This window comes from Sphaerodactylus townsendi, linkage group LG01 (assembly GCF_021028975.2).
Source record: "Sphaerodactylus townsendi isolate TG3544 linkage group LG01, MPM_Stown_v2.3, whole genome shotgun sequence".
Lineage (NCBI taxonomy): Eukaryota > Metazoa > Chordata > Lepidosauria > Squamata > Sphaerodactylidae > Sphaerodactylus > Sphaerodactylus townsendi.
The window spans coordinates 135,129,339-135,201,427 of NC_059425.1; positions in this window are offsets into that span (position 1 = coordinate 135,129,339).

The window sequence follows — 72,089 nt, forward strand, 5'->3', positions numbered from 1 at the left end:
AGGTGCTCACTAAGAAAGGATTTTTCAAAATATTCAGTTTTACTCGAGTTATGACACATTTACTGTTGAACTCTGGCCATCTGCGTTACTGTTGAACTCTGGCCATCTGCACGAAAATTCTAAAGATGACAGTCCAAAACCTGCTAAAGGATGCAGTACAGGGAGTAAAAATGATTCATTTCACAGGAGATTTTAATGAAGGGCACTTTGACGCTCTACTTCCATGTGTCGAATCGACACGTTCTGATAATGCCCACCAAACAAAAAGCACAATTGAGTCAATGGTGGCCCAACTGGATTCTACCACCAACCTCCTCAACGAATATGAACCTGTTCCTTCTTTTGAAACAGCTAAAGGGAGGAGAGGGATTAAACACAGAAAGCGATTTACAGATTCGATTAAAAAAAAAGACAAGGGAAGCTGCTGCAAAATATGCGAAAAACAACCCAGAAGTTCACAGACAGGCTGTGATGAGGTATGCTGAATGTCACCCCGAAATTCATAGAGAGCCTGTGATGAAGTATGCGTAGCTAAGCACGGGTGCTCTGCTAGTCAGTAATATTTGTCTAGAAATAGACTGCATTTGCTCACCCAATATATATATCCGTGAGACATAATCAGTTTAATCAGCTTTCCCAGTCCTCAAGTTACCATGAAAAAGTTTGATGATAAGGATTTAGGATCACTGTGAGAATTCTCAGCAGCTTCATCAGTATACAATTCCCAGTATTCTTTTGGGGAAAACCATAACAGTTACATTAGTATAAAACATGTGTGAATATGTGTAGAATATGTATATACCTTAGGATCACTACCCAAGCCTGAAAACAGTGTCTGCCCTATGTTATCCACAACAGTTTTGCATCAGAATCCTCCTGGGGGTTTTGTTTTGATCTGCATAAATGGGAAACCTCCAAACCCATGTATAATAAACCTCCTAAGACTGCCAAAACAGGAGGGTTGTCAAATACCTGCCAGGTCACAAGTCATCACTGACAGGTTGCACTGGGCTGAGCATGTCACAATTGGTAGCAAGGGCAACTGGTAGCAATTACTGCAGAATGGTGAGTTGTTGGGAACTGCATTTCATTTGTGTTCCTCCCAGGTTAATTCCCTCTGGTGTGCAGAACACTTGGCCTTTGGGCTGTTGTTGTGTTACTTCACTGAGCTTATTTTGCTGGTGGTTGAGCAATCACTGCAATATGTCACAGGATAATAACAAATGTGGCTATTTCCCACGATTGTATCCTGTCTAATATTATCAATGCATCCAACATTCAAAATAAATGCTTATTTAAACACACTTAAAAATGCCATTTATCTTGATCATCCCTCCACGTTATGATATGATGTATGCAAAGTTCTCAGCAATCAATCTGTTAACGTGCACTGTGATTTAATATGGTTTAAAAAAGAAAAGACATGCTTTACTTCAGGCAGTGCTGCTGATTCAGAAACTATGTTCCTTCCCATACCTTGATGACACCCAGGGATCAATGCTGCTATGGAGTGTTGAATCATGCTGAGCACTCCCTGTTCCCACTACCCCTATGAGAACTACAGATATTTCTGTGTGTTTATTTAATTCAGCAGCAGCCAGTGGTGAAGCTACAAGAAGGCGGGGGGGGGGGGTGCACCATGCACCAGGCACACTCCTGGGGGTGCAGAAAATTGCCCCCAGGCCCCTCCCCTTTTCCCCGCACCTCTCCACAACGCCCCCCGCCCCCCACGGCTTCCCCTCTTACCTTAGTTCCTTTCATTTTTGAGAACTTTTTCAGGCTGCAAAAGGCCTGTTCGCAGTAAAAACAGCCTGAGGAACTACAGTTCCCAGGAGACCTTGGGGCTCACAAGGTCTCCTGGGAAGTATAGTTCCCATCAGGCCATTTTTACTGAGACCAGGCCTTTTGCAGCCTGAAAAAGTTCTGAAAAAGGAAAGGAACTAAGGTAAGTGTGGGAAGGGGGGAAGCCATGGGGGGCACCGTGGGGGGCAGAAAATATAGTATGTGCACCGGGCGCAGTTTGGCCCAGCTACGCCTCTGGCAGCAGCTGATACCTCCGCACCGTAAAATATATACAGAATTTTAGGCATTTACAAGTCCAAACAAACGTATTCCCCAAATTGAAGGGTGCACACAGACATCTTTGTCCTCCCTCACACCTGCCCTGATGCATTGGATACTTTAACTTTTTAGCAGTTCCACCAATGTTTTTTTCATCTGTATTGCCCCTTTTCCTGCACTGCAGTGAAGAATGCCCTTTTTTTCCTTTTCTAAAAGGTTGTTTCAACAATTAAAGTGCCCAAAGATCATTTCATTACTGATCTTTTACAAAATGGAATTGATGTATATAATGTTGTTGAATATGCTCCAAGAAAGGTGGAGAGCTTTGTTGGGATAATCCACTGTTTAACTGGGAGGAGCCATCCTGATCAAAGGATCACGCTATAGCTGGTATAAGTCTACTGCCTCCTGCCCTCTCCCTCATGCCTATGTTTGTTCTCAGCTGAACATTGGCTATATGGAATCTTATTGACTGGTTTTTTACAGCCTCTGAACTTTAGCTTGATCACTTATGAAGAGAGGCTTGGGATATTGGAGCTGCCTTAGCAGTTTCATCTGCTATTGCCCCAATACAACCAGATCACATAAATCACCCATGTTTTATCAATCTGCTTGGCAGAGTTTGCTCCTCTATGTATCCTAGTATTAATGCGCCCCCTAGTGGGTTTTATCTGTTTTACATTAGTCTTTAATGACAGTCGATCACAAGTGGTCATAATGGCTTTACACTATTCAGTTTTCCCTATGCATTAAGGTTTCCTCTTGCAAACCTTGATATGCTGATCAGGTTGGAAAAGGTGGCACATAAACTAAATTTGTCACTGGATTGTCTGTAAGCTTGCTGTAGCTTGCTCAGGCATCTCACCATTATGCCACTCAACCTCAGTGCAAACAAGCTTCTTTTCAATGAACAATGTAAAGCTGGTTCTCAAACTGATTTAAGACCCCCCCCAGCCCCACCCTGAGCTGCAAGATACCTGCAGAGTGATTATGAATGCAGGGACCCTGAGAGAGATCTGCTTCTGATGGAAGACCAGCAGTAGCTATTAATTTTGTCCTTTGTCTGAGGCTGCTTCCACACATCACTCAATACCATGTTCTCAGTGCACTGTAGCAATCAATCACAGCAGGAGTTTCCTGTGTGGACAAGCCAGTCAAGGAGGTGAATGATTGCTACACAACAGTCATGAAACAGTTAACAGTGTGGGTGTGTTGCCTGAGGAGCAGGTAAGCAAGCAGACACGGGAAGAAAGATGAAAAGAGAGGTGAAGCTTTACTGCCAAAATATTCCTTTATAATTTCAGTTCACTCTGTATAAGAACATCCATGACTGAACCATATGAAGCAGATGGTGGCATTTTGTCTGGGGGTGAAGGGCCGAAGGTCCATTCACTTGCCTTCTGAGGGTGGGAACCACCTGGGTGGATCCTTTCACAATAACCACACCGGACTCTTGGCTGGGATAAACATTTTTGCCATAGCCATTTTATTAACCAAACAAAACAGAAGCGTGAGGCGTAGCATGGGTCTTGATCTGGCCTATCTGCTTCCTAGCAAAGCTCCCATGGGGGGATGCCCTGGGTTGGGCTTCGCTCAGCTGCAGGCTCTGCTGGGCGGATGCTCCTGGCCAGAGGTGTTCCCTGTTTGCCGGTTTGGCAGGGCGGTTGCCTCTTGCCACCGTCGGCACTTCCAGATCAATACCCATGCGCCACCGCCAAGGGCTATGACAAGAGACATGCATTACCATAACAAAACCCGGGAGAGGTGGGTGGGCAACTTGTCCGCTGGCCAGAGCACATGGCCAGCACAAAGGAGGGCTGTCCCCTTTAAAGGTTCCTTCAGCCCTCCCCTATGTGTGACATCAGCCCTGGCCCAACATGGCCTGGGCTTCGCCTCCACCCTCAGTTTGGATCCACCACCACCCCATCCCCAGAGGCAACAGCAGCCTGTGGGTGATTCACAGCTGTCTTTAACAAGAAAGTGGCCATTCACTTAACAAGAAAGTGGCAAATTCAATAAAGTTTAAGAAAACCTATCCTTCTGATACCAGATATGCATATCAACTATCCATGGTTTAGTGTTACTGAAAATACTGAAGTGGGTCCCCTATTTGTACAATCCTCCACTCTACCCCACACTCTGCTCAAGTAAAGGGTAATAGATGTGCAAGGCCTTCATTCCACCAGTGAATATCAGTGCTAGAATAAGTAACATTCAGATGGCAGTCAGGTTAATCTTGGAGGGAAGGTCTATTTGGTGATTGAGAAGAAGCAAATAGCTGAATATTAGTATGTCTTCCACCTAAAAAATGCCTCTGTCAGAGACTGCTTCATGGGATCAAACTTGACTTGAGCATACTCATCTGGCATTGTCACCCGAACCAATTAGAAACTCTTCCATTGATTCTTTCTAAAAATGCATTCAAGGTCAGTTCCAGTTTCACCTTAGAATGGACTATATGGGCTTAAATCACCGTGGTATTAGGTTTGCTCTTCCCAGATTCTGTGCCAGATTTAACTTTGACTAGTTTGGTTCCACTGAACCCCATGACCTGATAGCTTCCAAGAAGCTCTGCCACTGATTTATCAGATTGCTCCACCTAGAAACCAGTGTTTTTATAGTCTTAAATTGCAACACTTTTTCCTCAGTACGTTCACAGTGAGTGTGACATCTTCTGCCTGATCTCCTGGAGACAAACTGGGGATGTCTCAGAGGACCATAGGGAGGCAATGCATCATCTGAGTGAAATGCAACATCTGTATTACAGAGCAGACCATCTCAATGTACATTCAAAAGCTGACTTCCCAGACTGAGACTTGACCTTGCGAAGGTGATATTTGTGCTGTCAGGATTAACTAACATACTTTGAACAATGATTATTTTTCAAAATTACTATCAGAACTACCAGATTATTGTTTAGGGATTGTGGAGTGGAACCAGGGAGTTTTATAGACTGTTGTATTTTTTTGGTAATCTGAGGGGTAAAATTAAGTCAATTTTTTTGTATACTGTGGTTGGTGTAGCAGACTGTTAGAAAGAAACTGAGTTTGGTTTTGCTTGTACATGGGAGGTAAGCATCCAGTCAGTGATCCCAGTGATTGTGGGGCATAGGAGGTTCAGCAGTGGGCACTGAGATTTTCCTGATTGATCGTTCTGGGGGATTTCAATGTCCAAACAGATTTATGCTCGCCCTCAGAGACTTATGGATGCAACTGACTTTCAGAATTCTCTGTGGGATCCAATAGTTGCCTTTCTGAAACCATCAATGAGATTACTCCCTGATGTCCTCTTCATCCCCACATCAACTTATGGAGCTATGGATGAAGAGGTGGGAGCTTAGACAACTAGAGCGAGTTTGGCTGCACATTCTTGTAGGACATTTATGAGATCCTATGACATGGCAGTGAAGGTTGCTAAGAAGTTTTATGTGGCCTCTATTGCACCTGCTAGCTCATGACCAGCTCATTTATTTAGTTAGATCTCTTCCTTCCTTCTTAGATGGATCCCAAAATGTTAGTGATCTGGCAATCAATTGTGAGGCTTTTGTAAGCTATTTTTCACATAATATCTTGTTGCTCTGCCAAGACCTCTCTGCACATGTTGATATGATGAATGAACTGGAGGCTCTTTGGCCATCTTCAGGTTGTATATTGGACCTCTTCAATCAACTCTCCCAGGTAGACATAGACAGAATCCTGGCTGCTGTAAAGCCAACTCCTGGCCGCTTGGACCCATGCCCATCGTGGCTGGTTATAGTCAGCGGTGATGAGATATGGACTCACCTGGTGGGCATTATCTAAAGTGTCCTGTAGTTCAGGGGATTTTCTAGGGAGATTGAAAGAGACAATTGTGAAACCACTTTTAAAGATATCCTCTTTGGATCCTTTGATCCATTCAACTACCATTCAGAACTGAATCTTCCATTCCTAGGTAAGGTAGTTGAAAGAGTGACAGTGGACCGGGTCCAGGTTCTTCTGGAGGCTGTTTCAGTCAGGGATTAGGCCTCGCTATGGGATGGAAACTGCCCTGGTTGCTCTCACAGATTATCACTGTAGATAACTGTATCGAGACTAGTCAGCACTGCTGTTATTACTTGATCCTACAGCAGCACTTGACACTCAACTGCAACCTTTTGACTCACCACCTCACAGATTATGGTATGCATGGGACAGTCTTTCAGTGGCTGGCCTTATTTCTCCAGGATTGGGGGCAGAGGTTAGCACAAGGGGAAAGGGGTTCACCCAGTGGTGGGATTTAGCAGGTTCGCACCACTTCGGCAGAACCGGTTGTTAAAACGATGCTTGTAAACAACCAGTTTATTAAATTATTTGAATCCCACCACTGGAACCGGTTGTTAAATTATTTGAATCCCACCACTGGGTTCACCACTATATTCTTTGGTATGTGGAGTCCCTTAGTCTTTTCCCAATGTTAACATTTATATGTATCCCCTTGCCCAACTAGAGTTTTGGGTTAGGTTGTCATCAATATGCAGATGACACTCAGCTGTATCTGTTGATGGATGGCCAGTTGGATACCATTTCTAATACACTGGCCCAGTGTCTGGAGGCTATGATGAAATGGTTGAAACAGAATCTGAGATGAAATCCATTTAAGACAGAGGTTCTGTTGCTGGGCTGTGGAGATCCAAGATTGGGTCGCCAGCTTCTGATTCTGGGTGGGATGAAATTAACACCAGCACCAGCCACCAGGAACTAAGGTATGATTCTGGATACCTCCTTTCTTCGAAGGCCCAGGTCACAAATATAGCCAGAGTGGCAATTTTCCATCTTTGCCAGGTTATGCAGTTGTTGCCCTACGTGTTTTGCCCCATCTGGCCACAGTGATCCACGCAATGGTCACCTCCAGGCTGGACTAATGTAAGTCACTCTACACAGGTCTACCCTTGAGGCTGCTCTAGAAATTCCAGCGGAACTAGAATGTGGCAGTGAGAGTCCTTACCACTGGTAGAGCATATATACAACAAGTATGTGCCAGCTTCACTAGCTGCGAGTTGAGTACCAAATGAGAAACACAGTTTTGGTATTAACCTTTATAGCTCTAAGTGGTCTGGGACCATTGTACCTGTGGGACCACCTGTTCTGATAGATCCCACAAACATTATGCTTATCTGGCAATAACATACTGGTGGTTCATAGCTGAAAAAGCAGCCAACCATCTTAGCTGGCATCCCTATTCCTACCTCTGTTTGCATTTCTCAGTTGTTTTGCTATTTTTTTTGTTTGATTTGCCTCTTCCACTCCCTTCCCAGTTGTCCCTGTCCCTGTATCTAATTTATTAAGGTCATTGATCTGGATTTTAAAATTCATGAGGTTTTAAATTATTTTTTGTGTTTGTAAACTGATTATACAAACCATGAAGTAAGTTGCCATGAGCCTGACTATAGTCAGGAAAGGATGGATATAAATCTAATAAAATAAAATAAATGACAATTCCAACAGTATCTCTCCCTGTGTGCTTCTGTATTACTTAGGAGCAACATGAGTTAAAACTATACATCTAGGGGCCAAGCCAGGAAGTGTATTTGTCCAACACTCCCAGAAATTATTTATTTTAATTAACTCAATAATGAGGCATTTAGGGTTGGGGGCAGGGAAGGCAGACTCAGGTTGTGACTGCAATGTGAGGTAAGGGGTAAACCTCCTCCTCCACATGGTTTGGACCTGAGGTTAAGAATTGGGGCTTCTGGTCAAATGTAACTTCTTACCCATTAAGCCCTGTAGTAGAAGGGTCACAGAAGGGTGATGTGACTGAGGCAGAAAAACCTCTAACATCTCTTGTTCTTCCTTAATTAGTTGCTTTTCCCTGCAATGCATTATAATTTCATCATGAAGAAGGCTGACATCAGGCAAGACCCCTTTATGGATTCCATCCATCCTTGACTATAATGAAAATATAAGATATATTGAGGAAGGCTGACATTTCCACTTAAAGTGCAGACATGTATGTCATCCTTTTTGCCCACTCTGGAAGATTTTGATTTGCATCACAGCTTCATAATGAGCTAATAGTCAAAATATCCCTCTATAATTATGTTAGAATAATCCAGCATTTAGATTATTCAAACATAATTACAGGGGAAAGGCTTAAACTATACATCATCTGCAGTTCTCACTTGTTCTAGCACACAGATGTCTGAGGAAATGAATTAATAATAATGTCAGTCTGTAAAATATATAGTCAGTGCTCTGTACAGCTCTGAGAAAATGACGACTGTTTATTTTTTTTCTATCTCTGCCAGCTAGCTACAGCCTTGCATTGATTATTTCTTGACAACTAAGATATAATATTCAGAACAATAGAAACAAAAATAGAATGCTTTCATTGTTTTAAGATTTTTCCATTGGTCTGATCTTCTGCAGAACTTAGAGCCATTGACCTGATGCATTCAGCTTGTCTTATGTTTGCAGTTCCTCTGTGTCACAAGACAGTGAGTTATTGAGTCAATTATTAGGACAATTTATTGACCTATTTTTGTAGGCAAAACTAATCAAGGTAAGATGAGAAGATACAAATGTTGTTGTTGAATCTGACCAACATTATTTAGTAACAGCAGTCCAAATATCCCCCGACCAAGGCGTGGGTAACCTTGGATTTCAACTAGGATCGTCAAGTTCAGAAACTCTTCTACAACCTTCAGAATGCATTGTTTCAAAGTACATTGAAATAACAATCCTTACCCTCTTCTATCCTCCCACTAGACTGTAACAATGTTCAATGCCTGCAACCAGAGACATCTCTCTGACTAAACAGTTTTAGTATTCAGTACTTTGATCACATCTAAGGCATTTTTATGAATACTTATTAGTCTGGAATGTGTATTTAATTACTGACATGGAAAATGCAAACGTTGATGTAAGATCTGAGCTTCCATAACACTTTTGGGGGCACAGTCAAACCAAAGGTAAGGACTTCTAATTCAATGGGAGAACATTAAGCATTCATAAAATGCTCTATACTATAAACAATTGGTTTGGAACCCCAGTCTGCTAAACAGGCTGCTGAAGCTGTAATCTCCTCAGAGATGATAAATAGCTGTTTACATTTCACTTGATGTCACAAAAGTCTGCATTATAATATTCAAACTGCCGAAATTTGTAACTTCTAATATTATATTAGGTATTTTGTTTGTAGATTATTTATTCATTCGTCCACTAAATTTTTGAAGCAATTCTGTTGTTTGTCACAACAATTCTGTGGATTATTATGACAGACAATGACTTGCCCACCTAATATGGTTCATTGGCAGAATAGAGTTTTGAAGACAGGTCTATCTGGCCAAAGTCCAGCAATGTATTCATCACACCACACTGCCCAAAGAAGGGAATACAGTTCAAATCTGTTTCAGTTTTTAATGGAAACAATGCCTCAGGGGATAAACTGGAATTTAAATCCACATGACATCCAGATTATCAATATCAATTTTTAAAAATTGTGTGATAACATAAGAACCACAAGAAAGGCAATATACCAAGGGTGGCAATATCCCAGCTAAAAAATAGTTGTTATATCAGCTGACGATCATGCCCTACTAAGATGACACAGTAGTCCCTTTTCATCCCTATTTTTCTAGATCAAGAAGGTGCACCTTCCAGCATCCTAAAGCCTCTCTCATATTGTGAAATTAAATACAGCCCTTGTATGAGTAAAACTAATATCTCACCGCAAACATAAACCTTCCAATTGCAGCTTGTTATCTGAGCATTTGAGAGTTATGCCTACATGTGTATTTACATAAAGGTGATGTTCTTTGCTTTTATAATGTAATTAACCTCCTTTCATCTTACATACAAATAGTACTGATATTCAAAAAAGCTTTCATAACTATGAACTGGAAGTGACTGTCTCTCACATTAAAAGTGTTCATCTTAAGAAGGATATACTTAAGCTATCTAGGTTATATCACCATACTGAAATAACTAAAATTCAGTTGTTCCTGTTTTTCTGATTTAACCTTCCCATTTTCTTTAAACTTTGCCCTTTTCAAATTTATGATAGAACACGTTGTGCTTCCATCTTCATGTAAGGTGTTGTGAGCCTCCTTAGCTTCCTCAAATATGTGAAGAAGAAAATATGCTCTGTCAAAACTGCAGATGAACTGTGAGCTATGGACTGGTCAAACCTTCACCCACACAGCGAATCAATGGTTTTTGATGCCAGGTTTGAAAATGATGATTGAGGTTGGGAAAGAAACTGCAAAAGAGGCAGTGTCACCAAATTCAGATGCAGAAAGAAGACTGCAAGAATTGTCTGTTTCTGCGTATGTGTATGTATAACAGAGAATTAATCATTCAAAAGTTATCCTTTGGCAAAGTGAAAATATATTCATTTTTCTGTTTATAGCCCCTCTTCAAAGGAATACCTTAAGGGGAAGCACAATCCCATATAATTAGGGATAGTTATACCTGAAAATTTGGTCATAGCTAATAACACGCACACACATCCTAAAAGTGGTCGCAGAATAATTTTTTTACTAACTCATAGCGCTTGTTAGCATATGCAATTAGAAAAACACACATACCCATGTGAATGAGACCAGCCCTTTCTGATTTGATTTAAATTCCATTTAAGAAGCCTGCATGTTAAGAAGAAATGTTCCTTCCACAGTCTCTCACTCAACTGCTAACCCCCCCCCCCCCCACTAAGTGGGGTTTACACTCCACGTGAGTAGAAATACAGTGAAAATCAGAGATAACATTACTGAGTGGAATACATAATACATTCAAGGTGTAACAATATCCTAGAATGCCCAAGATAAGAGGCAAGCATTCCAAATAACCACACAACATCCTGTGTCATTCAAGCAGAGGAAAATAAGATGACAAGGAAAAGAAGCAGGTCAATAAAAGCAAAGAACTATCGCAATCTATTTGACTAGGTTTTGAGGTAAAAGATCCAGATCCAAACCAAGAAGCGCACAACATGATTGTTTATATCCATGGTGCAATAGAAAACTTTTTGCTGAAGATGGCCCAATTACCACCACCACCCCCACCACCCCCGCAAAAAAAAGAAATTTATAATTCCTTGGTAGTGGTGTTCATGCTTTTCCACCGGCCATTACCACTGGCCATTTCTGCACAGCACAATCATACCTGGTTACAACCAGTTTCTTACAATCCAGGTCTGTTTTATCCCAGTTTCTCCCTTTGCATGGTTGCACATTTCTGTGAAGGAATCGAGTGAAGATGGGGAGGGAATACTCCAGTTTGTTTTTCACAAGGCCAGGTCTTTTGTATTTACACCACAAGCGTATCTGCCTATGCCCGGTGTCCTGCGTTCTGATTGGCTGTTGTTTTGAGTGGCAGCTTGAATGAACGTCAGGCGGGAACATCAGGGAGGCAAGCTGGAGAGCGGGGAGATCAAGAGGCTGGTGGGAAAAATAAACCGGTTCTGCTCCAGCGGAGTTTGCGCAGTAGCAGGCTCACCCCAGGATTCTGGAAAAGAATCACCAATTTGGCGATTTTTGAATACCCCAGGACAAGGGAAATATTGCAGGGCAAACCCGCTTGAGGACCGGGAACCATGTAAAATTCTTGTACGGAACAGGGTGTTTCTCCTGCTCAACCTAGGATATTTGGACCATGCAGAAACAGACACCAATTAGGGTTGGTTTCACAGTGTGGAAACCAGTATAAAGGCAGAAATATTTGATGTTACCTGGTTTCTAGTTTGATATGGAAAAATCCCATAATCTCTGTCTGACCCTCCTACTGGGTGGGGCTAGCCCTGTTCCAGCAAAAAAAGAGGAGAGAAAGTGAAGGGAACATGGCAGGACTCAGAAAAGACAACACATGTTGTTAGGGTTCAATGACCTAGGCAGAAATAAAGATCCCGAGAAGCAAGGAGGAGGAAGGACATGCATCAGGAATGGGATGTTTTGTAGCAGCACTTGAGTGATCCCTGCAGAAATGAACAGTAGCATTGATTTCAATTACAAGACCAGAGGTTCGAATAGACAACAATAAAAATCCCCTTTTTCCCAGGTAAAATGTGAGAAGGAGGGTATTCCTAGGTCCTGTGAATATTTCTTAATAAGGGAAAGTTTACATGGTTTTTTTTAAGTGCTTGAAAAACCTCTTGGTCATAGCAGGACAGAAAAACAAATATCTGTCTGTCTGCTGGCAGCAATTGTATCACATTATCTCCCAAGTCTGGACCAAGTCGCAGTATAAGGTCAATAAAATCCATTAGGAAACCAACAAATGATGATATTCATGTATATATAAATAGATCCAATTACCACACAATAGCTTCCACTAAAAGCTTGGGTGACATTTTCACATCTGGGGCCATATTGTCATGTGTCTGAATTGTATAAAATAATTTGGATTTAGCAATTTGCTCATTAATTTTATTCACTGCCATTTTGATTTGCCATAAATAACCATGATGTCAAGCTGTCTTTCAGACGTTCTATATAGCATTAAGTATATCAATCCATTATTGTGAATAAGGCTATTAATCCCCATTTCTAACATGTTGACTTTATAAAACTGCAAGATCCAAATCCCATTATGGAGTTTACAGGCTTTGTATTGTTTACAGAACACGGGGCTTGCTTTTTAATGTGAAAATCAGTCTTCGCCTATGTGGGTGACCTTTGTAGTCAGGCTGACATGTCCTTGCTGAGGAAAGAACATTACAACTTTGAAATGGAAATGAAGGAAGACTTCTTATTAGTTTTGCTTTGCCGAGACAGAGTGATAAGAAATTTGCTAAAATGTGTGTCTAGTTTTAAAGCACGCACAAAGCCAGATGTTTCTCTGAGTGGTTATACTTCAGCACAGGTTTGCCCATCTAAATTATAACGCCAAACTGACTGAAGTACCAGTACTGAGAAATCTGGTACGTTAAGCAAATGCCAACTGTTGTATCCAGACGGCCAGACATGAAAACCAGAAGGCAGCCCAAGTTTAAACAAAGAGGCTCCTTTCTTCATATAATGACAGTAACAACTAACTTGCTTCCAGAACTTCCTTTTTTCCCTTGTAAAAATGTAAAAGTGGTCCCCTGTGCAAGCACTGGAGCATTAATGATCCATGGGGTGATGTCACATCACAACATTTACTAGGCAGATTATGTTTACCAGGCAGTTTGCCATTGCTTTTACATTCGTCTATACCAGGGGTAGGGAACCTGCGGCTCTCCAGATGTTCAGGAACTACAATTCCCATCAACCTCTGTCAGCATGGCCAATTGGCCATGCTGGTAGGGGCTGATGGGAATTGTAGTTCCTGAACATCTGGAGAGCCTCAGGTTCCCTACCCCTGGTCTATACTTTAGCCCAGCAAACAAGGCACAGATTTTACCAACCCCAGCAAACTGGGCAGTCATTTTACTGACCTCGGAAGGATGGAAGCATGTGTCAGTTATGAGTCAGCTATCTGAAACTGCCTTCCAGAGGGATTGAACTCAGGTCATGAGCAGAACTTCGACTACAGTAACACTCTGTGCCACGGGGCTCCTTTTTTCCTTTGTAGCCTCCTTCAAATTCTAGAATGGATTTGCAGGTTGGGTGTGGGATCCCTACCCTGTATCAGTCATGATTTATTACAGCCAGATATGATTTTTGAGTACTCATGTCAGGTGCCCAATTTAGATAGTTGCTATGGGTGGGCATTCAGTAACTTTGCCTCTGAAAAAAACTGAAAAATACCATGTTGGTGTTTGGGGGGGAGGAGGTACCCCAAAAAGGCAGCAATTCAAGGGAACTGAAAAATTTTCAGAAAAAAATAGGTTTTTGAAAATGTTTGTGTCTATTAAATCCAAGCCAAAAAAACCCAGATGCCCACCCCTAATTGTGGCCACAGTATATGTGAAAGTCAGTTTTAAGCCTTCCCTGCTGTTCTGTCTTCTCAGTCTGAAACAGTTCCAGTGTTACATAAAAACACTAGAATCAAGACAATGGTTAGTGAACACCACCCAGACACAGGATGTCTCTCTGCAAGAAGCAATTAAATGGAATAAAATACCAGGCAACTGCTATGCAGATGCCCTCACTAATTGGATAATGAAACTTCATTGTTACATACATATGCTAAAATGGGTGGATTCCACTTAACACATGCAAATTATACTTGCAAATTGAATCCTTTTAACCAATGTAAATGGTTCTTTATTCCACCCTGGACATTCCACAGGTATATATACTCCACTTGCTTTACTACCATCAATCCTCTGAAGATGCCAGCCACAGATGCAGATGAAACGTCAGGAGAAAATGCTACTGGAACATGGTCATACAACCCGGAAAACCCACAACACCCTAGTTCCAGTGCTATTTGGCCCACCGGAAAACCAATGTGTTTTCTGGGACACATGTGGATTTTCCCAAAAAGATATCTACAGTACTGTTGCAGGTGAGCAAGATGGTCCAGGGAAAGCTGAGTTCACTTCTCTACACTTATTAAGATCTTGATCCCAATCAGGCATCAATAAATGGAAATTCAGAAAATTGTGGATCTGATTTCTGACATGGGTGTGTGCATATCTGGGTTAAGGAATGAAGTAATCACAATCATCACTTCTGCATAGATGCAACTGTCCCAGGGCATAGGGGGAGAAAATGGCACCTGGGTTTCGTCGGCGTCCCCGCCTCCCTGCAGGCCGCCCCCCTTACCTTTTTCTGCTGGCTGAAAGCAGTTTTCAACTGGTTGAAAACGGGCCAGGCTGGTTGGGCAGGGCCAGGCGAGGTGGGGTGAGGGGGATGGGGGCAGACAATTTTCCACCCCCACTAGTGCACGGTGCACCCCCAACCCCTATGCTTCCTTATATTGGTTGTGGTGGGTTTTCCAGGCTGTGTGGCCATGGTCTGGTGGATCTTGTTCCTAATATTTCGCCTGCATCTGTTGCTGGTATCTTCAGAGGGGTATCACAGAGGGAAGTCTGTTACACAGTACAGATCTCCCTCTGTGATACACCTCTGAAGATGCCAGCTGCAGATGCAGGCGAAATATTAGGAACAAGATCCACCAGACCACAGCCACACAGCCTGGAAAACCCACCAGAACCAGTTGAATCCGGTCATGAAAGCTTTTGACAATACATTACCCTTACATTCTTTTATTTAGAATTATTTAAATTTAGTATAAATATCAATTCAGTTCACCTAAATTGGGCCCAAGACTATGTCTTAGGTCCCATTCTTTTATTATTTATTTCTTCACCTAAGGAAACAGCTCATACTTTCACAGTTTTTCTGGTGTTTCTCCAAAATATTTAAGGACAGCTCAGTGGTATCAGGCCAATAAATAATATATTACTGAGAATGTTCAAAATACAGAGACTGTCAACACTATTTGGGGATTATGATTGTCTCAAGGAAAAGGATTTTTGGCAAAGAAATCATTCTCATTGTAGGTAATCAGAGGCATGAAAATCTCGCATAGACAGAGAATATTTTTATCCATAAACCTTAACTTACCTTTGAATCTTTTCATGTTTTTCGTGTAAATGTCCTACTGTCTTTTATGTGTGGATGGGACCACTTTTCTAGGCACCAAGGTAAAAAGGTACAAACACTCTTTTTGGGGGTGTATCTGGAGCTAACAGGAATAATAATCATAGACCCTTATGTGGTTGACCTTCATGTAGTTCTGCTATATCTCCTATGATTCATCCTTATCAATTATCAGCTCTAAGCATGATCCTTCTTGGGAAGTATCCATCACAGCTACAACTTGCTCAGAGTCGCAGCCTCCTTAAGCATGATTTTATATATATGCTTTGCAATGCAAAAACATTTCAGAAAAATGTTCTTTAACATCTGTATTTCACATATTCAACTGAAATTGTTATGTGCAACTCAACTTCTTCAACCTAGAATCCTGAGATCAAATGCCTTGATCTGAATTAAGGTTATGTAAACTATTAGTTATATGGAGAGAAAGAGTTCAGCCTTTTCACTCCCCACATCATTTTACTTATCAAAAGCCCCCTCCTGAGGTTCCTCTCAGCATCTTGACTCATTTGGCATGGATTTGAAAGTTAGTACTGTGAGGTGGAAACTGGCAGGGTATTACAGGATGATTTCAGGTATACTTTCTGTCTTCTTTGCTAGCAGCTTTCAAGGAAATAAGAGGCCTTGGGTAAATTAGAAATGCTGGTTCAGTTTCCATGGTGGAGAAATCAAGTCTTGTTCCTCTGAGTGGCTTGTGGAACTTTCTTCTTCCAGGTGGATCTTTGCATGACTTTTGATAGCGTCTCACCGACCTGCCCACTTAGAGGTCTCTTTCAGATGAAAATTACCATGCACGTCATGTGGAATCTCAAGCATAATAAAGAACAAGAGAGTTAGGAGAACATTAATGCGTTCCAGAAAGCCCTACATTCAGGATAAAAAAGTCTGATTGCAAATTAATAATAATAATAATAATAATAATAATAATAATAATAATAATAATAACAACAACAACAACAACAACAACAACAACAACAACTAGTGCACTGTATAGAAGACATGAAAGAGCGCAAAGAACCACTTTAAGCGTTCACATGGCAGCATCATGTTGGCTTTGCTACTACAAACGAAAAAGACCTGTAGGGGTGAGCCCGCGAACCCAGCAGAACCGTAGAAAGAGCGCCTGGAATGCCGGTGCCAGCTACGGCCTTCTGGGCGCACACACTCCCCCCAGCCCCCGCTCCCCCGTGAGTCATGGGTCATGAACTGCCTGACTCGCCAGGTGTCCCATACAAAGGGACAAAAGGGCCCTTGCCCTCAGGTGAGGATTAGACCCAGACACGGATGCTTCCTCCTGCACGTAGCAGCCCAATGAGATCATGCATCACATGATGATCTCCCGTTCTCCCGCTCTCCCACCTGTCCGACCCCTTTACATGCCCCTAGTGAAACCCTAATAAAAGGTGCAAGGGACGAGCACACGGCAGAGTTGCCAGGATCACGGGATCCTGCGCTTCCTGTTGCTGGCTCTCTCCACCTCAGAGAGGATGGCGATATCTTCCGGCGTCTCGGTCTCTTCCTTGGCGACTCCTGCGCGGGCACGACTTCAAGCTGGCGTGCGAAACCCGGGAATCTCCAACCTCCAGCCCGCTTACCGTGCAGCCTGGGGAAAGGGCCCCTCGGTACCGACCGTCCAAGCTGGATCGGCGCATCCCTCGGACTCCAAGCCTCTCGAAATTACCGACCCGTCCAGCTGGATCGGCGCATCCCTCGGACCGACCGCGTTCCTAGGACAATCTCTCGTCTGTTGACAGCCAGACCACCCGGTAAGTATAGGAGCTTGCAAAGCCACGGCTTATGACAAAAGCATCACCGCGTTAAGCCGAGGCTGAAAGCTCCTAACAGCCTTGCAGAGTCCCAGTAAAGAGAAGCGGAGTTCTCGCAGCGAATTGGTTAGGGGAGGATTTGATAAGAGGCAAATGTCCATGGTACCCAGAGAAGGGGACATTTCAATCTGGGACTGGGAAAACATCAGGGCGCCCACTTCTGCACCTGCAAGAGGAGCCTCGCGCGCCTTGATGTCGCTGCTACTGGCGATGGAGGGGCAAATGGGCATATGCTCGCATACATCCAGCCTTGGCAGGTCCATGGTTTCTCTGCCATGGATCTCCCTCCTTTCGATCTTTCACCTACAATTTCAACCCCGGAGATTTTCTCTATCCACTAAACAGGACGCCTGTCCTCCTCCCCGTTCACTCTGCTTTCCGTTGGCCCTCATTTCAGAACTCTTTCCCGCTCGCAGACTCCTGCAGCGGCCCTGTCCGCCTCCTCCTTTGCTCGTTGCCTTCTGCTCCAGCTTCCCCTCCCGTTTCCGAAAGTCACCACATCTCCGTCAACGCCACGTAATGGCGCTGAAGTTCTCCAAAACTCTAGCAGAGCGTATTAACCCGTTTCGATCTGCGAGGGAGGAAGAGAAACCCTGATGGAGAGATGATGCCGACCTCCCATCGCTATGTGCCGCCTGGTCCACGTTCACCGACCATGTAGGGGAAGATGGTGGTGTCATCTACAGCCGAGGATTGTCGAGTACTCAACCCCATAGGATTTACAACGCTCCTCACCGAAGACTCCGCAAGGGCAATATCGGGGCGTGGGAATTACTTCAGCCCCTATGCCCAGAGGCAGGCATGTTGGAGGCAGTCATGCGCGAATCGCGTGAATGGTTCCTGGAGGACTGGAAAACCACTTTCCACATGCTCTTGAACCCTCGCCGCATATATTTGTCTGGGAAAAGCGAAGTACCGCCAGCAATTGCGCGCATAAGCAGAGGAGCAGCCTCTGCGGCGGTGCCTATACTGCAGCTGCAGCTTTGCCATGGCTGTCAGGAAGCTTTCGCCCTTCCCAATGCGCCAGATCAGCTTCCGGGAGGCCAATTCCCTTCACGGGTGCAGCCTCTGCTGATTAGTTCATCTACAAAGAGGCGCTTCTGAAAGTGCCTGCTGCCAGGCAGCCAACTCAGATCTTCTCCAACGTCCGGCAGGAGCCTCAGAGACCCTATGCTGAATTCCTATGAACAGGCTCCAGGAGGCCCCTGCAGAGACGAGAGTCGACAACAGCAGCGGTCCCAGCATGGCTGCTCATGCGCCTTGCCAAGCGAGGCGCCCCTCCGCCCCGGAAGGTGCCACAGAGCGATCACAGGCTTAGGGAAGAACCCCAAACTGGCCGATATGCTTAAGGCTTGCCAGGATATCGGATCTTCCGCCCATCAGGCCAGTCTCCTAGCCGCAGCACTCTCCACCGCCAGGGGGCAGCCCCAAGGCGAGTGCTTCAACTGCGGCAAGCCGGGACACTTCCGGAGGGATTGTAGGTCGCCCGGTGGGGGGGCTTACAACCCTGATGGAGGAGGGTCCTCCCCCAGGAGGCGAAGGCCCCCCGGGAAGCCCAGGACCAAATGCCCCCAGTGTCGGGAGGGCTTTCACTGGAGAAGCGAGTGCCCGTCGGGAAACTCGCACCCGGGCCTCTCCCCAGCCCAGGACCAAGGAGGAGAATACTGAACTGACCCCAAGAACCGAGGCCCAAGCCCAAACCACCTCCTCCCAGTGGTATCTCTCTCACCTGCACCCAACCTCTTTCCCTCAAGTTCCCCCATGAGATCCTCGTTGCTCCAACCCAGTACAGCGACCCCATTCCCTCGGAGGCCATCGGATTAGTCTTGCCCAAAGCCTCCGCCGCTGAGCAGGGGTTGTTTGTCGTTCCAGGGGTCATTGACTCCACACACCAGGGAGCCATTCACATTCAGGTGTGGACAAACATCCCGCAGGAATTGCCCAGCGGGATCAGCTACGCACAGCTGATCCTCCTGCCCCACGCGCTGCCTGCCGCCGATTCAATAAAGGCCACGAGCCCAAGTAGCCATCGAGGCGCAGCCGACATCACCGTGGCGGCAGTGGAGACGCCCATCGGTAGCTCCCGCCCGTACCTGGAGCTCGCCATAGAAGGGTGTCCGTTCAAGGGGCTTGTGGACACCGGCGCCGACGTAACCGTCATCAGAGCAGCCGAGTGGCCTGATCAGTGGCCAACAGAGGCTTGCCCGCGCATTTGGGGGTGGGGGGAAAGCAAACCGCGAGACAGAGCATCCGCCCGCTCACGGTCTGCAGCCCGGGGCTCGAGCGACAACTCACAGTCCGCCCCATCGTCTTGGACATCCACGTTAACTTGTGGGGAAGGGATCTCATGAGTCAGGTCAAGACGACCTTAGTCTGGGATGGATAAACCCACTCCCACTACCTTCCCCCCCACACACGGATCACCAAGACCGCCGTTTGAATGAGGTGATGGCCGCTGCCCAGAAGAAGAACAGCCAGCAGCCGGTCACATTGAGATCTCCACCTCCCAACCCCGACTGTGTTCCTAGTCTCAGCCCTAGACCTCCTGCTCAGAAGCTCTTTTCTTTTTTCTCTCCCTTTTTTCTAATTTTTCAACCAGCAAAGGTGGGAGGGCCAATTGGCTGACTGGCCCTCCCTGGGTTAAAATCTGGGCCCGTCCTGGTACCGCAGCACTGCCAGGACAGGCCCCAGGTTAAAAAGGGGCTGCCGCCATCAAATTCACTCACAAACCTGCTTGGGTTATGGCTGCCTAGCGCCTGGCAACTTTATCAATACCACGTTCGGCGCCAGGCGCTTAGCCGAAACCGCCCCTTAAGGACTGGTTTCGGCGGGCGGCATTTCCGCAAGATACTCAGGTGCGGTCCCAGTCTCTGAGCGCTAGGTTTGTCTTAACCTTCGTGGTCATGGTAAGTACATCCACCCCAAGATGGAACCTCCTCCAACCTTTTGTCCCAAACACCAACGCCCAAGTGTGTGATTGTCCTGTTTTTCTGATGCATCCCCTTCTCTGAGCGCGCTCCCAAAGTTCCTTTGTCCTGCAAATTAAGTATGCGTACCCACAATTCCTTGATGGTCCGCTCGCCCCCCCGGGGGCTCGGACCCTCGCTTTGACGCATTTTGATGACGTTTTTGAAGCCAACTTTCCATAGGAATTGCCTGCCCTTCGTGCCTCCCGTCCATGTCCAAACAAATTAAAGAAAGGGGAATAGGTGGCCCCCCTGACTACATCAGCAGTGCCACTCACTATAATCACTTACTTAAACCTTACTCCAACTTAAACTTAAACCTGCCCCCCATGGAGAGGCACTTCGGGCAATCAGAGCCTCTCCCACACGTCCAGGTCCACTACCACCAGCGCCAAGACCGAGCTTGGCGGGACCCGGCCCCCCTCATAACCTGGGGAAGGGGGGTATGCTTCAATCCTTCTCCCTACAGGTCCCCTGTGGATTCCAGCTCACCATGTCTGGCCAGCCCATGGAGTGGCACCGGAGGGAAACCAACCCCATCCCAGAGATGGTGCGGATCTCCCTGGAGGACCCTGCCCCGCGGCCTCGACGGAGCCGCCACCAGCGCCAGAGCGATCCAAGGACCCGGATGACCTGGGGGGACGTCAAGGCAACGACCAGCCAGGCTCGAGAGTTGCTGCAACAGCGCGGCTGCCCTGAGACACCCGAGGATCTGTGCGCTGCCATCTTTGCGGTTATTACTGCAAATTCCGCAGTCACGATCATCTGCTTGCTCTGTTGCCTCCTGCCGGTGGCGCTCGGTCACCCCCTCTTGGATCTTAATCAAACCAACATCTGGGAGTGGTTCGCTGCCGCTGCCAACGTCTCGTCCTTCTGCTTGGGGCAATATCTGGGGGTGGGGAGTTTGCTGAGCTCCTGCCTGCTTCCCGTCTGTAAAGCCCCTGGAGACTTCCTTGGGGAGTCTGGCCTGAGCCCCTTCATGAATGCCTCGTCTATCAGGTACTCTATGAGCGCCGACTGGGGACCCGTCGTCCAAACCCTCCCCGCTGGTGCTCTCTCCCTCATCACCAAAACCGTCGCCAACCACGAGTCCAACACTTGTGCCCGCATCATCGATGTCACGGGAGCACAAGCCAGTCCGAGCCCCTTCACCAGCTCGGCCAGTTGGAACTGCACACATATGGAGGACATTCCCCCCGTGTATGGGAACATCCTGCTCCCCAAAGGTTGGTTCTGGACTTGCGGGGAGAGAACCTTCAACTACATCCCCGCTCGTCTTTCTGCCGGGACTCTTTGCTGCCTTAGCCACCTCACCATCGTTTTGCCACAGGCTCCGCCCCGGGAGCCCAAGCGCCACAGTCGCTCCACCCTCCCTCTCGACCCGGGCTGCCGGAGCGACGTGGTTGCCCTCTCCGAGGCAGAATACGTCTCCCTCGCGACCTCCCTTATGGGAGTCCCCGGACTCGCTTCCTACAACGCTAAGACTATTGGCCGTTTGGCCTGCACCCTTGCGAAATCCATTAATTCCACCTCGGTTGCTCTGGATGCTCTGGCCTCGGAGCAGCAGGAGCTTCATCAAGCGACCCTAGATAATCGTGCCGCTATAGATTACTTGTTGTTGTTGCATCACCAAGGCTGTGAGAATGTAAATAATATGTGTTGTTTTAATCTCTCTGATAATTCCCATTTGATTCATATGAAAGTGCGTGAATTGCAAGATATTGTGTCTAATCTGAAGTACGATGTGTTGCCTCACTGGTGGTCTGCCCTTTGGAGCTGGCTGCCAGGAGGATGGTTAAGTTCTGTTGTACAATTCTTCATTGGTTTGATTGTATCCCTTGTTGTTGGGTCCTGCCTTGTTCAATGTATATCTGCTTTTGCCTGTACCGTTTGTAAGAAACCCTTTGACTTTCCCCTACGTCGCAACCAGGTTCTCATGTTACACAAACAGCTCAGCCAGCTCGAACGAGTTCCTGGGGAGGCAAGCGTCCCCCTAAATTGCCCCAACTAATTCGGCTTCCTTCCTAAAACGTTAGAAACGGGGAGATGTAGGGGTGAGCCCGCGAACCCAGCAGAACCGTAGAAAGAGCGCCTGGAATGCCGGTGCCAGCTACGGCCTTCTGGGCGCACACGCTCCCCCCAGCCCCCGCTCCCCCGTGAGTCATGGGTCATGAACTGCCTGACTCGCGGTCACCAGGTGTCCCATACAAAGGGACAAAAGGGCCCTTGCCCTCAGGTGAGGATTAGACCCAGACGCGGATGCTTCCTCCTGCACGTAGCAGCCCGATGAGATCATGCATCACATGATGATCTCCCGTTCTCCCGCTCTCCCGCTCTCCCGCCTGTCCGACCCCTTTACACGCCCCTAGTGAAACCCTAATAAAAGGTGCAAGGGACGAGCACACGGCAGAGTTGCCAGGATCACGGGATCCCGCTCTTCCTGTTGCTGGCTCTCTCCACCAGATGATATCTCCGCGTCTTGTCTCTTCCTTGCGACCTCGCGGGAACGACTTCAAGACCTATACCAAAAGGATAGTGTAAAATCATGCAAACATTGCTTACATTCCCTAATTAATTAGTCAGAGCCACATCTGCATGATGTCTGTGAAGAAGAATGGAATAAAATAGGCCCGAGGCATTTTGTATCTCTGAGTCTATAATGGTGGCAGTCATACCTCAGTAGAGAAATTTCAAATATTTCTCTGAACTGCCTGTTTGTGCTAGCCCTAACATTTAGCCTTCTGTGCATATGGCAGTGAACAAAGCAATTTTCTAGCAGGATTTTTAAAAAAATCTTGAAGCACAGTGACTTTGCTGACATTTATTCGTGCTTCCCCAAATCTCATGTCTTTTTGGACCATTTTCAAATGGCTGGGAATGAAGACAATGGAATCAACTTTACAAAATCCAGTAATCTAGCATTTTCATTCCAGCTGTCAGGCAACAAAATGACAACAGATGTTGAACAAGAGTTCTATGCCCACTAGCCCCCAGCAAAATGTGATATGCTCAGTTGCCATCTGTCACACCTCCAAGATCAGAAGCAGAAGAGCTAAGGCTGTCCATTTCAAGATGGATCTTTACTGTAGACCTCAAATTAAAATTCTTGCTTTCATGGTATGTCACTCTGTCCATTCCATTTCCTTGAGTTTGTGTGTGCCTTAAAGTCACAGCTGACTTACAGCAACTCCATAGTGTTTTCAAGGTGATAGACTTCAGAGATTATTTGCCATTGCCTGCCTCTGGTGAGGCTGAGAGAATTCTGAGAGAACTGTGACTGGCCCAAGGTCACCTAACTGGCTGCATGTGGTAGACTGGGGAATTGAACTCCAGATTAGAGTCCTGCCACTGTCAACCACTACATCACACTGACTCTCCCTATTTTCCTACTCCTATGATAAGAAGTAATTTGTGCACACTATATCCAATGTGTACAGCTAGCAATCTAAATCAAATTCTCCCCATACATCTGCACACATAAATTGGATAGGCCTGGGCATAATTATTGATTGCATTTTTTTAACATGCTAGGGAGGAGGATGTAACTTCTCTAGCTATCTCAAATTTCAGGTCAAGCAGCAGGCTGTTAAGGGAAAGGGAAGACAAAAGAAGGGGTGCTTTGCCGGTTTCATCCGTGTTTCATCCGTATGTTTTCCTTGAAAGTTTTAATATTTGCCATTTTTATGTGGTCTTCCCTCCACTTATGGTGTGCTTTTTTACCTTTTATTGAGAAATCCTAGAAGCTTCATTTTTTAATGTGTAAAGTGATTTTTATGGATTTTAACTTTGTGCAATTGGTGTGCATGTCCATCTTTGTGCACATATGGATAATTTGAATGACATACATTAGGGACTTGTTTTAATCTTCCTTCCTTCCTTCCTTCCTTCCTTCCTTCCTTCCTTCCTTCCTTCCTTCCATCCATCCATCCATCCATCCATCCATCCATCCATCCATCCATCCATCCATCCATCCATCCATCCATCCATCCATCCATCCATCCATCCATCCATCCATCCATCCATCCATCCATCCATCCATCCATCCATCCATCCATCCAATCATTTAAGTAAACAAAGCAAAAGCAGTGTCAAAGTGCTACAGTGATGCTTGGAAGGATGGTTAAGTGAAACTAAGGTCTTCATAGCAACTGAATAGCTGAGGGTAAAGCAACACCAATCATGACATTGCAATATCAACCAGCGTCATCTATGATGGCTCACTTAGCAAATATTAAAGTGAGAAATTTCCCCAATGTTCCCACAAGTATTCATACAAAAGCACCTTTTCCAGTTAAAAAATCAGCTTGATATGGTGGTTAGAACTAGGCCTAGGACAACTGATTCAACCCTCCAAGCATCCTAACCTACTTCACAGGGCTTTTGTGAAGATAAAAAGGGAGCAAGAGAGAACTGTATACACTGCCCTGAGCTCCTCAAAGGGAGATCAAGATAAAGGCCTGTTCCGCACAACACAAATAAAGTGTCTTGAGGACTTAAGTATAAGTATTTTGGGAAAAGTTCTGCACCACCTTATCCCCAAAACGTCTTCAGGACATTTTATTTAACTCAACCCATTGTCTTTTGGGAACACTAAACTAGAGATCTTTTTTTCCCCAAGACAGGCTCAAGACATCTCCTGCTGCTGTGAGGACAGCAAGAAACATTTTATTTTTCACTCCCAAATTTAAAGCTTCCGCTTTCATTATCTCTATGGCCCCTTCCGCACATGCAGAATAATGCACTTTCAATCCACTTTCACAATTGTTTGCTAGTGGATTTTGCTATTCCGCACATCTGCAAAGTGCATTAAAAGTGGATTGAACGTGCATTATTCTGCATGTGCGGAAGGGGCCTGCAACTCCGCCACCATTTTCTGCCGTTGCAGGGATTCTCCCTGCACCCGTCATTTGATGATTGTTTCCCATGGATGCCTCAGCAGGCATTACAGTAGTTTATCCTGGTTTTTTTTTTCAGTTAAGTGTCCTTGAAGCTACAGAGACTCAAAATCTTTCTCATGTCAAGTTTCTATAACTTCAAAGACATCTCATTGAAAACAAAACAAAAATGGACAAATGACATGTTCACAAAATTGCCAGGCAAAACAAAGTCTCTTCATGTACTTTAAACATTGAAATAGTGGGCAATTGCAATGCCAGCTGATGAAACATCCATAGGGAACACTCAGCAAATGGTAGGAGGCATGAAGAATCCCTGCAGAAAATGGCAGAAAATGGCAGAAAAACTGAATAATTCTCGCTGAAGACACTTTATTTTTCAGCGCTATGTGGACAAAAAAAGTGAAAATGGTTCTCTTTATGACGTCTGCAAGATATTTTATTTGTGTTGTGCAGAAAAGACCAAAGTCAAACAAGACATCAACTAAATATATAATCCTAACCAGAGTTACACTTATAGGAACCCATTGATTTCAATGGTCTTAGAAAGGTATAATTCTATTTAGGATTGCATGGTTATAATCTCTGAAAATGGTTTGATATTTTTGCATTCCTTCTAATGTTTGACTTACAAAACAGTTAATTAAAAATACATTCGTGATATTAACACATATGCCTCCGGGTCTGTGGATGCAGGAGCAGCTTTTTTTTAATTTGTAGGCAAAAATTCATTATGGAAATAAAAACAAGAAGGCACAGCTTGTCTGTAAAATGCTTTGTAGTTTAAACTGATGGAGTAGCACAATCAACACTATGAAAACATCATTTGAGATGCATACCTAAACATTGCTATTTGATATCTGTCAACATTTCAACAAACATTGCGTATCACAAAGGTTCCTTCACTTTGATACTCCTATTAACTTGCTCCAGATTTTCTGACTTCTACTGCGTCAAAGCATAAAGGAATCCACATTATTGGATTAAACTTATGAACATACCTCTCCTTTCACTGACATAGTGCCTCTGCCTCAATAATGAAACAAATATGATAAAGAAGCATTCAAGCCCAAACTTGCCGTGTGCCATGAATTCCAAGCAGGGGGAAATGGCAGCTGAAACAGAGGAGGAAAAGAGAAGGACTGCCATTTTCCAGCTGCTGGGCCTGATAAGGAACACTCTCATTTGGATTCACTGAAGAGAATCAGAGGTCCAGTTGTTGCTTCTCTTCTTGGCCAAGCAGGGAAAGATCAGCATGGCATATTTAAACTAAGCCAAATGACACTAAACACTGTGCAAGCATTTGTGTTCCCCAAAGCTGCAAGAAGTTTCTTGAGCAGACTTTATATGATGTGCTTTCTTGACAAAAGAGGGCTACAGAGACTTACAAAGCTGTGATATTTCTTTTTTTTCCCCCCTCCAAAATATGCAAGTTGAGAAGGGCAGGCAAGTGGAGCTAATCTAAAAAGCAGATTCAGTCCAAAATAACAACAGTCTCAAGCCTTTTAAGGAACCCATGAATTATTTGTTTGTTTCATTTCACCTTTCCCAATGGGGCTTACATTGTTTGCCTCTCCTCTATTTTATCCTCTCAAACAACCCTGTGAAGTAGGTTAGCCTGAGAGTACGTGACTGGCTGTCACTGGTTTTCCAGGCTACATGGCCATGATCTGGTAGATTTTGCTCCTAACATTTTGCCTGCATCTATGACTGGCATCTTCAGAAGTATGTCAGGTGACACTGCTGTGATATACCTCTGCAGATGCCAGCCATAGACATGGGCAAAATATTAGGAGCAAAAACTACCAGACTACAACTTAGCCCAGAAAAATCACTACAGCCAGTTCTAGAGAACTCGAAGTTTCACACTGGTTCGGGTCATTTTGGTTGGCTTTAATGAAGGGTGTTTCTACGCAAAAAGATCAGTCTTACAAAGCTGGGAAGTAAGAATTCCAGACAACTATGAAGGGAGAAATACCACCACAATTTCCCATACTGGTGTGTTTGTAAAAGACTGATATTTATCTGCTCTCTTTGGGCACTACACACGGATATGTTTGAACCATAGTAGAAAGACCATGGAAACTAAGGACGTAGCATACCAAGAAAGGGCCAGTATTTACAGTTTGCGGAGAAACCAAGAATAAACAAGTTAAAAATATACTAAATGACAACTAACCCAGGATTCTCAGCAATGGCCTTGCAACAGTGTAGACTCAAAACAAACATTTAATTCATATTCATATTTTTAATAAAGCCATCGCTCTCTTTTTCTTGCAGATTTTTAGAATTGTAAATTCATAGATTTTGATCCTAATGCCTTTCCACTGTACGAATGGACACCAACTCCGAGGAGCAAAATATCAAGGTTGCTGAATTACGTTTCTAAGTTTTTTCTATAAGTGCAGTGCCACATGAATGCTATTTTTCCTAAGGGAATTCGAGTGTGTTGTACTACATATTTTAAATGTATTTAGAGAGACATGCAGCATATTCAGAAAAATCTATGAAATTCAGCTGATCCAGACAAGCCAGAAATCATGGATGGTCTAACCCTTCCCCCTTCTCTTTCCCACTAATCCTCACAGTCACGGCCCTAAATTTGCAACAGACACCAGTCTTACTCTTTTCCATCTCCTTTCTCCCATGCTTTATGTTTGTTTCATTTAGTTTGTGGGATATAAATATAGATTTAATCACTTTAAAAGCATAGGAGAATAATATATCTTTGAACACACGCAGAGTGCCTTTCTTTTACCATTGAATCAACTATGCATATCTGAACTCGGAGACAAAAGACTTTTATGTCAGATGCTGTAACTTCCACATGGCTTTGATTTCTTGCTGCTCTGATATCAAAAATTAAGCTCTGATGCTGAAGTCTGTAACAAAAGAGGGGCTTGATTATCCTTTCCCTAAAGGTTTTGTGGGTGTTTTTGTACATACTGTGCCCACATACTGTGTAGGATCAACGAGACAACTGTTTTGCTTGAAAAATAATATTTTGTTTAAAGCCCATGAGATTATCGGGTTGACAATGTCTTTTTTAATCAACATTGTTTGCTAGTACCAATTTCTCTTGTTTTGATTAGATGAGAATCAGCAGGAAATGACTGACACCAAACCACACTTTGTTTTCAATAAGGTGGCAAGGACTTTAGCAAATTGATTTGTGAAAAGACTGTCAGCACCGGTGAGGCAAGATGTTCAAGGATAGAAGACTGAATAGCTAACTAGACCTACTCTGTGTTTACAAGAGTTATGAGTCGTCTCAAGTGGAGAGAGAATATTGTCTCACTCTGTAAACTTATGTGGAAGCAACTGCTTGTAATTAAATGTTACCTATACTTTTAGCAAGAATACTTGCAGTACAGGTAGGCACTGTCAGGAAACTAGCTTGCCTAGAAGTCTCTTATCTTTTCAGAAACATTGGTTCATGCTTGAGGCCTGCCCAAAAATCATACCAGCTTCTCTCTTGAGAGAACTCGAAATCCTGCTGACTGCAGTTTCAGATAGCAAGAAGGAGAGAAGGGATCAGCACAGGTGCTGGAGAAATCACTGGTCCTAGAGAGGCTTTAAGGCCAAAGAATCCGGGTAGAGAGTTTCTCCTACACATTCTGCCTCATTAGTGCAAAGTCCCAAGGGCAAAAGAGGGCTTGTTCAGCAGCGGAGTATACGGTCTCATGATTAGTTAGAAACCTTATTATAGCAACATACCTCAAGTTACATCATTTGCCATGTATTTAATTGGTCAAATAGAATCATGCCAACGTGGCTGGTTTCGCATAAAGAAAGATCTTTCATTCAAATTTTTGTCCGTCTGGAATATTTCCTGTTTTGGGGTCACTTCTTGATTCTAGACCAGGTGAGCTCTGGTAATCAAACACCTGCCTTGGATTTTGGATTTTGAAATGAAATGCTGTTGGATTCAGTCTTGTTGGGTAATATCCAGATGTAGAGAACCAATGTTTGTATAAGTGCTTGGGTTAAATATTTAGCTTTTATTATTTTATCCTTGCTGTTTGGTGTTCTTATATCTTGGCACATTCCTTTAATAAATTTGTTTTTTGGGACTCCACTTGCAAGTACTCTACCATGCAGGACTGACTTATTCATCTTACACCTGGCAAGGCTAGAGATTCGGTCCCTTGTTTTCTAGTTGGCAGGTTAGTTAAGATGACTGGTGGTAGCCATTACCTCCTGGGTTTGTGAGGATTCACATTCCAGTGTTTTGTAGTTTTATTCTGGACCAACCTTAAGGAACAATAACTTCTGACAGGTGCAACCTGTGTGTTAGATTACGACTTGAACTTAACTGGTATATAGAGCAGGCATGTGAGGGATGTGGCCATTGTAAAAGGAGTGCTGACCCCACTCTCCATCTCACTTGCACTTCTCCTGATAGGGGTTATTTCCACTTAGATATCAGATAAGAGGCAGAGAGGCTAAAGAGGAGAGGAGAGGAGCATGGGAGGGTTCAGAAACCTCTCCTGCCTACCTGTTCTCTGTCTTAGTTCAGCAGTCCAAAAAAGTGCACCTGCTGATTTCACATTCAATTAGAATCATGAAGGCTACTGAGTCTAAGGTAAGTTCTGGTGGTTCTTTTGTAACAATAGTAGTAGCTGTCCAAAGTACTATGCTTTCTCTAACCCCCTTTCCTGCATCTGTAACAGAAGACTAGAAAACAAACATAAAAGAAAAAGATTCACCCCTTTCTAGAAAAAAACACACACCTGTTCTTCCTGTTTAGTTTGTTTGTTTTGGGGCCGTCCCTTTTAGCTATAGGCTTTCTTGGATCACAGTCTTAAAAATACTATGGACACAATCCAGATTCCATTTTTTTCTCCTTTCCTCACATAGAGGACATGGAGAATGAGAAGTTGGGAGTAAAAGAATGGAAAGAGAAGCCTATGAAGGACAGTATAGCTGCTATGCCAGTCAGTAGCAAAGGACAGGTACTACAGAGAAGCTGCATGAGCATGAACATGAGTGATAGTGGGGTGTGAAGCAAGTGAGAAGGGGGGATGGGAATTTCATGCCCTGGATATCTTTCTCGTTGCTTCTTTCTTCATTTACTTACTGCTGCCCATTCTCCACATGAATAGATTCTATATTTTCCCTCTCTAAATTGAGAGTGGAGTCATGGATTCTGCCTTCAATTTTTTAACATCCACTGACTATTTAAATAAAAAGTAGGTTGTAAGTTACACAGTATCATATGTAATGTTCTTCATTTTAACATAATTTTAATATGCATATTTTTGTTTGGCAAAGCTGCTTTAAGCAATGCCTGTTTCTGGTCTTATGTAGTCAGGGATGTCATCATGCCAAATTAAAATTTGCAGTATTGCTTTGTTGCTATTACATCAATCAGTATGAAGTCAAAATATTGCCCAATGTGGAGAACATGCACCACATAAAACTATTTGACCATTATATACAGTGCAATCTTATGAAACTTTAATACCAAGTCAGCTTACGTTTTTCAGTCCAAAAGTTTTGCCACTTATCTTCACACTAATTTTCAGTTGTGACTATCATGGACTGTAAGTTTTGTTTTGATAGCTTCAAACACTGAATTCAACACCCCATTCCATTTTTATTTCTGCCAGGTAAATCCAGGTAGCAGTTCAATGTACCCCCAGGACAAGCAGCGCTTGGGGAGCTTTAAATAGGGGTAATGGTTTGGGAGGGAGTCCAAGACTTTTGTTCTTTTTTAAAATAAAAAGTGGGAGATTCAGTCTCAAAGATTTTGATCCTGAGTTCTCAACATGGTATTGTCATATTCCAAAGGAACTGTGGGTCTTCTACAGCAGTGTTTCCCAGCTATTTTGTGCATGACATTTTTTTTTTATGTTTAATGCTTCTCCAATTGATTGTAATGTTAATTTTTTTATTTACAGGCCATCTTCCCCTTATAGACTCAGGTGTCTCCTGATGTGTAAATTATGCCTACTACCTTCTTGTATTTCCAGTGGATTATATCAACAAATAATATCCATTGAGGAAATATCAGATGACTCTACATTAACAACATAATTATGGATTTTTCATCTAGCACAGCCGCAGAGTTTTGAGGGGGGGGGGTATTTTTAACCTCCACACTGATTTTAAAAAACTATCTATTTACATGGATGTCGATGCTTTAAATAATTTTTAAAGGCTGATGAGGCAAACATTCGCCATCTTACCCCCCCCCCAATCAAATGCACTTAAGAAAAATTAGCAACTGTGAGATATCAGTAGGAAACCTCCCATGAACAAGTAGTGTTGCCAACCTCCAGGTAGCAGTTGGACATCTCCCACTATTACAACTGATCTCCAGGCAACAGAGGCCAGTTGAATTGAAGAAAATGGCTACTTTGGAAGGTCAACTCCATGGCATTATACCCCATTGAAGTCTCTCCCCTCCCCAAACCCTATCTTTCTCCGGCTCCACCCCAAAAATCTCCAGGTATAGAAATCAAATAAATAAGCTTATTAAACTGAACATTTCCTAACAAATTCCTTTCATTCTTGCAGCTTCCAGTACCAATCTGCTAATTTATGGAAACATTGGGCCCTTCCGCACACGCAAAATAATGCATTTTCAAACCACTTTCACAACTGTTTGCAAGTGGATTTTGCTATTCCGCACAGCTTCAAAGAGCACTGAAAGCAGTTTGAAAGTGCATTATTCTGCATGTGCGGAATGAGCCATTGATTGACCTATTTCAATCACTAACCAAACCAAGAATTGTTCAGCCAGCAGAGATGGAAGGGAAGGTGGCTGATTTTACTCTCCAGACAACTTACAACAGGCACCAATAGTCTCTTTTTTTCTGTCAGCATTTGTCTGCATCATGCTGAACAGCCACTATTTTGTCCCACAAGTTCAAAGAACTCTGAAGAATCACTAAGGATTCCAGCCTCCAGATGGGACTTAGATATGGTTACCAGAGCCCCCCTGGATACTGGTAGGGGATGGCTGGAGAGTTGCCTGATCCATATTGGGAAACTACTAAATATCTGGGGATGTTGCCTGGGGATGACAGGGGGGTACAATGCCATAGAGTCCACTCTTCAAAGCATACATTTTTCTCCAGGGGAATGGATCTCTGTAATCTAGAGATGAACTGTAATTACTGGGGCCCACCAAGTACAGGAATGCCAACTTCCAGGTGGGACCCTGGGGATCCCTTGGAATTACAGCTCACCTCCAGACTAGATATATCAGTTTCTCTGGAGAAAATGGATACTGTGGAGGGTGAAGTGTATGGCATTATACCCCACTGAGATCCCTGTTCTCCTCAGGCTCCATCCCCAATGCTTCAGCAGTTTCCCAATTTGGATCTGGCAACCCTATCCCGCCCCCCTTCCCAATTCCCCACAGGTAGCCAGGAGGACCTGGCAAGCGTGCTACATACCCACTCTAATATTTCCACTAAACCAATTTAAATTAGGCCCAGGGTCTTAGGCTTCCAGGGAATCCCGGGTGCCTGAGATAAGCCTGAGACCATATTCCCATTTTACCAGCATGGCCACTGGCTGATGAGGCTGATGGGAATTGCAGTTCCTGAACATCTGGAGAGCCGCAGGTTCCCTACCCCTGCTCTAGCCAATGTGAAATAAACAATACTGAAATAAGTACAAACATTTGTTCCTTTTTATATCTGATACAAGTCTATGGATTTCCAAAAATCTTTCTATAAAGTTTTATAACCATTGAGTGCTTATGCGTTCAGTTCCTTGGCAGTATCCGTGTTAATAATTGTCAGCATAGGAAAGTCATGCAGCTGAAAGAATCAAAATGCCTAATGTCAGAGGAAATAGAATACTTAACCAATCCATAAGCCACAAATGTCAAAACAAAGAAAATGGAATTCTTGGCCTTTATATACTCTGCTAAATGTCTGATCATATGCATGCCTACTGGAGTTTCATTTCCCCCAGGATCATTAAGTGGGTTTGGTCCGATTTGGCGTCAGATCTATGCCTAAGTTCCAGTCTTAAAGAGAATTTTCATAAAATAATGTATTGTTGATATTTGTCACAGGAGAAATTAGCACAGATGTATTAAAACGTTTCAAATGTGTCCTGGAAATGAAAACATCATGAAGGGTCTTTCCATCACTTATGGTGGACCTGTAATAAAGCTAAATACATTCAACAATCCAGGTTTTTTAAAAGGCTAATATACAAATAAACCGGATACTTTTATTTTCGATCTTATGGGCAGTTTGAAAAAAAATGCAACTTTGCTTTTATATATAAAAGTAGCAAAAATATTATATGCACACAAATGGAAAACTTAATTGATACCTACAATAAAAGAATGGTTTGTGACGATATTGGACTTGGCAGAGATGGCTAAGCTTACGTTTTTGATTAGAGAAAATAATTTCGTTTAGTTCATTGATAACAGGCAACCCTTGATAGACTTCTGGCATAAAATAGGGAAAAATTAATTGATGATTTATGGGTTTGAAGAATAGAGGAACAAGAAAATGGGCATAACAGAGAAAAGAGTGGATTTTATTAGTAATAATAATAATCAATGTTATAGTTTTAACTAAAGTGTATTGTGCAAAGACCATATTCTTTTAATGATTGTGTCTTATGTCTTTTGATTAAACGAACATACATTGGGGAAATCAGAGCCCAAGATAAAAAGAAATGGTAATGTTTCTTAATGATTGTGGATATCCCCTTCAAAATATCTTAATGGCTCTGGTCAAGCAGCCCTCCAAGGCTTGGGTGCAGTGATCTTTCTCAGCTGAAGGGAATGGGCAGATGTTTGTGTAAAAAGGAAGATCAGTTTCTATATCTTGAAGAGGCAGAAATAGAGAGAGAGAGGCCCTTTCCGCACAAACATTTTCGAATGTTTTCAGGCAAGAAATAAAACATTTTCTCCCCGGAATTCTGGATTGTTTTTCCCCCTCATGTACTGAAAATATTTTATTTCCAACCTGAAAATGTTTTATATGAAACCCCTTTTTTTGAAACATTTTCAAAACATCTTCCTGTGCTTTGTGTTCAAATATGCAACATTTTATTTCTCTTGCTGCGTTTTCCATGTCTCTGTGCCATCCCTGAACTTTTACCTCAGCACCATTTAATCACATCCCTGAGTTCACTCGGTTCCCCCTTACCTCTTTATTTTTGTCAGTTCTGTTGTTTTTTAAAAAAGGTTAAATTTCAAAGGATCAATTACACACAGCAACAGAGAATCCATGCATCAGCTCTTCAAAGCACCAATTCTTCAAATAGCCAAAAGAGAGAGAGAGAGAGAGAGAGAGAGAGAGAGAAACCCTCACAGTAGCCATGAAACATTTGGAGGGGGTGAGTGTGAACAAATGGAGGAGAAGAATCAAAAATGTTTGCAGAACATCCTGCAAAGGTTTTAGGCAACTTTTTAGGACCAAAAAGGACCAGAATGAGCTACAGTACCTTCTGGGGCGCAGAATTATGCAGCAGAAGTGGGGAATTAATAGGCCTCAAAACAGCTGTGTGAGAACATGCGTGTACAAAAAGCAAAGTGTTAATTGTGCACTGTTGGGGGGGCAGTGAGAAAACCACACATACTCCATGTTGGGGAAAATTAAGCCAAAATTTTTACTGACAACAGCAGGAGCACTGGTGCAGCATGGGGATAATCCTGCATTGGATGACCCACCTGCAGAGGCGTTCCTCCCATTGGGCAAAGTGGGCAGTTGCCCAGGATGCCACCTTATGGGGGGCGCCAAAAATGCAGGTGGGATTTTTTTGAATTTTCAGTGTTTTTCTGTTTTTGGCCTGCAGGGGGCACAGTTTTTAGGCTAGCAGCACCAAAAGTTCAGGGATTTTTCAGGAGACTATCCTGATGATATCACCCAGGTTTGGTAAGGTTTGGTTTAGGGAGTCCAAAGTTATGGACTCCCATAGGGAGTGTCCCCATCCCCCATTGTTTCCAATGGGAGCTAATAGGAGATGGGGCTATACCTTTGAGGGTCCATAACTTTGGACCCCCTGAACCAAACTTCACCAAACCTGGGTGATATCATCAGTAAGGGCTCATGAAGATACTCTGAAATTTTGGTGCTTCTATCTTAATAATTGCACCCCTGACACACTCTAAATTTCCCCAGATTCTCCTTTTAAATCCACCCCCTTCCTGCCAATGCTTGTTTTCTTTCTTTTTCTTTCTCTTCTTTCTTTCTTTCTTTCTTTCTTTTCTTTTCTTTCTTTCTTTCTTCTTTTCTTTCTTCTTTCTTTCTTTTCTTTTCTCTCTTTTCTTTTCTTTCTTTCTTTCTTTCTTTCTTTCTTTCTTTCTTTCTTTCTTTCTTTCTTTCTTTCTTTCTTTCTTTCTTTCTTTCTTTCTTTCTTTCTTTCAATGCCTATTAAAGTTTGTTGTTGTTGTTGGGGGGGGGGGCATCAAACTCAGGTTTTGCCCAGGGCTCCAGTTTGCCTAGGTACGCCACTGCCCACCTGCATGAGTGAGAGTGGACCTGCAGTGCTGGGATGGCTAAATACTGGGAGATGGGCCCATCGGAGACCTGATCTCCCTGTCTGCATGGTCCCAAGATGCTCCAAGCAGGTCCCAATTCTGGATCACACACACTGCACCACACAATCTTGCCCTGCCCTTACCAGCTGCTTACTCCCACCTTGTTCCCCAGCCCTGCACCAAACATGCAGTCCCTGTGAGACAGACCAGTCAAAAAACCATGTCTTTATTCAAAACTGGTAAACAGGGCATGTGCAAAACCAGCAAGTGTTTGAGCATCCCTAAACTTGATGTGAGGTGGTGGATCTACAGTCTAGTAGGAGTGCCTCTTTGCCTTTGCCTGTACTCTTATCTGTACGTTTGTAAGTAAAGAAAATGCTGCAACATTGAAATTTCCAGTGCTCTCTATCTTTCTATCAAAGAAAAGCAGCCCAGGAAAATGTGAGCCTTAGAATTTTTCACTGTTCAGAGAAGGAGGGCACTTATAAAAGCATCTAGCAAATAAAGAAATCAAACATTTAAATATGTCTATTACAGAAAGTCAGCTCATATTTGATGGAGGTGCATGGTGTAGTTAATCAGAGTATTACATTACACTGTAGCAAAAACAGGTGGGCCTGCAGTCCCAATGCTAACATCTTGGTTAAATGTCTCCTTAAATCTTTCCCTTCCTTCCCTCGTTACAGCAGGTAACACAGACTGCTTTTCCCCATACTAATAAGGAATTTATATAATGTGATATTTAAGCATCTAGCTATAATCATACTGTATCAGGTTTTACTTTAAATCTTGATATACAATCCACAAAAAAATGGAAAAAAATTAAAGTGGCACCCCTTTTTATATGATAGTGCTTTAAATGAAGCATTGGGTGTAGAAGCAGATGCTTTTGTTTCAAACAAGGTTTTTACCAACATTCATTATGAGTAACCTGAGGCATCAATACTTATGAATAATGCAGACATTTTATCTCCATGCCAATAAAATCTCCATGTCTTTTCACATCACAGCCCACTGTATCATAGAAAGCCCCATCCGTGTGTTCCATATCATAACGGACTGAGATTCGCTTTACAATATGTTATGGAATTAATATCTATTCAATTGAATGTGACTGAAGAGAGTAATTATTTGAACCTGAGATTGTGATAATTGCAATCTTGCACAGATGGTACATCAATTTTGTGTGAATTAAGTTGATTTAAAGCCTTCATATAAAAAAATGGTAAAACAGAGATAGAGAGATTGATATACTGATCTACTTGAAAATTGCAAGCGGATCCAAACCTGTTCCTTGCGAATCCGTGTCCTCCTCATCGCAGTTTTTCCCTCCCCACCACAGTGAGCAGGCAGGAGACATTCCTGGGTGCAGGCATCATTGCAATCCCCACAGCCATGTGATCGCGCTTCATTGCCCTAACCTGATTGGTCGGTGTTCAGTTGGGCGGGACCTGTTAGCCACTTCAGAAACACTACCCATTTTTACCCATTAAAAAACCTGTGCGAACGATAAAGTGCAACCTCTATGTATACTTGTTATTTACTGTATAACAACTATTAAATCGGTGAACAGGCGACCGTTTAAATGGTCAACTTTCCACCGTTGTTTCCCACAGTCTCCTTAGCGACCAAACGATGCGTGTGCACAGCAACAGCGCCGAGAGCACTGATTGGCTGCGCGAAATGCGCGTCACGTTCTGGGGCGGGGAACGACTCCAGGTTCCAAACCTTGTCCCTCCCCTTGGAACAGCCGTAAACTGTGATAACGGGGCCTGAACCACTTGCATCCAGGTTCTGCCAGAATGCGGATTAACAGGGCGAACGAGCGTCAGAAACAGTTGCTGCCACAGAAGTCATGGGGAGGACGTCGATGAAACCGTGTTAGTAAGTGGCCCGAAACCGTGCTAAGGAGGCAGTGGGAATTCGCCCACTATGTACAGTGGAACCTCGGTTTTCATTGCCTTCGATTTTCATCGGTTTCAATTTTCATCAATTTTTTCAGTGAAAAATTTGTCTCAGTTTTCATCAATTTGCCTTGGTTTTCATCGATTTGCAGTAAGATGCAGGGGTTTGTGGAGAAAAATCACCTGGACGAAGCTTTTGTAGGCTGCAACTTGTTTAATGACAATGTGTTGCCCCATTTCAGACAAATCTTAAAGAGGCATCAGAAACAGACCTCTTTGGACAGCTTTCTGGTGCGACATTGGTCCACTGACTCTGAAGCTGGTCCTCGTGTTATTGTTTGGTACTGTTTTCAACATTAAACACTATGTTTATTCACCAAAAAATGTATTTTTGGTATGTTTTTTGGAGTGCCTAGAACGGATTAATTGGATTTACATTGATTCCTATGGAAAAGTTTGCCTCGGTTTTCATCGGTTTCAGTTTTCATCGATTCTTTTCGAACGGATTACCAATGAAAACCGAGGTTCCACTGTATATTTCTTCCAGTCAGTGTAACAGCTGAATAATCTACCTTATTGCTCAGTTAACACAATTTGCTTCCATTTTATTCATCCAGAATGATCAAACCATGAGCACTGATTTACTTAAAATTCAGGTGGAAAAACCAATAAGATAATAAAAAAGTAATTACAAAAAGATATATGTTCCTCCCTGAAACCCAATTTATTTTATTTGTTGTATCTGCTTTTTTGATGTATACATGTGACACTCAAAATGTAAATAGGAAGAGATAGAGGACTGACACACCAATCCAGACAGAAATGGTGGGCTGGGACAGAACTTCTCTGGCACCACCCCACACACTCCACCGGGCTCTCTGGTGGCACAGGAAGCCCAAATTTTTTAAAAAGAAAACTGAGTGAAGAATTTCCCATAGGGGAGAATAGAGATATGCCACATACATCATGGCGTATCTCCACAAGTGGCTCTGCCGGTGCACAGGAGTCAACTGGCCCGAAAAAACCAGACTAAAGTGGGCCCCACCTCCCAGACCACCCCTGGTCATGCCCATGCAGCATTTTGCACCAGTGGGCCTGAGCGATAGAGGCAGTTTCTGGGTGAAGTGCTATGGAGTCATGCTAGATAGGCTGTCCCTCCACCAGCACATTTGTCCCATGCACCGGCAGAATGAGCACTCATGCTAGTGCAGGGGTGAGCAGGCTCCAGAAAAGGATTCCCTCCCTCTCCCCCAGTTTGGGCTGTCCAAGATAAACAGAAGTAGAAATAGAAAAAACACCTGCTAACAAAAGCAAAGAATTCGGAGGGGGGGGATCTTTTTTTTTAACAGAGTTTTTGTACCATGGACAGCTACATGAGCAATCTGGATTTGTATTTGTTTATGCAGATCATGACTGCTGATGGGGAAACTAACTGTGGCCATTTCCGCATGGCCAAAAAACAGCACCCTAGGGACGGAAAAAACATCGTCCCTGGGGTGCTGTTCGCTCAGGAGGCACTGCTGCATCTCAGCAACACCATCCTTGCCCCCCCCCCCCAAGCAGCGCAAAGATGCCGCTTTCAAACCTCACTCGGGGCACAAGGTTTTTGGAATACGCCAGCTTCCACCTGTTGCCGAGTGAACGGCAGCGGGTGGAAGCCAGCATATTCTCTGCACCGCTCCCAAACGACTTATTACCTTTTCCTGACTTCCATCGCTCTGAGAAGGCCTGGGGACACACCTCCTGGCCTCCATCACTGCAGCCGTCGCTCTGACCATGGGGGCGTGTACTCTTAAAAATATATATATTCTTCCCTCACCCCAAACTCTGTCCACACTGGTACTAGTTAGATGCTGCAGCCTCCCTTTTTAATAGGGGAAGCAAGGCAAGCCATGAAATGAACTACCCTTTGAAACACGGCTGCCCTAACCTTTCCTGTTTTATGACATGTCCGTTCCAGGCCACAGCCTCTCTTGTTTGTTTTCCAAATTCAGCTGCTAGCAGATTTGAACTTAATAAAACATTTTATTGACCTTTTTTTTTAAAAAAAAATCCATTTTACTATATATCTACTTGGAAATAAATCTCCTTCAGTAAAGTCCTTCATCTCACTGTAATTTGTTCTGTTTACTGTTTTCTTCTGGTTTTCCATCTCTTTTGATATTTATGAATAAATATTTTATTATCTTCTGTGATGGGAGAAAGGGGCTTAAGAACTTAAGAACCTTAGCATGCTACTCAGTCAATAAGTCTAATTTTTAAAATTGTTGTAATGCTATTGCAAAATAAAATTCATAAAGGGAGAAGGTCAGTGACTTGGTTTGCTGCAAAGAAAAGCAATTCTTATCATACGTACCCCCAAGAATTGACAATCCAGTATTTATTCATGAAAGAAAAACTTGTAAGACCTGAGACTTTAGGAAGCAATACTGGAAGGAGAAGAAAGAGGTTTTTAGTAGCCACAGGAAATCTCAATTGTTCTATAATTGTTCACAATACAATAGTCCAGTTCTGCAATATCATTTAATTTTTTTAATCACCAGGAATGAGATCTTTCAAAAGATGTAAAAACAACACAGAAAATACTGGCATGCAACATATGACTACAATGTAACCTAGAGGTCTATAAAAACATAATTTTTTTCAAATGCAGATTAAATGCTTATGATGGAACCAGACTTCATTAAAATTGTGGTTCTCCTGAAAAAGGATTTTTCTTTTAAATTTTGCAGGAAAATGGCCAGCTGGCTTTTAAAGTTTTATTTTATCCATTAGTTGTACGTGTCCTTTGTTTTATTATTTGTACTGTTGTACTTTGCACCAGGTGTTCATGGCAAAGAATGTAGTGCAAATCAATAGTCTTTAAACGACAACCACTAAATTTGCCAAAATATGTTCTGATCAGAGTAAGAACTGTTTTCTGATTTAAGGGTAGGGATGTTATTTTTTCTAATGGAGGCAGAGAGTCTTCTGTGCCCAAAGAGCCCTTCTCATTGCCACTCAGGCAGAGAGAAAAAATGGCAGAGAAATACAGGGATCAGAAGCGATGTCAGCAGTCACCAGTTATGTGCTAGCATTTGGCCAAAACTCTATCATACAATTTTGGCTGAACGCTAGAACATCGCCAGCAACATACTGACATAATTTCTGGTAGCACCAGAAGTGACATTATTGCATTGCCAGTCACATAATGACATCAATACATTGCCAGCCACATAACCAGCAAAGGTTTCCTTTCCACCAGTTGCCAGTCTCAGGGGTAGGATATGAAAGATTAAAATACAACAAACGACTGATTGCACAGTGAGAACATCACTCCAAATACTGCAAATACTGGTGGGGCAAAAGCAGTTTGGCTGCAGGTCTCAGGAGAAAAGTAACTAGCAGAACAAAGATTAAGCATTTCTTTCTTTCATTCTGTTCTCCATTGCAAATCAATCCCTCCAAGAACACTTAATAACAAAAACAAAACATAACAAAAATAAAACATGGTAACATGTGAAAACAAAGTAAGGCACCAAAAAGAGCAAGACATACTCTGAATATTTTTAATTAAACAAATCCTTTTTCAGTCTTTTTTTTAGGCCCCCTTTGATCTTGAGTAAGGGACGGGTGGGTAGGTGGGGGGCCGCGCGCGTATGCCTTCTGGGAGCGCACTGCCTTCTGGGGCGCTCCCGTTTCCCACCCTGTCACAGAAATATATATAACATTTAGAAGAACCAAACATCACTAAATCCAAGTGGGCTGTTCAAGAAGCATAAGACATAAGACATCCAGTCACAATCCAGGAATAATTTGACATTGTCCAATCTATCAACTGTGTTTTTCAAGAAGATGAACACTCAGGTGACTTGTAAAATGCATTTATTATTGATAAAGAATAACTTTGTAAAATAAACCAAATCTCAAATATAAATCAAGCCGAATAGAAATCAGCTTTAAATTGAAATACATAACCCTGCTGAGCTTCAGAAGAAAAGAGGCATGGATTTAAAGGGAAAATCTGAGGTCCCCAGTTTAAACATTGAAAGTGATGCTGTTTCAGGGTGGGGAAGAATCCACCCCAAACAGCCTCACTTTCAATGTCGTTTTAGTTGGGGACCCCAGATTCTCCTTTTAAGGTGGATTTAAAAGGAGAATCTGGGCTCCCTAATTTAAACACCATTGAAAGTGATGCTGTTTGGGGGTGGATTCCAGAATCACAGCAACCGCCCATGGGGGTGGGGGCATGCACAAAACTCAGTTCGATCCTGACAAAAGTTGGTTTTATGTACCAGCTCAAGATTGACTCAGCTTTCCATTCTCCAAGACTGGTAAAATGCTGTAAATGGCTGGGGAAAGCAGTGGCAAACCACCCTGTAAATATACTCTGCCTAGTAAACATTGTGATGTGACATCACCCCATGGGATGATAATGACCCAGTGCTTGCTCAGGGGACTACCTTTACATTTAATATCTTTCTCCCAGGAATTCTATTAATTTGAATTTGTTTGGTTTTTTTATGTTGGTGTTCCTTGTTTTCTTTCTTCTGTGTTTTGTTCTTTAAACAAAATTATTATATGTGCTCATACCTCCACTGATTTTTAAGGGGTTCATTTTTACATTGCCATTATATCTTTAACTCCAGACTTGACATGTTTTAAGATATCATTGGCACTGTTTTTACAGTAGACTCGTTTACATGTTACAGTGAATGCACAAACATGCCACATGTACCTATATATAATGGTTTTTAAGAAAGAGACAATGTGCATTCATTTTACAAATGAAACCAGGGACCTGTGCCTTATAAATGGGCAGCTTCAATCATATGTTAATCTGTGCATGCACTAAATGCAACATGAGAATTGCTCAACACACATACAAAGAAAAATCAAGTGTACACCAGTGTACATAGATCGTACATACATTCACTGTATTTTGTGAACAGGGCTTCTGTATAAGCTGATTTGCTCCTTTAAAAAAAATCTTTCAAACTGGTTTGCTGGGAATGCTTAAAAAGAAGACGAGAAAAGTTTGGATTCATACCCCACTTTTCTCTCCTGTAAGACGTCTCAAAGTAGCTTACAAACTCCATCCCTTTCTCTTCCGACAACAGACTTGTGAGGCTGCAACTAACCCAAAGTCACTCAGCAGTCTTCATGTGTAAGAGAAGGGAAACAAATCCAGTTCACCAGATAACAGTCCACCATTGATGTGGAGGGGTGGGAAATCAAACCTGGTTCTCCAGATTAGAGTCCACAGCTCTTAACCACTATACCACATTGGTTATTTATGTTATGTTTACACTGTTTTATATTTACTCAAGTAAGCCGACCTAAGAGCCAAATCTAGCTGAGAGCTTGTGGAATACAAATGTTTAAAATAAATACATAAAACCAAAATGATATGGGTAATTCTGTTAACATAGTCTACCCACCTTGGTTATTTGGGGCTAACACTTGAGTAACACCCTGAATGCCTTTAGATGTAAGCATCCAATAGGATAAGCTGATTACAGTGACTGCTCTAGCTTCAGGAAATATTCATTCAAATCCTTCAGGAATGCAAAGGCCATGTATGGAATCATCATAGTCTTGAACATCACAGTACAATGAGACAGCATGACAGACAGATGAGTGCGCACATGAATCGGCACTTGTTTCCTGAGTTGGCAGAGACTTAAACTACTGTTGTCATTCCCAGCCTACTATTTCGCAATTTTAAAAAAGTAGTAATTGTTTTATTCGCTTGTGAATGCAAAATATGTTGTGTGCATCACTTTAACACTGCCCACACGACTCTGAGATGTTCCCAGATGTTTGGTGCCAATGAAATGTTACTGCCCACAAATGGAGATGAAGAAGAACACAGGCCAGCCTTGCTTATGCCCGTAAAAGATCTAACAGGCTGAGTGTAAATGTCTATTTGAAGCTTCACAAATGATTCAGCAGTTATAACAAAAACTATTAGCCAACTCCTTTAATTGATATGCATAAAACCATATGTTCATATCAGTTTATAAAATGTGAGCTCACACTCATTACCATCTGCCCCAAAAAGCCACAGTAAAATTATTTTTTCTTAAATGCACAAATATCATGGGGGAAATTATGTTAGGCAGTGGTGGATAACATGATCCACCAGAGACATGGGAGGTTTTGCATCAGGGGGCCCTGATCTCAAGGGCAACTGCTTGACTGGCAATCTTGACACCGTCTACATTCAATGGCAGATAGACTGAAGAAAACTGCTGTTCAGTCAACTCTTTTTTACTCACGCTTGCTTTCACATGATGGATACTGAAGAACATTAGAACTGCTGCGCTGGATTAGACTCATGTCCATCTAGTCCAGCACTCTGTTTTCAAAACCATCCAGCCACATCATGCCTTGCTTCCCTTCAGCTACTCAGTAGAGCGGGTTATAAACAGCAGCAAAGTGGTTTGTTTTTGCTTTACTTTTTTTTTCCTTTGTAAATTTTGGATTACAATACTCCGGGGTTTTGTTTCTGTCATGTTGTAAACTGTTCTCTAAAACTGCAAACTGCATTTTGATCAACTCTCCTGCCTATAGGTTAGAAATCCCCAGACTGAGGCATACTGGCGTTCAGGGAAAGAGCTGCTAAACTGAATGAATCAAAGTTGCTGTGGACCCTCATTACCCACCCAAATTGGAAACCGTATGATGGGTCACTGTTATAACTCCATCTGCTAATCTGCTGGGATGGGTAACATTGCTGCATCTCTGCACTGGATGCAACTAGACTGTACATTCACTCCCGATACAGAAACCAATCCTCAAAGCCCCATTGTGTGTCTGCATGAGACACTGATCCAGGCTTGTCTCCTTTCAGCCAAAAGACACAAACCAATAATTCAGAGAAATTCAAAGTACATCCTTCATATTCCTTCATAACTAAAAAAAACTAATTATCCTTCAAATTGGCTTTGAAAACACATGCCAAAGAAGGGGCCATTGATCAGCAGTAAGGGATATGCTTTGTATGCAAAAAGTCTCATGTTCAACCCTCAGCATTTCTACTTAAAAGCATTGGTTAATAACTGATATGAAAGTCCTCTGCCGGAGACCCTGAAGAACTGTTGCAGGTAATATTAGACAATATATACCTTTATAGACCAGGCAATAGTACACAATGCATACCTTTATAAGGCAACTAGCTCCCACAATGTGTGCCAATGTTGAGTTGCCTTTAAAGTATATTTATTTATTAATGAGGTAGGAAAAACTCCAGGGTGAAGATGTTCCAATGGCAACTGAGAAGGCCTTCAAAGAGACTCTGCTAGATGCAACTGAGGCAGTAGAGAATCCCACAGTACAGGTTCCCTGACTGATCTCAGAGCATGAGCAGGAATATACAGGTGCAGGTAATTCCCTTGGGTAGCCTGGACCCATCAAAAACAGCACTTTTGAACTGAGCCCAGAAGCATACTGAAGTCAGGATAATTGGAACAAAACTGGTTTATATTCACTGCAATAATCCCCAGACATCTTCCACATAACAGTGCTTGTTGATGTTTTCCTCATTTACAATGCATTCGACATGCACTGTGGTGATATATTAGAATGCCAAGGCAGTAAGAAATGACCACATGAATTAACTCCTTCTTTTCACATCACTGAGCTGGTTTCTTTGGGCTGGATGGTTCATCCCCTCTTTCTGAATCAGAAGTAATGCCTGCAGTAGTCTTTTAGCAGTAATCTTTGGCACAGATCATGGCCACTTTCTGTACTGGTATGCCAGAAGAAGAAGGCTATTTAGAAAATGACAATCACCGCTTCAGGAGAGCAACTGCAAATAGTGGTGTCAGATTTACCTATGGCACCCCTCCCCCAACTGCCCTGACCTTCATGGCCCAGGTGAGCCCAATTTCATCAGTTCTCAGAGCTTAAATAGGGTTCATATTTGGATGAAGACCACCAAGGAATTCTAGGGTCACTATGCAGAGGCAAACTACCTCTGAATGTCTCTTGCCTTGAAAACACCATGGTGTTGCCATTAGTGTGCTGCGACTTGATGACGTTTTCCACCACCAACACTATTCAATTGGATATGTGTTGTTTGAATTCTGACTGATGTGTGTATATGTGTGAGGGGGAACTCCTCTATGGTTATCTTTCTCTGAGGTGCTATTGAACAACAAACAGCTGCAATGTAGGGTCAATAAATAAGTACAGATCAATTAACATTTTCTTTTTAATTTCCATAATGTTAATTTTTGTTACTCTTTTTGGGGGGTTGTGGAGAAAGATTTGCAGTTACGAACACAAACAAATTCCCTAGTAGTCTGATTGCTGTCCTAACCACTCTCAGAAAGGGCAGTGGTTCAAACAGCTGTCACCAAAATGGTTTTCTTCTAGAACAAAGCAGTTGTTTAGTTGACTGGGTCAGGGTCACAGGTACACAAATCATTTACAAAGTTTTCAAGTGCATTTTTAGTTACTGCTTCTTGTTCAGCATTGGTCAAAACACTCAAGATTGCTGTGGGCTATTCTTAGTGCCACCTATATCCCCCTCCAGCCCCAGATCAAAAGCAAATCTTGGGTCTCCTTTTCTCTCCAGGAGACTGTTAGCCTTGCTGATTGGCCTTGTCAACCAAGCATATGTTGCTCTGACATACTAGAGTGCAAATTTAATACAAAAAATCAGATGCCACCCAAAACAGTGGTACAGTGGGTGGAACCATTTGAATAAGGACAAATGTCCTGGAAAACATTCCTCCAAAGTGTCTCAGGTGGAAACATCAGACCAAAAGAGGTCTGAGAAACATGTAGAAAACCAGGCACAGGAGTGTACAGACAATGAAGCTGTGAAAAAGCTCCAAAATAATCAAATTAACAAGGCAAGCTGTGTTTTGGACCAGTTGAAAATTCCAGACAATCTTCAAATGTAGCCTAACATAAAATGCTTTACAGTAGTCCAATTCAAATGTTGCCAAGGAATGTCAACAGGAGTCAGACTGGTGACAACAGCTGTTGTCATAATTAAAAGGAAACTTTTGCTAGGGGTTGAGTGACTGTGAATACAAGCATAATCATAATATACACCCAGCCTCTTGGCCCCTTTTTAGAAAATGAAAGGCCAGTACTCATAACTGATGGTCTGCAGCAAACTAAGAACAGGGCAAATACTTCCACTATCTTAAACATTATCTTGTCCAGTAAAAGAATTGTACTTCTGTATTTCAATCAGCACACTTCACATTTATCACTAGCATCCTGTTGAATGTTAGTGACCAAGATGTGATATGGCAGGCAATGCAATCCTAAGAGCTGCCCCCTCCACCGCAGCTAGCCACAAACACAACTATGGCGCTGCTAGTCTGTTCCAAAAAAGAGCATATAGCTGGGTTTCTAAGGACTCAACTATGTCAAAGTCTCAGCAACTGCTCTGTAGTGTCCAAACCAGGTATGACTGGGCCATGAAAAATAAGGCAGGCAGAAGTCTTATTTATGTCACAGACAAGGGACAGGAAGAAGCATGGCCAGGGAATTGAGTCTCTGTGTCTTCAGAACGCACTCCTTTCCCTTAAAGGGGTCACACATCAGTCACACAGCTGAAGGAGCTTGCAAGGGCCACTGCAATGCCTCTCCAGCAGCGTCATCATCTTTAAAAGGGCATGAGGGCACATATGGTTCATGATGCATGCTGGCCCCCAGACTTCTGACGGGGGCATCTGCTGCTCTTCCATCCTTGGAGATGGCTGAGTCTCCAGAAACTCTATTGTCAGAAAGCTCTTGTGCTTGCAGGCAACTGGGAGCTGTGAAATGCACACATTTTTGTACCTCTTTCATTTTCATGACTCGCGTTCTCCTTTTGCTGCTGTAATGTCTGATTTTTCTATTCCCATTGACTATTAGCATACCAGAACCCCTTGCAGGATGTATGGAAATGAGTTGGAGACCCCAGTTCCTGAGAGGACTTCTTGAACTCTTCCACATCAACTGTTCATCAACTAGGCAACCACTCAGCCAGGCGACAGGCACAAAATGAAGGGGAGGTGGATGGGACCAGCAAATTTGAAAATGACATAAGCAACTGCAACCAGCTGGGAACCATGTGGCAGCCTCTGCCTCAGGGAACACAGGAATGCAGGGGAAGGAAAAACAAGACTAACCACTCAAGGGAGCCTTTAAGCTTCGGCTCCCAGGGCTGCCTGATAAACCATGAAATTACTGACTGTCTCCGGAGATCACATTAGTGCCCTCCATAGAACTGCCAGATATATTTGAGTATGCAGCAATTAAGCAGAGAACAACTCCCAGGTGTTTCCTCAAAAGAGTTCTGTAGTGTCACAAACTAAACTCATGCCTCACACTAACGGAGACAAAGTTGTGGTGCAAAACAAAACCACTGATCAACAAATGGGGGAACAGGCTCCACAGACTACCTCTCATGAGCTGTAGGGAAAATGGTCTGTCCCTCTCCTGGGGTGGCAAGCATCCAATTGGGGCAGAGTCACAGATGGAGACGCAGGGGGAGAACAACAATCCACATCAGAAGGCAGGATGGCCCAGCAGCCTGAGCAGAGTGTGAGAGAGGTAGGTATTAGCCTGGGCTAGATTGAACCCTCTTGGATCTTCACCAGCAGAGAAGAAAAACAGAGACAAGTACAGCAAGAGTCACACATGCCTTTCTGGGGCCAGCATGTCTCTTGCAGCCCACCAGGGATTTCACTTCATGACCCATGGGGCAGAATTCTGCTGCACTCGCCCCGCCCCACCCCACCCCACCCCACCAAGGCACATGCAGGCCACTCTCATCAGTCATGTGCAGAGGTGGGATCCAGCAGGTTCTCACAGGTTCCCAAGAGTAGGTTACTAATTATTTGGGTGTTATGAGAGGGGGTTACTAATTGGTGATTTTGCCACGTGATTTTTGCCTTAGTTACGCCCCTCCTTTCAGCAGTAGCGCACAGAACGTGAAGCAGTCTAGCAGGAGGTGCACGGGCGTGCGTGGCAGCCTGCGCCTGCATGCATTCGTTTCCCGCAGCAGCTGCATCCTTGCCACAGCCCCGCCCAGGAATGGCCCGCCCCCGGAATGCCCAGCCATGCCCCGTCGTGCCCCGCCCAGCCCCATTGGCACTACGCCACTGTTTGAATCCCACCACCATGGGAACCTATTACTAAAATTTTTGGATCCCACCACTGGTCATGTGTTGAAGTGCTCAGACACTGCTAATAACCCATCCACCTCAGCCATTGCTGCACAGGCTTCTGCTCCTGCAAGAGAATAAATGTACAGGTTCTGCGGCAACCTACTCCATTTAGAATGGAGGGGCTCCACTCCCCCAACAAAGTATCATGGTGAGGGAAGAGCCCAGCAAAGAAATGAGTCTGCAGATCAGTGTGGAGTCAAAAACTTGAGCTTCCTCCCCTAGCAGATCTCTCAGAGCACTCCCACATACCGATTCCCCTTGCACAAGAGGAGTTATGATGCCAGAAGGCCATGGCTCCTGCTACCCCTGCTGGAACACAATGCTGCTGGGCATGGGTATGGGAGGTGCCATTGCCAGGATGGCTGCCAGTGATGAGCAATGGAAATGGGGAACCAGGTTTGGGAAGCAAGCCCCTGACTACTTCTCAGTGCGGAGCCAACCCTTTGGGTTCTGCCTCCATTTAATGATGTTATGATCCTGGTATTTAATTGTGAAGTATTGGGCAACATTTTATTATAAGAAGTGCATCAAAAAAGGCTTGTTGGGGCAGCAAAATCTCTAGAAGATGGTTCTTACTGCAATAGGATTGGGTAGAAATCAAAATAAACTAAAGTAAAATGTGGCATGTAGTATCAAGGAGATGGCAGATATTATAGCAAATAGCAGCAGTTTATTTGCCACAGTTATTTGCCCGTGTGACAAGCCATCCTAGTAGAACAACAGCTGAATAACACCATAATGTTGCATTGTTATTCAAGATGCTATCCCATTCACAGGTATCCACTAGGCATCTGTTAGATAGGACACTAATTAGCTATGAAATGTAAAATAGACAAAGCAATAGTAGAGGCTAAAGAAGACTAGGGGATTGCATATGCTTATTAAGCATGCTCCATTAAATATTTGAGAAATGCCTCTGGAAATTTCAGAAGCCAGACCACAGGTGCGGCATAATGTTAGAAAATAAGAAAACTAATTCATATTTGCATAATTTAAATGAGTTCTTATATTTATGTAGTATTTATTGTGTATCATTATTTTGTTTTTAGATGGTTTGTAAGCCACACCAGGGCCCAATTAATTGAAAGGAAGTATTTAAGAAACAAATGTGCTCAGATTGCAAAATTCAAATTGTCTTGGTACAAACTATATATTTCTTGGGTATAATAATTAATAATTTTAGCCCTGAGTGCACATAACTTAGGCATTCCCCATTAACAGTAAAAAAAATCTCTAAAAATGGTTTATCTAGTTTTTCTGTTCCTTGTTTGAATTTTACAAATGAGAAAGTTCAGAGAAACAGAGTTTACTTGCTTAAAATCAAAACTGAATCAATCTTTTGCATGTCTTCACAACTGTTATCTAGAAGTATGCAACCAATATACCTTATGTGGAATCCAGCGACCCAAGCAATGCCTTCCCAATACACCATGTCTTCCCCCACTAAATTCCTGTTCCATTTTTTTTAAAGCCGGTATTTAACTTTTGGGGTGCAGGTTAGGGCGTAAGTTTAATTTTAAAATAGAATTCATATTTAGGAAATACAAATCACCATAAAAAGATGTTACAACAGATGATAAAAAGCAAACAGAAACACTGTCTCCCTTATCATTCCAACTCCTAATAAAAACTATCCAACATTAGTTACATTTTCATGAACATTGAGAATTATTTCCCTGAGTTCTATGATCGTGTGCTACTTTTGTGACCAGGTAATATTGCAAACATAGTAAAAAAAAATCACTTCTAAACACAAGGGATCTCACTTTTTCCAGGAGAAATATGCAAGCAGCTTTTGTCTGTGTTACATGAAATGAATGTGGATAGGAAATGTGGAAGATGCTGTAGCTGAGTCAGTTGACCTTTTGCTGATTAAGATTATCCTCATCTCCTCTGTCCTCTTGTTCTTCCTTTTTGTTTACTGCTGCTTCATTGGGCCAACTCAGAGGGTATTAGTGCAAACAGACCTGTGAAAATGGGGTGGGGGGAGTATTTCGTAGTTAGGAGATTCCTGGAGATCTGGAGGCAGAGCTTGGGAAGGCACAGCCTTGGGATGGTTTGGAAATGGAGTGTAATACCACAGAGTCTATCCTCCGCCTCATCCATTTTGTCCAGGGAAACTGATGTCTGCAGTCTGGAGACCAACTGCAATTCAGTGAGATCTCCAGACTCCTTTTGTAGCTGGTAATCTGTATGGGTAGTGGATTTTCAAAAGCTCTTCAAACTCAGGCCAGACGAGTCTTAGCTAAGTAATTTATCTATATATATCAAAATGGAACCATGCGTTTGTTGCTTCAAGAATAACCCCGCACCTGCTGGCCCAAACACTCTGAAAATTTCACAGACCCTTACTCATTCCCCCGACTGTGTCCTTACGAACCTCCCACTGTCAGACAACACACCTGAGCCAGGTAAAACATCTTTTTCCTGGTGCACCAGGCCATGAAGCTGCCTGTGTGTAACTGTCACCCTTAGAATGTTCGTGCCCTTAGAATGTTCGCTCAAGTGGCCAGATATGAGCAGTGAAAACAGTACATAGGCAATAACTCGAGTGGAAGTGAAACACATACACACGTTGCCATGTGAGATGTCAGGTGGGGTTCCCCCCTTCACACACAGGTACCTTTCACTCTCTGTGCCTCACCCACTGCTACCACACTACACACCTACTCTCATACACATTCAGATGAGGGAAAGGGAAGGGACGGAGGGGGAGGCATGCAAGGGACGAGAAGGGAGGGAGGGGACAGAGAGTGAGGGGTGGCATGCAAGGGAGGGGAGGGAGAGGACCCAGCATCTGGATATGACCCACCCACCCTAGCAGAGGGAGACGGAAGGGAGGGAGGGGAGGGGTGGCATGCAAGGGAAGAGAGGGTGGGAGAGGGAAGGGATGGAGTAAGAGGCATGCAAGGGAAGAGAAGTTAGGGAGGGAAGAGAGTGAGGGGTGGCATGCAAGGGAGGGGAGGGGGCCCAGCATCTGGATATGACCCACCCACTCTAGCAAAGGGAAAGGGGAGGGAGGTAGGGGAGGGATGCCATGCAAGGGAAGAGAAGTGAGGGAGTGGAGAGAGTGAGGGGTAGCATGCAAAGGACGGGAGGGAGGGCCCAGCCAGCCTAGATTCCCTGAATACTGAGTTTACAGTTCAGAAAACCAGGTTGCCTCCGAGGCACGCGTTACTCAGGAGTAAGCTCAGTAAAGCAACCGTGACATACTTTGAATGGCTGAGTCGCGCCCCTCAGAGGGTTTACTCAGAAGCGACACCCATTGCCACCACCCCAACTTACTCCCAGGTAAAGGATCATGACCAGCCAGCCTAGATGTGTGGGAGGGGTGCCTTTCCATTCCCCCCCAAGGAATGCGGTCACACACATCAATGACATCACACACTATCAGGCTGCGCGTTTCCATGAGCACGTACTGCTGGCCTTTGCAATTGATTTTCTGCTACTGTTCCTTTCCCATTTCACCACAATAAGCCACAGCAACGCATGGCCGGGGCCCGCTAGTATTTAATATATTCCATCCAAGTTAACTTGTCTACCCAGCTTTTCTCAGTGTTTTAAGAATGAACTACAGAATTACAAGAAATTGTGCTTTGTGGCCACACTGTACAATTGTTTCTTGAGTGTTTAGTGAACACAGTGACAAGTGAAAATAGTGGGCAGAAAACTGGAGTGAGATTTGTATTATTTTGGTGTTGCCTCCCCTGTTTGAAGTGGGGAATTTTCCTCAGACTGCCATGAGAAGTGGTCGAGAGCACAAAATTTCTCAACCTGGTATCTAGTTTTAAACATTAACTGCCAGCCACATTCCTGTAACTTACACACTTGATCTTAGCCAAAAGGCCGAGAAGCGGCCTTACAATTTGCAATTTGCCTCTGTAAATCTCTGACCACATGCAGTATGTAATTTACTTACCAATGAATAGCCACTATCAAGCTATTCTACTCTCCTTTTCCCCCAATACTGAAATCTAAAAGATGCAAAAGGCATAATTCTCAGATTTAAGTTCAAGAATCTCTTTCTACAGAAAAACACATTGGTTGCAGCAGAAAGCTAAAGAGCCAGGATATCCACACAATCTTAAACCCCACCACCTCACACAACAGAAAAGTGAGGTATTTGGGAAGAGCTTAAGAAACTAAGTAACTAAGGCACTGATTAATTAATTCCCCCCACTCACCCCCAGCTTTTCTAATGCAGTCTTTAATTCTCTCACACTATCTTATGCTATGTAATCAAATTAAACAATCAACAGATTCTTAGTATGATTATAAGCAAATCACTTTTCTCTGGAAGAAGAAAGTGTCACATTGCAAATATGGCTTCTATGGATATTTCTAATGCATGCCCTCCAGGGGAGGGCTATAAATTGAAAATAAAATAAAATGCCTTATTTTGGCAGCTACTGCACAATTAAGTTGGAAGATAGGAGCAGAGGTGGGATCCAACCAGTTCTCACCACTTCTCTAGAAGTGGTTACTAATTTTTTCTGAGTGTCGAGAGGGGGTTACTAAAGCAACCTCCCTGCCCAATAGGGACTGGAGGTGTGTGTGTGCGCCGCCGCCACTGTTTGAATCCCACCACCATCGGAACCTATTATTAAAATTTTTGGATCCCACCACTGGATAGGAGGCAATAATTGACACTACAAGTCCAACTCCATTTAGTGGTTAATTTCTATATTTTTTCAGTTTGGTAAATAGTTCATCTCTTAAAAGGCACTTGACTGATTACACACAGATATAATATGGTACATACCTTGCACAGTGTAAAGCACTAACTAATCACAGAAACATTCAATGTAACATTCAGCCATGTAACATCAGCCTTAGGGTTTAAGATGGTGGAAACCTGGAACCTCTAGTTTCTGCCACTAAGGCTGGAGACTTCTTGCCAGCATTCTCCTTCCCTACTTCCTGCAGCCGCTATGTTGGCCAGTGGGAGAAAAAAAATGCCATTGGCACGATATCTCATATGAGGAAACTCTGAAAACACTGAAAGTTATGTCACGCTTTTCTAGGAAATGCTGGCATTTCCCTGAACATGATATTACACTGTCATGCTGATGACACCCCCATGTCCCTGCCCCCGATCTCCCACTGGGTTCTAGCCATCAGCTGGCAACAATACACACAGTGTATTCATCTCCTGACAATATACAAATTTCTGGCTACACCTAACTAGGGTTGCCAGTGCCTTTTTGGGAAATTCCTGGAAATTTGGAAGGGAGACTACCTCTCATGAGTCTGGAAGGGAGAGGTTGGGGGGTGATCTCAATAGGGAAGTGATGCCATGCAGTCTGCCATCCAAAGCTTTCATTTTCTCCAGGGGAATTGATCTCTTTAGTTTGGAAATCAGTTGTGATTCTAGGAGACTTCCAGGGTTGTTGCTAGGGGTACCAGCTAGGGTTGGAGATTCGGACAGTCCAAATCCGAATTTTTACCGAATCTGCACGGATTCGGACGGATTCGGAAGAGCAGGGGCCGAATCTGAGCTGTCCGAATCCTAACAGATCCGAATCCATGGGATTCGGATTACCAGCCGAATTGCGTTTTTATTTTTTGGTGTTTTTTTCACATTTCGGCCTGCAGGGGAGACATTTTTAAACATATCAGCGCAAATTTTTAAGGGGTATCTCATCAGAGGAGACTGTCACTGATGATACCCTCTAAAGACTAGTGCATTTTGGTTTAGGGGGCCAAAGTTATGGACCCCCCCAAAAGTCAGTCCCTATCCCCATTTTCTTTCCAATGGGAACTAAGGAGATGAGAGGCTACCCTTTTGAGGGTCCATAACTTTGGCCCCTGAACAAACTGCACCAAACTTGGGAGGGTATCATCAGGACAGTCTCTGATGTCATTACTCTACTAATATTGAGCCCGCGATACATCTACAAATGCACCCCTGCAGGCACCCCAAAGAATTACGCACAAGATTCTTTGTTCTGCAGTGATGACTTAGCTGCATTGCTGCTGTCCAATAAGGGGAATTTCTGAGGGGGCTGTGGAGTGCACATTTTTCATATGAGTAAACCCACAAAACTTTCAGGGCTTATCTTCAGGAGGGAGTCTCTGGATGACACCATCCAGGTTTGTGGAACTTTGCTTCGGGGGAAGTGGGAGATGGGCCCTACCCTTTTTTTGGGACCCATAGAATTAAACCCTGAGGCAAAATTCCCAAACCTGGATAATCATCAAGACTACCCTGAATTCTGTGACCCATACAACTCGAAATGTGCACCTCACGGCCCCACCTCTACCAGAAAATTCCCCATTATTAACAATGCACCTTTAAGTCTTTCTGCAAAGGCTAAGAAATCTTGAGGCTGAAACCTATATGAAGATACTACGAGGGACGCATTTAGCGAGATGTATTGGCACCAAATTATCAGGGGTATCATCAGGAGACTGTCCTGAGTGAGTACCCATCCCAAGTTCAGTGCCAGTTTGGTTCCAGGGGCCAAGTTATGGACCCCAAAGAAAGTGGTGTCCCTATCCCCATTCTTTCCAATGGGAACTAAGGAGATGAGGACTGCTACCCTTTGAGGGGTCCATAACTTTGGCCCCTACATTCAAACTACCGCTTAAACTGGAGGGAATCATCAGGACAGTCTCCCTAAATGACCTGACTGAAATATTAGTACCGATACATCTACAGTACTTTCCTGCAGGAACTTGCAGGCACCCCCCCCCAGGAATTTGCACAAGATTCTTTGTTCATGCAGTGACTTGGCTGCATTGCTGTCAATAGAGAATTTCTGGGGGGGCTGTGGGTGCACATTTTTCATGGTAAACCCACAAAACTTTCCAGAATTATCTTCAGGAGAGTCTCTGGATGTTACCATCCAGGTTTGGGAACTTTACTTCAGGGAAGTGGGAGATGGGCCCTACCTTTTTGGGACCCATAGAATTAAGCCCCTGAAGCCAAAGAATTCCCAAACCTGGATGAGTGTCATCCAACTCTCCCTAATACTGAACAGACCCTGGTGACCATACAACCTTCAGAAGTGTGCACCTCACGGCCCTCTACCAGAAAGTCCCCATTGACAGCAATACAGCTAAGTCACTGCAGAGCACAATGGAATCGTCTGGGCAGAATTTCTGAGGTGCACTACAGGGGACACATTTTGAGATGTATTGGCACCAAATTATCAGGGAGTATCATCAGGTGACTGTCCTGATGTTTGCCCACCAGGATTCAGTGCAGTTTGGTTCCAATTATGGACCCTCAAAAGAGTGCAACTATCCCCCCTATTGTTTCCAATGATAGGGAGCTGATGATAGGGATGGGGGCTACACCTTTGAGGGAGTCCATAACTTTAACTCCCCTAGAACCAAACTGCACCAAACTTTTAAGAAGTATCATCAGGACAGTCTCCTGATGTTACCCTGAAAGTTTAGTGTCACTAACTTTAAAGATGCTGGTTTTAGCGTGTTTCACTTCTCACTCACTCAGCAGGCTTCATCAATGCAGGAAGATGGTGAAACATGAAAGCGAGGAATTTTTTTTAAAGCTAGGTGGCGCAAATTTCTGGGGTATCATCAGGGAAGACTGTCCTGATGACACCCCCCCAAGTTTGAATGCAGTTTGGTTCAGGGGCCAAAGTTATGGACCCTCAAGAGGGAGCCTCTATCCCCATTGTTTCCAATGACAGCTAAGGAGATGAGGTGGCTACCATTTTGAGAGGTCCCATAACTTTGGCCCCCTAAACCAAACTGCACCAAGAATGGGGGGTGTCATCAGGACAGACATCTCCTGATGACTGCCCTGATATTTTGGTTAACTGATAACGTGTCTAAAAATGTGCCCTGCAGGTCACCCACAAAAAAATTTGCCCAAAGGTTCTTTTTTTCTGCAGTGACTTCTGCCATTTGCTGTCAATGTGGAGATTTCTGAGGGTGGAAGGCTGTGGGGTGCACATTTATCAAGAGTACAGTCACAAAATGTTCAGGGTATCTTCAGGGAGAGTCTTTGGATTGACACCATCCAGGTTTGAGGAACTTTGCTTATGGGGGCAGTGGGAGATGGACCCTACCCGCACCCACTTGTATTGAACCCCTTGGAAGCAGCAGGTCACCAAACCTGGATGGTGTCATCTGAAGAGAACTCTCTGAAAGGCTACCCTGAAAAGTTTATTAGGTTTACCATGAGAAATGTGCACTCCTGGCACAAATCTAGAACTTTCCTATTAACTACAATAGGAGACCAACCAATACACTACAGAGCACAGAATCTGGGGAAAGTTGTTTTACTGGTGACTTTACTGTGGGGTACCCGTTTTAGAACTACCTTCACCAAACTTGCGGGGTATCATAAATGTACTGTCCCTATGATACTCCCCAAGAGTTTGGTGAAGTTTGGTTCAGAAGTCCAACGTTCTGGACCTTCAAAGTGTAGCCCCCATCTCCTGTTAGCTTCCATTGGAAACAATAGGGGATGGGGGCACCCCTTTTGCGAAGTCAATAACTTCCCCCACAGACAAACTGCATCAAGCAAGGGAGAATCATCAGGACAGTCTCCAGAATAATCATCCTGAAATTTTTGGTGCCACTGCTTTTAAAAATTGCGTCCCTACAGGCAACCAAAACGTGTAAAAACACCCAAAATTAAAAAAAATAATAAAACGGACCCGAATTTTTCGGATTTGCGAATTTTCGGGTATATCAAGGTTCAGCTGGGATGATTAAGATTCGGGCATACAAATCATTTTATGCCCCAAAATACCCAAATCCGAATTTTTCCGAATTTTTTTAGTATTGACCAACCCTAGTACCAGCCTCTTGGTGGCACCTGGAGTTCTGCTATTAGAATTGATCTCCAGATAACAAAGTTTAGTACCCCTAGAGCAGGTGTGCAATAAGCCACTATATATTCAATACACTATATATTCAATACACCACTATATATTCCATACAACAGAAATAGATGAAGGAAGATGGACAGACAGACAAAAAAAGAGTGGGAGAGAGAATGTTTTGCAAAATTCAAAACAGGGTTATAGAGATTATTCCATTGGGATCTATTTGAGAATGTCCCCTGGAAGACGGATGTAACTGAGGTGTTATGTCTTCTTTATATCATAATCTTATACGATATAATACATGAAATAGATTTTTGAGGTAAATGATGCAATTAAACTCTAGAAGTATTATATTTATTTTCCCCCACTACGTCTTGATGCATTAATTTATTTCATGCAGTATAATGCAGCTTTCACTATTTGCTAATGTATTCAAATATATGCAATGAAAATGCACTTAAAGTGCAATTAACATGCCATTTCTGTTCATTGAAAATGTCAGTGTAATTAAAGTACATAGACAATATCATCTGTTAACTGTGCATAATTTCCTATGGCTTTTGGATCAATTTGCCCCTTATATGCAAATCTCAACTACTATTATTACTGACTGTTGGCTAATTGTGACATTCAGTAGTTCACGCAAGAGTTCCCACAGATCAAATTCTTGTGCACAATTACTCAAGATGTAAAAAACTGTTAAGCACATCCTCATATGTGTTGTGTAAGAACTTGGTCTAATAAAAATTTGTGGGGGGTTTTTTCCTAACCTGAAAATCACTTTTCAAATCATTATTCAAACACTTGCAGTATTACAGAACATGTGGCATTTAAAGGAGATGTACAGCAATCGTTTAAACAGTGTTATACACAGGTCATCTGTGATCAAGATCTCCACAGAATGTTTGTATTTTCTTTCTTTGTTTCCAAAGATTGAAAGAAGCTGATGGGGAGAGGAGAGATCAGGTTGGGGCTATGGTACCATGGAACTAGAGGAGGTGGGGGACTACTTTTTGCCTCTTGTCCTGGTGTATCATTTCCATTGTCCATGGCCTCCTCACTCCTAAATATCTTTAGATCTTTAGATTTTAAAAAAATTAAAAAACCATTTTGAAAGATCAATAAATTGATACTAAAAATGTAAAAATAATAATAGTCAATCAGTCAATCAGGATTTTTTCTGTGTTATAAGAGTCCATTTTTCAGATACCTTGTGGGACTTTTGTAATGTTTGTAATTTTGGACACATATTATACATATAACAAGACTTCATTTGAAAGTAGACAGGAATTGCTGTGAGCCGTTTTCAGTGTAATTTCTATTGGGTTGTACCAGGGGTCTGCAACCTGCGGCTCTCCAGATGTTCAATTACAATTCCCATCAGCCCCTGCCAGCATGGCCAATTGGCAGAGGCAGGGGGCAGCATGGCCAATTGGCCCGGGGCAGACCCCTGGACCATTGTTCTGTGTGCACTGATCCCCATTTAATTCATTTGTGTCCCACCTTTCTCCCCAATGGGGGACCCAAGGCAGCTTACATAATTATCCTCTACTCCATTTTATTCTGACAACTGGTTTGTAAAGCACTCAAAAGGTTAAACTTATTCAGATAAATATTGGTAATAACACACTCACAGCCTTCTGTATTTCTCCCTGCTGTAGTCCCAAAGAAGGTCAAGGTAGTTTTGGGGGTAGGTTACTGATGCCAGAATATTGCTATAATTTAGCATGACTGACCATAATCCTCTGTTCTCACACTGATGACTCACTCTGTTTTAAGCACCAGGCCTGTGTAGATTGATACCATGTTGATAGCATCTGCCTCCTTATAGAGATAATCTGGAAAAACACATAAGACTATCATAAAACAAGTTGAAGAAGTGAGACTGAGATCACGCTAGGAAAAAAAAACCCCAAATCTTATGGACCTGAGAAAAATTCTTCAGGGAAGCAATTCTTTGCTGTATGAATAACTAATACATTTTTTTTACTACTGTACTGCAGAAGTGGACTGCAAAATAGCTCTACAATGCTCAGTGTTAGATTCTCTTTTATTGACTTGCTTTGTACTATAGCAACGCCATGGGCAAAAAACCTTCCTATGCTGAAGTGTTTCCCCAAAAGACCGATAGGATTCAGGGTTTTTAATTTTTAAAAAGTGGTAGTGAATTTTCCAGGTTGCAGCAGGGTACTGAGTGGTCTGTGTTGTCATTTTCTGCCCACTCTCAGTAACCTGATGCCTTTAATCTCAACACAGGATCATAGAAAATTCAGCTAAAACCAAAAGGAGATAGCCATGTTTATATCTTATGCAAATAAAGTCTTATCTTCTTTCCACCATACAGCCTGACAGGAAAGAAAGCTTGTTAAGGAGAAAAGGAAATATTTGGCCTTCTCTGGCTATTTTCCCACTCAAGTTCTTGAAATCTTAATCACCTCAAAACATGAAGCTGAGGAAAGTAAATACAGCTGTGAGCAACTATTTATGCCCATGTCACCAAAACACTCCCCCTGCCAAAGACAGATAAAATGAGCTGCTGTTTGACATAAAAGTTTATCTAGACTGAGGTACCCAAATGACTCATGAAGGATCATATGTCTTTCATAGCTGAAGAAGTACATTTAGGATTGCCAGCTCTGGGTTGGGAAATTCCTGGAGCTTATTTTGGGGGGGGTGAACCCTGGAGAGGGCAGGTTTGGGGAGGGGAGGGACTTCAATGAGGGATAATTCCATAGAGTTCACTTTCTAAAGCAGCCATTTTCTCCAGAAGAACTGATCTCTGTTTTCTGGAGATCAGTTGAAATCCCTGTAGCTCTTCAGTCGCCATCTGGAGACTGGCAACCAAGGACATAGGTAAGGGTGCCGGGGGGTTCCTGGGTTCAACCACCCCATTACATGTCAGAAGTTCTGCCCAGTTTGTGTTTTTTGTATTTTTTAGTGTTTTTTTCATTTTTGGCCTGCGGGGGTGCAGTTTTTTGGCTACCAGCACCAAAATTGCAGGGATTTTTTGGGAGATTCTCCTGATGATACCACCCAGGTTGGGTGAGGTTTGGTTCAGGTGGTCCAAAGTTATGGACTCCCAAAGGGGATGCCCCATCCAACTGTTTTCAATGGGAGCTTATAGAAGATGGGGTTACACCTTTGAGGGTCCATAACTTAGGACTCCCTGAACCAAACTTCACCAAACCTGGGTGGTATCACCAGGAGAGTCTCCTAAAGATACACTACAATTGTGGTGCTGCTAGCTTAACAATTGCACCCCTGACAGCAGGCACACCCCAAATTTCCCCAGATTCTCCTTTTAAATCCACTGGCATGTTCCCAGTTTAAACATTGAGGTCCCCAGTTTAAACATTGAAAGTTATGCTGTTTCAGGGTGGGGGATAATCCACCCCACAACAGCATCACTTTCAATGTTGTTTTAACTGTGGAGCCCATATTCTCCCTTTAAGGTGGATTTAAAAGGAGAATCTGAGCTCCCTAGTTTAAACACCATTGAAAGTGATGCTGTTTGGGGGTGGATTCCAGCATCCCAGCGGCCTCCCATGGGAGTGTGTATGTTCAAAACTCAAATTTTGCACCAGGCTCCAATTTCCCTTGCTACGCCTCTGCCCAGTGGGGAGGGCAGAAGAGACTGCCAGAGCCCAGCCGGTGGGGGGAGGTGGGTGGGGCAGGGGAGTCCGCCATCCCTGGCCTTAGAGAGATGCTTTTATAAGCACTGGGGCTTGGGGAGGCGTGACCACGCCCCCAGGGGCAGGTGGGGGCATGGCCCCACCCCCCAAACCCACCCCATAAAAAATCTATACCTACGTCGCTGCTGTCAACCCTAAATACATTCCAGATAGGAATGCTGCTATACAATTATGGGAGGGGGATCCCTAAAATTAGGGGAAAACATTTAATTTGTACATTGGTTATTATATTATTTGAAGACATGATATGTCTCCGGCTTTCTCTCAATAAAAAACTGATGTTACTAAGATCATGCTCAACTTTTTACTACTTAGAAAATGAAAGAAAACAGTGATTTCTGTTACTTGCCCTACCAGAAAGAGTGTGTGATTTGCCCAAGAAATTCTGACATGAACCAAACTACAAGTGACTGATGAGATTAGTGACTACGTTTTCATATCATTTTTAAGAGCTACAAGGAATTTGAACATGAGCCATATAGAGGGTCTAAATCTACAGACACACACACAGTTTTTCAGATGTAGCGGCAGCAGCAAGCCTTTATTGGCATAGAATTTTTCAGATGTAAATAATCCTTCCTCAGAACTTCCTGGTGGGAATGTATACAAGCAGCATAACAAGTTGCCACAAGGTGTAGAAGATAGTAAGGTGGAAATATTTAGACACCCCCTCCCATGCCATAGCTCCAGCCTGGATCAAGGCCCCATTGTGATTTCTTTGGCTTGACTTTGGTTGTGAGTGACTTTGCATTATCTAATTTATAGCATTGCCTAGTTGCTTAATTTGTACTTGTTTGCTCATATGATTCACTATTTCTTTATTGTTAACTGGATTTTCATATGCTACAATCAGGTAATCAGCATAAACAAGCATATAAATCCGTTTGCCATTTTTGTGTTTGGGGTATAGGCAAAGATCACTTTTGCTTTTCTTGAAGTTTGTTTGAAGCAGCATCTCATTAAGGTCCATTCCAAACAGCACAAAAATGACATCTATGGGACGTCTTAAAAAGAGGCAACTGCCTCTTTTCACTCTGCACACCCAAAAGAAGACGTCTGGAGACACCTTAAAAAGAGGCAACTTCTGGGTGCTTTCCAGAAAGCAAAGGCGTCAGAGGAGAAAAGAGGCTGTTTCCCACCCAACCATTTTGCTCTCTGGTAAGTTTCCCCTTTACCTTGCTCCTGACATTTTGTGTGCTGGTGAAGGGATTCTTCCTGCCGCTGATTGTTGTGGGTTTTCTGGGTTGTGTTGCTGTGGTCTGGTAGATCTTCCTGCCTCTGTTTGCCGAAGGTTGGCCCAGGACATTTGCTCTGCAGACTCCAATCCTGGGTGCCTTTTCAGCCTGAAAAAGTACATAGTTGTACTCAGCTGGTCCTGACAATTCTGGCAATGTATAGTTTCCATTAAAAAAATAATAATTGAGGAACTATCTTTTTAGCTGAACAGACACACAGAAGAATCTTAGTTACTTGGAAGATGGGTCTGCTGCCCATTGAAAAGAATTGGGAACTGCCCAATGCTTTGATCTGAACTGCCCAATGCTTTGATCTGTGCGGTTTCTGTGCTGTAAATGAAAATGAAGTTGGTCCACAGAGGGCAGGTCAACCCAATGCTTTTTAATGGGCAGCATGAGGAACAACATGGAATGTTGAAGGAGCCACAGGCCTGAGACCAAAGGGCTTCAGCAGAAGTCCCCCAGCAATCCATTCTGAAACCTACTTCAAGGCAGGATTGAAACCACTGCAAAACAGTGCCTTATACTTAGCCATCTTTGCGCCCATTTAGGGCCCTCAAGGCAATGAACGGTTTTTTAAAAGATAACTAATTTTCAAAACAGTACATATGTATAAAATTAACAATTAAAAATTTGGATTGTGATACTTGCTGGAGGATTAAATTAGCAGCGTCACAGATAACTCGGTACCCCAGATATGTAATACTAAGAAATGAATCATTCATGAATCCAAAAATCTGAATGTTGCATTTCTCAATAATAAGCTTTTCATATTAGCTATGGTGCCTTTGATCTTGTGTTGTGTGAGAAAATTCAGTTTGGATGGTTCCAAATGAAAATCTTCAGTATGCCAGGATTGTTCAACTGCTTAAGAATTTTGGAGAAATGTGAACTGGTGTCCTTACTTTCAGTGGAGTGCAGATCTTTTCTTTTCTTTTTTGCTGACCCTCCAACCAATGCTGCTCCTGAACAATATTTATGTCGTGGACCATCCCCTGGATAGTGATGAGTTCTCAGGGGATGAGCAGAGCCCAGTAAGCCCAGATCAGGTTGGGCACAAACAAGGGCTGTGCTTGGAGCAGCCAGGCCCCCTGCAAGCTCTTCAGGGTGAACAACAGGCAGGTCAGGATTCAGAAGTGCTTCCAGAAGCAGGCCATGCATCCAGCCCTGCTCCAGTTAAATAGACTAATGCACCTAGGTCAGTGATGGTGAACTTTTTTAGAGACCAGGTGCCCAAACTGCAACCCAAAACCCACTTATATATTGCAAAGTGCCAATACGGCAACTTAACCTGAATACTGAGGTTTTCGTTTAGAAAAAACAACTCATACATTAATATCTTTTGTCTTAAAAGAAAAAAACACAATAACAGAGCTTTCAATGATACAACAACAATTTATTGAAAGTAAAAGTTTGGCATGAATTTGGCATGCTTTTGAACAATTTATGTGATTTTTTGCTGTTGTATGCATGCTGATAATTTGTCTAACCTTGGCTCATACTTTGTAAATTTGAGAGCAACACATGCAGCACTCAGGTCATCTGTTAGCCTGTTTCTTGTGTTAGATTGGAAGGGGGAGGGGGAGATGACGGCATGTGTGCCCACAGAGAGGGCTCTGAGTGCCACCTTGGGCACACGTGCCTTAGGTTCGCCATCACAGATCTACATTATATTTATATTTTATTTAATAGTTTTCAAAATAAAATCTTGGACAGCATATTTTCTTCTATGTAGTTTTATACAAAGTTATTAAACATGTACACGCTAAATGAAACTAAGAAAACCAAATTTTCTATGATCTTTTTGTAAGAATAAATAAATTGAAATGGAAAAGGGAGTGGCTAAAGAAGAAATGATAGAGCCAAAGGCGAGGGGACAAATGAAGTGATTTAGTTAGAGATTTGAGATCTCACTTATCTCAAATTGGGTTATCCTTCCCTGGAAAAGCCAGGTTCACAACTTGGGAGTGCCACTTGACATTAAGGTGACTATGTCAAGCGGCTGGCTTCACTGACTCACAGTACTTTTTCTCAGCTTTGGCTGGTGCCTCAGCTGCACCTGTTCCTGGTTCAGCCAGATCTAACTGTAGTGATCAATGTCTTAGTTGTACTACTATAATTAACTCTAATTGGGGCTACCCAGGAAGTATTTGGATACTGCAACTAGTTCAGAATGCGGCAGCTAGACTGCTGGTCAGTGCCAATTAATGAGAGCCTGTGACCCTAGTACTACAACAACACTGGCTACTGTGCTTGACCACAGCTGGGACCAGAGTCTGAAGGGCCATCTTCTCCCATACCTACCAGCCTGGGAATTAAGATCACAGGGAGAGGCCCTTCTGACTGTCCCCTTAATCAAAGGAGCTTATCTGCTGGCTACACAAGTAATGGCCTTTTCAGTGACAGGCCACCCATGATTATGGAACAGGAATTGTGCCTGGCTCCCTCAATTTCAGTCTTTAGGAGACAGTGGAAGACAGTTTTATTTAGGATGTCATTTGACTATGATTTTATTTAATGCCACTCTTAATGGAGATTTTAAACTGTTGTTTTTTATAACGTGTTTCAGTCATATTGTAAACTACCCTATGTGCTGCAAGGTAGGGCAGCTTTAGATGAAATAAATAAATAACAAAATAGTTATGATGTGATAGAGCCCACTATTTGAAGTTGTTTTCTACTCCAGGGCAATTGAATATGTAGTCGGTAGATCAGTTGTAATTCCAGGAGAACTTCAAACCCACTCTTGAGGTTGGTAACTCCAGTGAGATTTCAATTCCAGTTTGTACCTGGATGTCATAATAAAGAACCATAATAAAGAACTCTAGGAACTCACTGTCAATTCCTAGAGTGTTGTGATATCTCTTCCAAGTACAAGCTTGATGTTATATCACTTACCACTTCAAAAATACTTTTACTGGTTGCCAGTGCTTTGTTAGCAACCCTACATAGAATAGGTTGTAATATTATACATCTGCACCCTGAAGTTATAGAGTTGGATCTTATGGTTCTTTATTCATTCAGCACTTACCCAAAGCTGTTTGCTCCACAGTAGGGTTTTCCTGTGTTGCACTGGTGTCCCAATTGCACACCAGAAGGGGGTGGGAGGCTGAGGCGTACCTGAGGGTGGAGGTGATGTTAGCTGGGTCATTTCTTTGGGTGACAAGTCAATCTATCTAAATGGCAGGAGATTGGGGCTGGAAAGCTCTTTGCAGGCCCCCAGACTTCAAACCTTTTATCATAAAATAAAACATACAGTTCACAACTTAGTTCAATCAATACTTCCTAGTTATGAAGAAAAATTTCCCGTCAAACTGTCAAGGGAGGGTAGCTTAATGACTTGTCCATGTTTGTGTCTCTTTCTGTGTTTGTGTCTCTTTCTGATTAGGGAACATGGTGAAAGTATGGAGAATAACGAGAAATGCCTGCAGGGATTTATTTTGTTTAAGAATAAAAATATTTACAGAATGCAGTAGCTGTGGATAAGCAGAAGTAGATAAGGAGGCTAGGCTTACTCACTTATTCCCTGCCCATTCATTGCAGATGACCAATAGCAGGCATGTGCCAATAGAAGAGAGCTTAGTATAACATCAAGAGATTCTGCTTGGAGATGGGAAGAAAGGCGAGGTGCAGACCAACAAACTCTGCTCTGTTGTGTACACCTAGTTGTCTAGCAACTGTGCAACAAACAGCCATTTAAAGCCATTATGGTTTATCTTGAATAAAGCCGATGAATGAAGCCAGAATTATTATGTCATGTATATTCCTAAACTTTGTACTATGGGAGTCCTAAATGAATACTAAGGAATGGATTAACTTTATACTTTCGCTAAATATATGGATAGTCAAGCTTATTTTACCAGCTTTTTCTTTTTTTTCTCTTTTTTCCTTATGGAGAAATTAGGAATAACATATAAAGCATCAAATTACTGGGAGCTTTTATTTAGAAACATCTAGGACCATACAATAATATATTGCTATTTTTCTAACAGATATTTCTTAGTCATTATATTGTCCCTTTGTTAAGCTTGCTCCTTCAGAACATATCTTCATGAATGCTTATTTTGAAAAATAAATACACATAAAAAGGAGAAAAAGCAATTCTGGGCCTGTACTTTCATGTCTGAACTAGAAATGTGTTTAATTTAAGCGTCTAGCCCTTCAGGAAAAGGACAACAAGAACTGAGAAGCATCTGGTTTGGGATAACTCATTCCTTTGGGGAGAAAGATCTCAGTGTTATACCTTCAAACTGAGCATGGGAAAGAAACAGATAACAAGCATGTAGAGATAATGAACAGCCAAATCAATTAGCCAAAGTATATTATCAATATTCACATGCAAATAGAACAGAATAAATAAAGAAGGGACACAATATATGTGTCCTGTATGTCATTACTATATATTTCAAGGCGAAGATAAGCTAGAGTGCCTGGCAGAAAAAAAATACAAGAGATATCAGAAAGCTAGGAGAACCGAAATAATTTTTCTGATTTTGAACAAGTTACGGAGTCAACAAGGAAGGAGGTGACCCTTGTTTTATTACTGAGTGGTGTCTAGGATTGAATGAGAGATGGCAATGTTGTTGAAAAATGATCACAACACTATCAGATCTAACATTGAGTGCAGATTGCCCCCTCCCACTCTCCCTTGCATGCCACCACCCCTCCCTCCTCCCCTTTCCTTGCATGCCACCCCTCCCCTCCCGCTCCCTCCGCTAGGGCAGGTGGGCCATGAACAGATGCCGGGCCCCTCCTTCTCTCTCCCTTGCATGCCACCCCTCCCCTCCCTCCCCTCCCTCTCCCTCCACTAATTAAGGTCACATTTAATTTCAGAAGAGGGAATTCTTTCAAGTCTGACAAAGTATTATAAGAGTATTCCATAAAGATTAGTATCGAGGCCAGTGTTATTTAATTTTATCCAAAATGATCTGGAACTGGGGGTGAGCAGTTAGTAACCAAGTTTGTGGATGACACAAAATATACAGACAACTACAGCTGACTATAAAGAGCTCCAGAACGATCTCCAGCAGTGGGTGAGTGGACAACCATAAGGCAAATGAAGTTCAACGTAGGTAAGTGTAAGATGATACACACAATGTGTATTCCAACTTCAAGAATATGCTAAGGAGGCTTGAACTTGTTAAGACTGAGAAGGAAAGAGATCTTGATGTCATAGTAGACAGCTTAATGAAAGTGTCAGTCCAATGTCCCATAGCAGTGAAAAAGTCACACTCTATGCCGGAGATCATTAAGAAAAGGTTTGAAAATAAAATGGCCAATATTAAAATACACCAATATAGATCTAGTTTGGCCTCATTTGGAATATTGTGTGTAATTCTGTCCACTGTGTTTCAAAAAGGTTATTGCAGAGCTGGAAAAGAGTACAAAGAGGGCAATCCAAGTAAGCGTTTGGAGCACCTTTCCTATGAAGAAAGGCTGACGAGTACAGGACTTTTAAGTTTGGAAAACAAATGGCTCAGTGAAGGATATAATAAAGGGTTATAAAATTATGCACAGGATAGCGTAAGTGGACACAAAGAACTTTTTCTCCTTCTCCCAAAACACTAGAACTCGAGGTCATCCAAATAAGTTGATGGGAAGTAGATTCAAAACAGACAAAATGAAAAACTTATTAACACAAGTGTTAAGTGCTAAGTCTTATACGAAACAGGGGGTCACTGTTTCTTGATAATAAGATCAGTGAAATGTTAAAAGCATAAAACCAGACATTTCATTACATACATGAAATGCAGTGAGGGAAATAGTATGATCACTATTTTTATTTATTTTATTTATTTAGTTTATTAAATTTCTGTAACCCCCCCCCCCTTTCCCTCTCTGGGGCACTAGACAGCAAAAGTGTGAAAGAACTAAGGAGTACTGAAAAAAGCTAAATGAATTCTTTGAATTAGACTTCTCTGTGGAAGATACTGAAGAAAATTCACTATCTGAACCATTGGCATCAGGCATCAAAGGAGCTATGTCAAGCAGATGTAGAAAAGGGTGACATTTTAGAGCTGACAAGATGTGAATGTATAAGTCACCTGAATCAAACAGCATTCTCCAGAAAATTCATCAAATATGAAATTGCTGAATGTTCAACAAAAATACCCAACATTAAATTCAGCTTCCTTAAAAGAGAACAGATGAGTAGCCAAAGCAATACTAACTTTTTTTAAGGGATTCACAATAAATTTTGGAAATCACAGACTTCTCAGCCCAATTTCTGTACTAGATAAATCGGTAGAAAGTCTCATCAATACTAAAATTGTTAAACACAGCAGCAGAACAAGAACCAGTATAGCATAGTGGTTAAGAGAAGGTGGACTCTAATCTGGAGAATTGGGTTTGATTCCCCACTCCTCCACATGAGTGGTGGAGTCTTATCTGGTGAACCAGATTTGTTTCCCCACTCCTACATTCCAGCTGGGTGACCTTGGACTACTCAGAGTTCTTCAGAACTCTTTCAGTCCCACCTACCTCACAAGGCATCTGTTGTGGGAAGAGGAAGGGAAAGGAGTTTGTAAGCCCCTTTGAGTCTTTTACAGGAGAGGCGGGGGAGGTATAAATCCAAACGTCTCTTCTTCTACTTGAACAAAGTGCCGTGCAAGATATATGTTAGAAAAAAAATATTAATGATCTTCTTCAAAATTATCACACCTCCTAATTAGACTGTAAATGGGTGCATCAAATAGCCTTTTTTCTTTGGAAGTTAAAAATGTGCCAGATCTTACAAAAACTCAATCTCTACAATAAGTAAAAATTGTTTCCACTAAACCATGGCAGAAATTGATCCTGGCCCCTATATATCACCATCATAGCATGATTTTAGTAATTCCACAGGCACAAAGAGCTGCCAAGATGTTAGCTATTCCATTGGCAAAGAATACAGCCATATTAATAACTTGACAGTAAGGAAAGATTAAGATAAAAAATAGACCTTTCCTTGGAGAACTGAAGGGATTTCCAAAGGTCACACTGCATCTAATAAAGTTCAAGGCACATTGCCATTTCTCCCCCCGCCCAAATCTTTTCATATTGTCAGGCAGAATAAGCTGAAAAAGTTGAACTTTCAGAGGAGGCCTATACTTTTCAGCCTATATTCCAATTTAGTTTCAAGGCCAGAAAGAATACCAAAGTGAAAACAAAGAAACCATTAAATACAGCTTCCAGTACAGGACTCTTAATAGCACATTTCTTGTGCAGAATCCTGTACCATCCTTTTCTCTTTACAACTGTCCTCTAATGTAGGTCATTATTTCCATTTTACAGAACAAATAGGAGCTGAGAGGTATTCAAAAGCTTTATACTACTCCTCTGCTATCAAAGGAAAGGTCAAGAACAAACATATACCTGAAAAACAGTAAAATGATAGTCCACAAAGGATTTTTATGGGAAAAGTTGACTCTAACCAAACCCTCCCCCTCTCTGATAGTGTAAGTTCTTAGGGGCTTTATCACTATGATTGCTAACAGGCCTGAAGAAAAATGTTCTGTCATTTTAATAGCATGGAATTGAACAACTGAAGTTTTTCATGGCATGGAGGTAAATAACATCACCTGGTAAACAACATCCCATTAAACCTGCATTAAAGGTACAGGACATTTTTTTTCTCCAAGTAGTTGGTAACCCTAAGTAAGGACTCTAACTCAGAAAGGAAGTTTTGCCTTCTTTCCAAAGGCTGGCTAGGAAGGAGAGATGATAGGGAGGAGTGTATGGATAAGTCCTGCTTACTATGAAGTAGCAATAGATAGCTGCACCTGATACAAAAGTTGCCACTCAGAAAGCAGTCTCAGAGGAGCCCCAAGTAGGGTTGCCAACAGACCTGGAAGAAACAATGCCTAAAGTGTGGAAATGGACAGCTGAATCTTTTCATGGCATGAGGGTAAATAACATTAAACAGGTAAAAGAAGTCCCCTGTGCTAACACCGGGTCACTATCAACAAATGGGGTGATGTCACATCAGTGTTTACTAGGCAGGATGTTTTCAGGGTGGTTTGCCATTGCTTCCCCCTGTCATTTCCACTTTGCCTCCAGCAAGCTGGTTACTCCTTTTACCATCTTAGAAGGATGGAAGGATGACCAAGTTACTTGAAACTAACTTCCATCCGAATCAGAATCAGATCATGAGCAGAGCTTTCACTGAAGTACTGCAGCTTACCATTCTGTGCCACAGGACTAAGAGAGAAAACAAGGACAATAATTGTCGACGGCTTTCACAGCCGGATTCAACTAGTTGTGGTGGGTTTTCTGGGCTGTGTGGCCATGGTCTGGTGGATCTTGTTCCTAACATTTCACCTGCATCTGTGGCAGATGCCAGCCACAGATGCAGGTGAAACGTTAGGAACAAGATCCACCAGAGTACGGCCACACAGCCCAGAAAACCCACCACAACCAAGAACAATAATATTACCTTGAGTTTGAAAAACAGGCCACCTGACTGTTACAAAAAAGGACAGGATATTTTTTCTCCAGGTAGTTAGCAATCCTACGACCACGGGCAGACAGGGACGATGGAACTTTCATATAAGATACTGAGGAAGAGACAAAACTCACCCCATCCCCTCTTGTTTTACAACATCTGAATAGTATTGAATTAGTTGGAGGGTGAAGTAACCCATTCTTTGTGTTGGTGGGTAAGGACTAAAGGAGAGAACATTGTATTATTTTTGGTTAACAATTTTGCATCAATGGCCCCAGACTTACTGCACAAAAGGTCCATAGGGCTGGCTTATGTCTGATGGAGAACAACCCTGGGAAACTACTACAGGCCCAGCAATAGAAATATACAATTATTTACAAAATGCAATGGGAGTATGTAAGCACCCAGAGAGGTTTAAAGCAGCATCGGTTCTTCAAAAAGCAACCCCTACTACAGCAGCAGCAGTGGCGTAGGAGGTTAAGAGCTCATGTATCTAATCTGGAGGAACCGGGTTTGATTCCCAGCTCTGCCGCCTGAGCTGTGGAGGCTTATCTGGGGGATTCAGATTAGCCTGTACACTCCCACACACGCCAGCTGGGTGACCTTGGGCTAGTCACAGCTCTTCTGAGCTCTCTCAGCCCCACCCACCTCACAGGGTGTTTGTTATGAGGGGGGAAGGGCAAGGAGATTGTCAGCCCCTTTGAGTCTTCTGCAGGAGAGAAAGGGGGGATATAAATCCAAATTCTTCTTCTTCTTCTTCTTCTTCTTCTTCTTCTTCTTCTTCTTCTTCTTCTTCTTATTGCCCATAGCTCAATAAGGCTCTGTCTCCTTTACTTGCTACTTTCTGGTGGCTAATTGCTTCTCTTCAGCTTCTTACAAACAAGTGAGATACACCACAGCTGCCCACTGCCATCAAAAATTACGGAAGAAAAATATCCTAGCGACTGAATGCCTGCTGAATATATCTCTTTGACTAGTAGCTAAAACAGAGACTAAAGAGAAGATTGTCTCTTCTTCTACCATCCTGTATAGCAGTTTATTTGCAAAGGTGGGGGAGAGTTGAACATTGTCTATGAGGAAGTTATAAAGAAGTTTCCAATAGTGGCTCATCAGCTGTGGCTAAAATGCTGTCTAATAGATATGGCTGCACAGGGACCTCATGCACTCTGAATTAAGC